We start from the raw sequence: 70,910 nt of genomic DNA, 5'->3' as shown, positions 1-70,910 counted from the left end.
ATATGGAAAAAGTTTAAAGTGTTGGATCTTGTAGACCAGGGTTCCTGTATGCATCATCCATTTGCTGCTTGTCTGCTTTTTATTATGTTGTCTCCTGTGTCTGGTGTGCCAAAGACAAATTTTCACCCTAGGGGACAGTGAAGATCTATTTTATTCTATCCTATTCTATTCTGTTCTGTTCTATTTCAATGGCGACTATGCTACAAATCAGGGTAGTTGGAAGTAGACGGTGTCGTTTTACGCCAGACTATCTTACATGTTGTTAAATGTAATGGTGGTTTATTGCCTGCATTAGACTGGCTGTATTAAGATGTTTTAATAGTTAGTAATAGTTAGTTTAGTAGTTTAATTTCACAACAGAGGCAAAGAATGCTGAGACTTAAGGTAAACACTATCGTTACCTGGTTGTCCAAGAAGGGCGATGAGGAAGACGTGACGCTGCTCTGCAGGATGCCTGATTTGCGTGCGGCTGCCACAAGGGAAGTTGAAGAGGAAGGGGCATGGGCTTGACTCAAAGCACACTTTTAATTGAGAATGATGTCATGGGCCAAATTTAAAATCTAAAATATAACATTTTTAAAAAGAAATGGTTACACCACTACTAACAGAAGAAAATGAAATGTATTTCTCGTCTGCACTTCACCTAAAATAACTCAGTCTCAGCATCTCTTTGTTGGCTTCATGTTCGCAGTTCAACAGGATGCACCAATCCATAGCAATTATCACCTCCATATATGGCAGTCACTGGCTATTCATGGGCAGGGATGTAAGCTAATTGCTGACTAGCGTTAGTGCACTGTCAGTGTACGCTTGATTGGCATTCATGAACATACACATGTGCGTCCATTAATCCGGTGTAGGTTTTTCGTACCAAGGGTTTGTTATGAGCAAATCTACTCACAGATTTACCCACATTTCATGAATGAGACCAAACCAGTTTTGTTGTTTGCTGGTCTCGTTTGCAGTGGTATGCAGCTTAGCATTTGTCTCACCTAAATGAGATGCCAGCCACTGTCACTGTACATTTTCTTCTGGCAAGTGGGCTAATAATTGGGGATGCATCGACATGGATTTTTTCAACCGATACTGATAACCAATAATTATATGCTTCTCATGGCCAATAACTGATACCATAACCAATAATTTCACATTTTTGTATTTTAAAAAGAAGTGTATAACCGTTATGCAAACATGAGGGTAAGAAAGGCTAAGATGTAGTGAGAAAATAATAAGCTTATCTAATAACAGTGTCGAGCCTTTTAAAAGCTTGGTGTTGGATGTAAGCCGCTGCTGCTAATTAGCTCGAGCTAACACTCTGGAGACGGTCGTTTAGCACTGCGTCTAACCTGTGTCAGGCGGTTAAAGATCAGACCCTCCGCATGTCCTGTCGTCTTCCTCTGAAACTGTGAAAGACGTCCACACCGTGACATGTTTTGCCCTCTAGACAGTGTTCTGTGAAAGCAGTCTGGCTTCGTATTATGGGGGCTATATATTGGCTATAATTTTATTTATTGAAATAAAGCATAATTATAAAAATGTCCCTTGTGTCTATTATTGGCCGATAATTTATCGGCCCGATATATATCGTGCATCCCTACTAATAATTTTGAGTAAAAACTCATAATAAACAAAAGATAGTCCTCAGGGTCTTTTAAGCTGAAACGAATCTCAAAATCCACTGCCTAGATAAAGATGTCTTCAGGCACTAAAAAGACAGATGCTCAAATGATAACTAGGATCCTGCATTGTACAGTGGCTCATAAAACTACACAGTGACAATAAAAATAAAATGAAGTCCTGAGATAGTATAGAAAGTAAAACTAATGATAGGAAGGGGAAGGAGAAGGGGAATTACTGCCTTATTTGTTATTATTGTTATTATTATCATTAAAATGGTTGTGAAAATAATGAGAGAGTTGTTATATTTATGAAACAATATGCAGCTCAGACAGTGGCAGCTGGCAGAGTTGAATTCTGCCTTCAAGGAATAGTAATTAGGGATGTAGACGGTAAACCTGGAATACATGAAGCATGTGTAGTAGGAAAACATGCAGGATGTACAGGGGAGAAGCCGTGGTAGGATACGCTAATCATTTGAAGTGTAAGAAGTATACAGCCAAGACTTTGTAAAACTATAAATTGACGTGAATATAGTTAACTCACTCATACAGTAAAGTTTCATGTGGATTTGGCACATATTGATTTGCTGCAAGAGTTCAGCTCATCAGAACTTGCTGCTGAGCATTATGAGTATTAGGGCGATGCCTTTGCTTGGGTAGCAAAAACTCTGCTGTTGATTCATCATTACTCTTTTCCTCTTCTATCTCTTGACTAGCTTGCTCGGGTTTCTCGGCCTCTGCAGAACCAGACACAACTAATTAATCTCTGACACTGAGCCGAGCGTGGGGAGATAGTTTGGGACAGCACCATGCAAAGTGGAATCCACCACATCCAAATAAGGCTTGACAGGTGACTGTGTCCCCGATGCAAGCCACTGCATGCATGCTGGAGCCACCCACAAGGGGCACTTGTTTAGGATATCACAAGCAATATTTGCTGACTGCTCCTTTTCCTAATTGGTGTGGAATTTAAAGGAACCATCCTGGTGGTGTCATTGCTAATTATACATTTGGCCTTATAGCATCTTGTTGTTGCCTTTTTTTTACGCTGGTTATGGAAAGCCTGGAGAGAGGGACAGATTGCAAGCAACAGTCTATGTTCAGTTAGTTAAAAGATGAGAAGGCAGGCTCCAAAAAAAGCCTAAATTAATTGTTGTCTCAAATCGCAGGCTCAGCATGCCTGGTGCAGGCGAGCCTCTATAATGAAAGTTGTATGAATAGGAGATGAATTGGAGGGCTTTCTAATTTGGTAATGTGGAAACAAATAGCTTGCTTCCTCTTGTACACAATCACTCTGTCATTTTTGTAGATATCTCACTCAGTGTGTATTTTGACCATTTCTGTCTCGCAGAAACTGTTGCTCCTTGTGTTTGTGTGTGTCTCTGTTCCTCCTTTCCTTTCCCTCGCTCCCTCTGCTGATTGATATTCGTGCTTTAGAGGCAGCCTGAGCCCTAGAGCTCAAAGAGTTCAGTATCTGTTGTCCACGCTGGTGAGAGGAAGAATGTGCAAGCAGCAATGAAATAGTAGACATGTGAAGGGTGAGCAGCCTGAAATTTAAACAGTCACTAAATGCCAGTGTGTTCATCTGATTATTGACAATTTCAAGTTGGAGTTCTTTGTTCCTGTCAAATGCTCAAAAATTACAGAGAAGGAGTCGTTAGCAGTGAAAATCTTAGGCCTCAGGCACCCTCCAACAATGAACATTAAATATCTATTAAAACAAAAAACCATTTAAGTAAAAGCAAATTCTGAATCTAATACATAAAATAGTGCAAGCTCAATGTAGGGCTAAAATGCAAACATAAACAAAATATAATCAAAGTAATGCAAATTTGCAAATTAATAAACATAATTTAAATGGAATGTAAACAAGAATGTTGTGAATATATATGCATAATTAGAAGTAATATATATAGACATTTCGTAATTCCCATGAATTCTGTGCTCCTGTCATCTGAAACACGAGGCTGCTCAAGGTAATCAGAAAAAAACTATACTCATAAAGGCCCGAACATACTCGGGCAGAACGTATGCGGAACGGACTCTGCGAGGAATGTCCGCAGTCATTCGGGGTTTCATAGTCGAGCGCACTTCCGCGTTGTAGTTTCCTGTAAAAATGTCCGTGAAAAATCCCCGCGATGTGAAAAATACATGCCGAGCAGTCACTGGTGCGTGGAGCGGAGTCCGCGCGGTCGTAAAATCTGAGCTTTGTGCGCACAGGGCTTGCGGACGTCCGTTTTGAGTCTGCACGGACCTCCGCGGAGTCCGTTCCGCGTATGTTCCGCCCGAGTATGTTCGGGCCTTAACACTGTTTTGTACTATGTACAAAATCTTAAGTACATACAAACTTACTGTATGAGTTTTCTCCAACAGTATTTGTGTCCACAGTTATGGAGGTCACATGTGGGGTACCGCAAGGCTCCAGCTTGGGACCACTGTTGTTTTTAATTTGTGTTACTGATATCCCAGCAGCAGTGAAATCTAAAGTGATGCGTCACACAGATGATTATACCTTACCAATAACCGGTAATGACACCAGAGTAATACAGGAAACTCTGAGTAGAGAACTATTGCTGGTAAGAGACTACTTGATGGACAACAAAGGCAGAGTCCATTGTATTTGGAACTAAACCTAAGCTTAAGTAAAAGTGATGCAATTATGATAAAGTGTAATGAAAATATTATTGAATCCAATACCAGTGTCAAATCTTTGGAGTCTCTCTCAACCAGTCTCTCTCTGTGGAGGAAATTGTAGCAACAGTCTTATCTGAAATTGCAAAAAAAGAAAAAAAAAAAAAAATAGATTTTTTTTTATCATTACACCAGATTTTTGAATATTAAAGTGAAGAAACTGTTACTTGCTTCATTCATACAATGCTACTACAACTACGCTTGTGCTGCATGGTATTGTTGGCTTCCCCAAAATAATGTCATCAGACAATTGTGCCTTCAGCTGTAATCCTGTACACACTGTGCGTGCATTTTTTATTTTGAAAATAAAATCGTGACAAAAGCATCAGATCGTGCCAGTGCCACTGTCATCAGATACATGCTGAAAACTCCACCCAGGACTCATATACGTCCTGTAGACACGAAGAAAGTTGGATTATGACCCGTTGAAGATTAAGTTTAAGAACAGAAACTTAATCATGTGTTTGATATAGTTCACAAAAAGGCCCCAGAATATATGAACTATCAAACTGACATCATTTGAAGTACCATAACTCTAACAGAAGAGCAAGCATTATATCATGCAGTGTTACTCGTGTTAATGGGTAAATAGCAAAAGCTAATTTTTTCTATACTGGGATCTCCTTATGGAACAGCCTGCATATTAAACAGTTTAAACCATGGGCGTCGGGTTGCAAGGTAGTCGAGTAGGTTAATAATGTAGGCTGTTTGCAAGGATTTGTATGTTTCTATATATTGTCATTTCCATCGAGGGCCACTTTGGAAATAAGTGTTTTTAGTAATGTTTTTAAGTACTATCCTCTGGGATTTTTGTGTCATGGCACTCCTTTAAGTCGTTGTGCTTTTAAATTCAAAATAAAAATCAAATCACAGCTTCTTATTCACCTTAATGTCACCTTACAGCCTCAATAGTGTGATTGAGGTGCTTGATTCTATACAGTTTTAGTGCTATAATGGTACATGGGACCAGTGTACAACTGGGTACTCCTCAGCAGTCACATGCACATCATAAAAAATGACAAACATATGTGAATGTACATTTCTAGAGGCGTTACTGTTCTGGATATGTGCACTTAGTATCAGAGATGAGAAAAAAATGCTTTGGTTGTAATATATGCACTTTGCCTTTAGCTGTTTCTGTATACAAGAAGATTCACTGTAGCACTATTAAGCACTTTAAAATAGCACATAAAAGGTTTGTTATTCCCGACTTTCTGTTTCTCTTGTCGTCTGCAGCCTCAGTATCAGTGATGGAGTCCTGGAGGTAATACTAACGACTAATGCACAACAACATATTAAAGATTGCAAGGCTGCATATACTCTCACTCTTTATCTCTCTCAACTCCTACATACAAACACACAGACACATACACACATACGCCCACACACAACCACTGGAAAAGACACTCTGGCAAATACTGTTTACTGATATGCGGATTGGGTTTAAGAGCGGAACGCTGAGCATTTCAATCTAAACAGTAAACACTCTTAATTGGATTGTGTGCTTATGTGCTTTGATGTGAATCCTCTAAGGACTGTATATTATTAGGCCTAATTGATTCTGATACATATTTACACGAGTTTGGAAAATTAGTCCAAAACAAATGCAAGTGGTTTCATCATGAGTCTAATAGCAGCGCATTACATGCCACCTTTTGGTTGAAGCAGCCATTACTGGAACATCATGCCGCTGCGGTGTCAGAGTTCACCGGTCATTTGGCAGTCCGGTGAGGCTGCTCTGTCTGTGTCAACATCTTGTGGAAATGACACCGCGGACCTCCCGCTCATCACAAATGAGGCCCAGAGGGGATGACGGGAGCCGAGCGTGGGGGCTTGCCGTCAACCGGAGGGTGAGAGGTGGACCCACTGATCTTCTGTTGCTGACCTTGTATACTATCACCTGCCTCCAGAGGTCATGTGTCAAGCGATTCAACCTCGTCCACATGGGATTTAGGTTTGCTTTTGTGTCCCTAGATATGTCACATTGCCAGCACAAGGCAAAACACAGGCACGGTTGCTTTGCTGATGGACACACAGCCACCGCCAGTGTTTATTAGACAATGTGAATGTGTTGGTCTCTGTATTTACAGGGCAGATGGGAAATGTCAAACCATGGTACCAGTGGCATAAAATAATAGTGTTTTGAGTTAAAATTATCATACGTGGAGTCATAATCACAAGAACAAAAGGCGTAACTTTGCACTTTTATAAAAAACATATTTAAATGACTTTATAACACGCCCACAAATCGCCCACATTGTTTCTTTTTTTTTTTTTCTTTTTTAGGCAAGCAGACGTATCTATGATGTGCGGAAGGGACTGTTTTTGTAACAGCCAAGACACAAACTTACCTACACAGGGATGGGGGAAAAACATCGATGCAGCATAGTATCGCTAATTTACTCGTGACAATATTATATGAATACACGGACGCGAAGTGTCAATCTTTTATTGCATACATCATTATTTTTTGCAAATACACATTTTAATACAATGTTTGGTACTAGAATAATAACATTAATTGCTTTTTCGGTCCACTAGATGGTGCTGGAAGGGTGGCATTAATTTGTTACGCCTGGACTTCATGGTCAGTGGATTCATATGTGACTATGACGGCTCATTATCTCACAGAGGACTGGCGACTGGACAGGAGCAATACACGACAGTCACACCGGAGCAAACACTGCAGACCTCCTGCAAAATGCAGCACAAAAATGGGGGATTGTGGCTGTAACAGACAACGCTTCTAACATGGGTGTTGCCATTCACTTAGCAGGATACCTGCATGTGAAGTGTTTCCCTCACGCACTTGGCCTCGCAGAAGGCCTTAAATCTGCTGACAGTTCAGTTTGTCAAGTGTATGCAGCATTTCTGATAGGTTTTATGATGGTGTTGGTCAGTCTGTCTGCTTTGCATCACATTTTGCTGCAATAGAAATGATTAAAGTCAGATGAACAGACCGAAAACTTTATCTCATGAAAAACCAATGTTGAGAAAGTTTTCCTTTCTGTAAATAATTTGCAGTTGGGAAAAAGGGTAATATATCCCAATATATTGCAACAAATTGTATCGCAATATCGTGATAACATTGTGTTTCAACAACAAGATTTTTTTCGGCAATCCCCCATTCCTGTGCTGCATTTTGCAGCAAGTCTGCAATGTTTGCTCCGGTGTGACTTTCGTGCACTGCTGTAGTTTGGAGAATGTGAGACAGCAGTTGCCAGTTCTCTGTGAGATAATGTGCCGTTATATTCACATATGAATCCACTGACCTTTAAGCTCAGGCATCACAAGTTAATGCCACCCTTCCTGCTGTACTCAGATTCCTCAACTCTATGCTTTACTTCTCTGTAGAACTTGGGTGCTGCTATGTCAGTGAAAAAACATTGGGACAGAGTCATGTACACATGCTAAAAACACTGGAACTATGTGTTCTTAGCATGTAAGGAAAGCCTTTGATTTCATGAACGTTGTATGGACACAGATCTTTGCACATGGAGCAGGTGATGGACTATTATTTTCTTAGCCTTCTCAGAGTTGGATGGTAGTTTTGTCAAACTAAGTGTGTCCGTTGGTTGATTTTTCGGCAGAGCGGGTTTAACGTTAGCTTGGCTGTCAGCGGCTAACGCTATCTCTGGATGGTGGAGTGTGAGGTGAGCCCTCATGTTCGTAGTATTCCCAGAGTATTCTCATATGACACTGCTTGCAAATCGCTCATGTCATATCCAAGTCCTCCTTTGCTTCTGTTTTAAGAAATCCTAAATAAGTCCAGATGTTTGATTTAAACGCCATTTCTGATTTCTTTCTCTGGTTCCTCCATCTCTGTTTTGATGAACCTCTGCCAAATGCCAACTGAGTCCTCTGCTGACCTCACCAGGAAATAAAAACATCAGCACCATCTAGTGGGCCAAAAAAGCAATTGATTTTATTATTCAAGTACCAAAAGATGTATTAAAATGTGTATTTGCAGTAACTAATAATGTAAATAATAAAGATTGATGCTTTGCGTCTGTGTATTGATACAGTATCGTCACACAAAGTATCGTGATACTACGCTGTATTGACTTTTTTCTCCACCCTAAATAGAAACCCAAGTCAAATAGCAAAGTCCAAGAAAAGTCAAGTCCATCTTAAACCAAAAAAAAACAAACAAAAAAAACCAGATGGTCTTCGAAGCGCAGCAGCAGAGTTTGAGGTCTGTAGGTTGATTTAGGGTTGGCGCCACTTTTTGCCAGGGTGACACTGTGGTGGGAAAATAACGTGAGCTCCTCAGCCAAGCGGGCGTGCACGTCTTTGGTTTCACATCACCTGTGATTTAAATTCCATTACTTGCTGTGCCACACTTCAAATAAAGCTCGAGCCTATTAATTACCAAAGTATGGGTTCAGGGTAAAGGTGAACGTGCAATTACAGAATTAAATCAAGCCCCCGTTTAGCTTGTCAGTCCTGACAGAAATAATTTGAGTGAATTATTAAATGCTTCCACCACTTTCTGCTGCTTCATTGTCGGCTCAGACATACTGCAAGAATCTGAGCTCTGCTCCTTTCTCTTTTAAAGTGCTTTTCTTACAAATAGTCTTAAACTGTACGTGTTTATGAAAAGCAAAATAAAAAAATAAAAAAACCTCTGATATTGCTATGCCTCCAAATGCTTTCTGTGTTTCTTGAACCGTATAATAAAGGAGGCCAGGCTTAATGAGATCATTTTAAATTTGTGGTGGTTATGGTAATCATGCAGAAATTGTATATCATTATCAAGGTTTTAGGTCTAATGATTTAGAAGTTGTAATTAGCTACCTGTTCAGGTAATTTAAAGTTCTGAGGTGATGTTCTTAATTATGCTCAGATTGAAAAATAGATCATATTCAAATTATATCAAAGGATTCTGCTGGCACCCATTTACACTTCTCATTTTTTGACTTTACCTTTGTTGTTGGGACTAAATAAGGGATCACAAATTGGACTGAACCATAAATATTTGTATGACTCTCCACCCCACCCCACCCCACCCACCCCTGTCGCACAGCCATGTTTTAAATGTTTGTTCCACTAAAATGAAAAATAACCAAAATGTCTTGTTTTGTCAAATTCTGCTGCGAGCAGGCATTTTAACTAATTGCCTGTAATGAAGCAATTTGCCAGCGGCTGACTGGATTCAGTGGTTGGGTTTTGGTCTCTATGACAACCAGCTGTCTGTAATTAGTAAATCAAGCCTGGGTGAGGTTTTGGGCAGTCAGAGTGGCTGCAAAAGAAGTCAAGAGTGGCAAGTGTTTGCAGTAATTGCGTTGCCGTGAAGTTTATGCTGATATGGCTGCAGGCATGTGTGTACCACTACTGATGGTTCTTCTCAGGTCTTTTAAAAATTAATGTTTCCTGTGGATAAAAAAATCATAGCTGCTCAGTGCAGTGCTCTTTGTCTGACTCTGTTTGTTGTCTTTTGCAGCACCGTCATGCTTCACTCTGTGTCAGCTGGAGGTGTGTATTGTGCTAAAACAGCCAGAGGTATGTAGTGAGATTTGATTGATGTTAGTACTTTTTATAATTACCCATTAGCGGGTTTATTTGACATTTCAAAACAATGAAACCGCTCACAGAGAGTAAATACAGTCTGCTATAGAGATGCAGAGATAGTGAAACTCTGGGCCCATACTGATGTGTGAAATAACAATTTGGGCATTATCTATACTGATGTTTCTGGTGTTGGTGTTTATTTTGTTTTTGTTGTTATTTATTGTCCCTTTTGTGCCAGGGAAACAAAGAAATATTTGTTATTCTCTATTTATTTAGTAGTTTTATGCCTCTTTATGATCAGTTTGTGTTTCTTTGTGTTTGTTTTGTGTCTCTTTGTGGCTGTTTTGTCTGTCCATGTGGTTGTTTTGTGTCTCCTTGTATTGATTTTGGATCTCTCTGAGGCAGCTTTGCATCATTTTTTGGTTGTTTTGTGTCTCTTTACAAAATAACTGAACTGTTTTAAAGTCATTCAGCCCTTCATTACACTACCTTTTGAATGAACAGAAATTCAATTATACACATTTGTGAAACAACCAATAATATAACCTTCTTTCACAGGACACATTTTGCAGCCTCTGTTAGCTGTTAGCTCTGGCCACCGGTTGCTAACAGCTAATGTTAACCAGCTCTCCTCATGTCGATATCAACACAGATTTGTTGCTCATTATGTCGCATTACAGAGAATCAATAAGGTGCGTTACCTGGCACACACCAGTAGTGAATTTACTATGTTCTTTTGTCGCAAGGATATCCCCGGGAAGATCTCTTTTCATCCTTAACATTTTTTCTATTGTCCCCAAGACAATGGTAGTTTTGAGCACTGCTTTGTAGACTGCACAAAATTGACGTGACGCATTGAAAAATCATCGGCCACTTCCATCTGTGAATGCCATCTTATTCCCTGTGAGGCCGATGGCAGTCAACAAGGGGAACATCGGCTGATGAACAAATTAACTTTATTTATATAGCACCTTTCATGCAGCAACGGAATAAAACCATACAATTATACAACACTCATTCAAGGAGATATGAGAAGAATAAATACATTAATCAATAATTAATCAAATAATGAAAATGCATAGTAGGTATAATAAACAGAAAGCTGCTAGTTATCGACTGTATTAAAAAGATATGTTTTGAGTCGTCATTTAAAACTGTCCACTGATTCAGCAAGTCTGATATTTAAAGGCAGGGTGTTCTGTATTTTTGGGGCGTAGTAGCTAAAAGAAGCATTCCCCAAGATTTTTGTACGAACATTAGGAATGGTTAAAAGAGGGTCTTAACTTGGAGAGGGTTCATAGAGGGACATAAGGTGATAGGGAATCTGTAACATAGGAGGGGGCGATGCCATTAAGAGCCTTAAAAACCAATAGAAGGATTTTAAAATCATTTCTAAAAGATACTGGGAGCCAATGTAGGTTATGTAAAACAGGAGATATATGGTGTTTCTTTTTAGTTTTTGTTAAAACCCTGGCAGGCCAGTGTATAGAGTATTACAGTTGTCAAGACGACTGGAAACAAAAGCATGAACAAGCTTCTCAGCATTTTGATGGCTAAGCTATAGCTATATTGTGTCAATAATAAAAAGCATTAAGCAGCAGCAATAAAAATGAGCTTTAAAATTGAGTTCAGAATCTAAAATGACACCCAAATTTCTTACTGACCCAGTTTAGTGATACCATTGTGCAGCCAATAAATCATTGCATTCCTAGTTTGTTAATACGTCTGTGTGTTGTTCTGCCGTAGCCCGTGCAGCTGCCCTGGGTTTGGATTTTCCTGGAGTCCATGGAGCCCCTGATCTCCATGGACCAGCCCCCCACAGGATGCCGTTTGGTCCTCAGCCTTACGATGACAGTGATCCTGAATTGGATGAGACTGGACCTAACGTGGCCTCCTACAGTCAAAGTCAACCAGAAGTGCGATCCCTACATGACAGGATACAGAAACAGGCTCACCCCAGGAGTTGGCATGGCACTTACAGTCCAGTTCAAAGTGACTACACCACCGACCAAGTGCTTAGCCCTCCCAGAGGACGCTCAGTTATTAACCGCAAGTCCAATTTTGAGGAGGTCAAGCATGTTGCCCCCCCAACTCTGACTGCAGCCCGGGGCCAGCCTGACCTTGTGAATTGGGATCCTCAAGGTCGCAACAAGCCGCTCTCATTTGTCTACAATGAGCACGACCTTGCTGTTGACGAGTCTGTCCCAAATAGACGTGGCATGTCTCTGAGTGGGCTCTCCCTGCCCAGAAGCAGGGGTCACGGCGCTCACCAGAGGGGTCTAACTGGAAACGGCCCGGGAAGAGGAGTCCCTGTCCTCGGTTCATCCGGCATCACTGACAAAGACCGCGTCAGAGCGATGACTAGAAGTGCTGCTGTCGGTAGACTGAACAGGATTAGGTTCTCTGGCCATCTTGCTCAGCCGCTGCGCAGACGCCTCAATGTCAAACAGTTTTTTCAAGGTAACCCCGCCCTGAGACATCTGACGAGAAGCGAAATCAGGTCCAGTTAGAATAAGTCACTGAGCTAAAGGGTCTGACACATAACCTGGCTGTCTTGTCAAATCCTGTGAGGAGTTCTTAAAGTTAACAGGCGAGCATTTTGTGAAGGGAAAAACAATGATTTCAGAATCCATTTGTCTGGTTTTCTCTAACCTTTACTGCAAGAAACAATGTCCAACTTATCTGTGTACAAGCTCCTGCATTGTTGCTTCCTCACCTGTAGCTCTAAGACAAGTCACAGCTTACATTCTCTCCTGAATATAAAACTACTAATGGTTATATTTCTGAGTGTCTCTCTGCCTTTTGTCCTCCTCCCCTCATCATAACGTCTCACTGAGGCCTGGATGTTACTAGAGTGCCATCTGTTGGCGCTAAAGGGAACTGCAGGTATCCTTTTGGCTCACTTTGTTGAACACAGGTGCTGCGTAACAGAAGGTCAGCTTTTGACAAATCCCCTAATCTGTTTACAATCTGTTGTTTGCAAGTACTACTAGTGGTTATGCTAATTTGTCCAAATAGCCTTGGTCTTTCAACGATGGCATGTTTCACCAGCGCTCTGACATTTCTAACAGAGACAATGAGGTGTTAAAATGCAGCCCTAGATCTGGAATTTGAGTCCCCTGGTGTCAATAAATACAAAATATTTACCATCACTCTAATTCTTTTTACAAAGCAGAGCAACAGCTAAAGGCACAGATGGATTTCTGAGACCAGACTAATTGTAGAAAAGCTTTATAAGTCCCCCCCCCCCCCCCCCCTGGCTTTGATTCCTCATTGAAAGACATTTAAGAGTGTGAAATGGAAGGCGGGTTAGGTTGTTCAGTGATTGACCAATAAATCAATCAATCAGGAGCCAGAGAGAGAGAGTCGGTTATGAGCACTCATCTAGAACGTGTAAAAGGAAATGAGTGACAGAACAAAGTAAAGCAATCAACTGTTTATGGGGAGCGGGAAGGCAGGCAGTGAGGAGCGGCCATACATCATACAAGATGTCAGGCTGGGCAGAGAGAAGGGACATTGAGCAGCCGTAGGCAGCTCGCAGGAAGCCCACCTGAAGACCACACATTTTGAACATGTCGGGTTACATTCAAAACCAGAAGCAGAGTATATGTTGCATGAATTATTTTAATGTCAAGATTTAGGTGCAGTATGAGACTCTGAAAGAGGCTCCACCACCTCTCCTACATAGGAGCAACACACACAGACTTTGTGGTGGTTTTGCGAACCCTTACATATCTTTTTGTTATGTGTCTCTTTGTGGTCATTCAGTGTCGTCTTGTGTTTGTTTTGTGTCTCTTTGAGGCAACTCTCTTTTTTGGTTGTTTTGTCTCTTTGTAGTAATTTTGTGTGTCTGTGGTTGTTTGTGATTTCTGTCTTTGTGGTCACTTTGTATCTCCTTGAGGTTGTTGCGCCTCTCTTTTTGGTCATTTTGTGTCTCTTCGTGGTTGTTTTAAATGTCCTTGAGGTTGTTATGTGTCTCTTAATGGACATTTTGTGTCTCCTTGAGGTCATTTTGTGTGTCTCTGTGGTTGTTTTCCATCTCTTTGTGGTGGTTGTTGTGTGTCTTTGGGGTTGTTTTCCATCTCTTTGTGGTTGTTGTTGTTGTTGTGATTTTGAGTAGTCAGTATGTGTAATTTGAGTGAGGGGGGTGGTGATACTTGGGGATCATTGGGCCTGTACCTAATAGGCCTGTTGAATAATACATCCATGATCTCAGTGTATCACAAGAACCATAAAGCCAAATATACTTACCCTTCTAGCACAGGATTTCAGCCGGGCCTCGCTGTCACTGATTGCCACACACTCACTTCCTATGACACCCTGCAGTTGTTCGCCTCCTTACCCACAATCAATGACTTAATGACCCCTTGTACAGTTTGAAAAAGGAGGGCGAAAATCAGAGCAGGTAGGAGAATCAGCTGGGTATAAACCTGTGGGTTGTAGCAACCTAAGATAAAACACAGAGCGCACATCGCCAGCAGCTTGCTGGTTTAATGTCACAACATGCCAGATAGAAGGTTCATTAGCATGACTTGACTGACAACTAAGTCTGACATCTCTTTATATCAGATCCTCTCCCTTTGCATCACAGTTTAACTCAACTATTACACCGAGGCAGATGAGATGATTGACAACAAATCTCACACAGAGAGTGGTACACCCCAGAAACAGATATGATTAATTTACATGAACAGAGGGAGTGACAGTAGAGCTGAAACTAATGAGTATTTTAACTGTTTATCTTTATATTATTTTCTCAGGTAATCGATTGGTTGTTTCGTCTGTAATAAATGGTGAAAATGTTGATTAGTGTTTCCCAAAGTCCAGACGACATCCTCAGAGGTCTTGTTAACACCCTAAAGATATTTAGTTTACTGTCACAGGTGAGTAAGGAAGCCAGATTTAGAACATTTTGGCTTTTTTTAATCACTCAAACCGAATAATTGAGTATCAAATTAGCAGTTAATTTTACAATTGCAATCGATTTTTGAGGCTGTGGTTTGTGGTGTTGCACTGCTACATATTGTTTTGCTACTTTTTCCAGTAAAACACCACCGTAAACTGCCTGTTTGTCCACATGATGGATAAAATAACAAGAATATTACTGTTATATTGCTGTTTTATTGTGAGGTGGTGAGGCACTTCTTATTTCCTCACAGCCCTGAACAGTGACTACTTTTGTGCAGTTTGAAAAAGGCAAATGAAACAATGAATGCTCCGAAATAGCTCACTGGGCATATTTAGAAATGAGCAGCGGTAAATGATAAATAACACTGCAGACAGGCCACACAAACAGTCGCAGCCCTCTGGTTTGTCATTAAATAAAGTTTCTGGTTTCACATGCTGGCGCTCCCCATGAGCTGGCGTCCCCAACAGAATTCAACAAAACGCTCCATAGACCAGTTTAGTTCTGATGTCAGTCGGATCATTGTCCACACACCAACACACAGTAAAACTTTATAGAGCCCACAGAGACAGTCGTGCCACTCAACTTAGTGTCCAGTGGAGCTTGGACCGTTTATGTTGTTGGCTTTAGGCGACTAAGTTTTACAAGTGTTTTCCAAAGCTCGACTAAATGTCTTAAATGTCTAAAGTTTGTATATGAACACTATAAAGTTAATCCAGGGACACAGACAACATGTATACTTAATCAGTGCATGATAAATCAGAACAGACTGTAGTGCATACCGTTGTGTGAAGGTGCATTCAGGCGTTTGTTGGAAGTTTGAAATACTTGACATCACATGGGATGAAGAAATGAAAACCACAAAAACATCAAGGATGACATAATAAATTCCAGATTGTTGTTTTTTCAGTTGTGAAACACTTTATACACATTATGAGTTTGTTGTCCGTCATACATATCTAACATTTTTTAGTTTCTGCCACTTAATGTGCAGGTTTGTCACAATATATAACAATTCTTACTTTATCTCACTGTTGTTTCCTTTTTGTTTATTTGGCATTGAACCTTTTTTCTTGTTACTACATATATTAATTATTTATAGTTTATGTCATTTTCGTTTATAATTTCTGTCAGTGTGGTTTTTGTCTAGTACATCACGTGACCCTCTTAAATTGCACACCTGTTTCCAAAGCATTTTACACCCTGATGAAGACTCTCGAAACGCGTTGATTTATCCATGTATTGGTAAAGGATTTTTAACTACAGTCACAGTGCCTTAGATGCATTTTTGGACTGCCTGCCTGTACTATAGACTTTTACACTGAGTGAGCTGGCCAGTCGTTGTTTTTAATCTTTATGTGACTATTTGCACCATCCTTGAACAGCACCTGATTTTTTTACAACTACCCACACAGAGCCTTAACCCACCCAGTGCAGCACTCCCTATTTTTTCCTCGTGATCCTAGATATACTATCAACAAACCAACACAACTGACACCTAAATAAGTAATAAATAAGTCAAACATCCAAAAAAATATAAGAAAACTAATCACATGCAAATTACCTGAGCTGTTAAAATTGCTGTTTGCCAAAATGTACCCATAGGTTCAAGCGCAAAACAACCCTGACTAAGGACGGTGCTTTTGCCATTTTAACATCTACAGTAGCCTGTGTGCTTTGACAAATACCAATGGTAGTTTTTAACATCTGTTGATGTCAAATTATATCAGTGTGTATCAGAGGTAAACTAAGCCGGCACAGTGTGGTGAAGCTCATTTCCTGCTCGAGACACCCACAATTAACGACAAAGTAGAGACTTAATAAACACTTGTTTAACAAACCCTTAACAGTCTTCTCTGTTGATGGTTGCCAAACTTTGGGTTTGGACCCACCGAGGGCTTCACAGATAAATCTAATGGGACACTAAATTGTTTAAATATTAGTGATACACGCCTTTCTCTTCTCTATTTTTTTTTTCTTATGAAACACTGTGTACTTTCACTTCTCAAAGACACTGAAAATTGCACAAATAAACCACTCCCAAGGAGGCAAAACTCTGTCCATAATGATAATAACTTGTGATAAAGAGTCACACACAGACATTATTTTAAAGGGTCACATGCCATTAAAGTTAAGAATTACTGCTGTGTTTCAGTGTGGCAAAACTTGGCCTCGAAAATGTAGAATTCCTCAACACTTTGAAACATATGCTTATTTAACTTTTTCTGCCACACAAACAAATCCCACCACGGTTTCATCACCGCTCTGCCATGTCCTGAGTGTGTTACGCTACACGTTTCGTAACACACACCTCTTTCAAAGCAACCTCCGCCGTCTGCCTTTACACAATCCCATGAGTGGTGGTTAATAAGAACGTGTGTTTGTGCTCGTGTGTTTGTGCGGGTTTTGTAATGTGTGTGTTTCCTCCCGGTGTCCCTGTGCTCTCCTCTTGTTGTCCCACACAAGGCTCTCTGTGAGCCCACTATAGCCTGCCAGCACAACTGACCTGTGGTAAGGGGGAAATCAATAGTCAATTCCATTTTGCAGCCAGCGTGTGACAGGTACTAGATAGGAGTGGATTGGGTGCATGTAAGGAGCAAGAGCGTGAGTCGGCGCATGACTGACCCTCTCTCTCCTCTCTCTCTCTCTCTCTTTCAGTGTCCCATTGTCTCCCTCGACCAAGTACAGAAACTCGGGTATGTGGACACATTAATGTTGAATACAACGAATGATTGTGGTTATAATCAGAGTCAATATTATATTCTAAGTACCATCACTGCACAAGGAGTTTAAGCTGTGTAAGTGATGCAGACACATTATGATAGAGACATTACATTAGTGTGAATTAAACACATATGCCAGGACACAAACAGCATCCACACATGTTCTGACTGTAACAGTGATAATGGACTCATTCACCTTCCACACTGTCACTTCTCAGGACATATGGCTGCTCCATCTGGGGGCTTTCATAATGTGGGCAGCTAGTAGATCGCAAACATGGGCCTTTACTGCAGAATATGTACAGTTTCAGAGGTCTGGAGAAATGTATCAGTCCAATACTTTGGCCTAGAATAAAATATCTCTCATTTTAGTGAAGTATCACAGACTCCCCCTGGTAACCTCCCGACGTTTCCTCTAGACATTCATGTCCCAGATAAATTGTGGTAACTTTTAAGATTCCTTAAAGACCCTGCGCAAACACACACCCTGTCCACTGCTGACAAGGGAGTCAGTAAATTCAGCACAGTCTGTACACACCCTCACAATCCTAAAATGAGGTCCGATCAGGTTGATTAAATGAAAACACCAGTGACTGTGTGGAGCTTTAAAGTTTCCTTTAGCACCACCTTCAAGTCCCAAGTTTTCCATCACTTTGGTTTATGATGAAATACCTGCAACACTAATGAACTAATGAACCATCTTTTCAACTCACCCTCCCACCCTCAAGTGGTATTACTGGCACCACTGTTGCAAAGACAACCAAGTTACTTTTCTTTTTCCTCAGAGCCAAATAACTACCACGGTTTCCACAGTTACTCCACCCCCACTGGAAATGGGGATAGCTACCAATATTCATTCATTCATTCATTTTCCGTAACTGCTTATCAAGTTAGGGGTTTACTGGGGTGCTGGAGCCTATCCCAGATGACACTGGGCGAGAGGCAGGGTACACCCTGGACAGGTCACCAGACTATCACAGAGCTGACACATAGAGACAGACAACCATTCACACAACAGTCACACCTACGGGCAATTTTGAGTCACCAATTAACATAACCTGCATGTCTTTGGACTGTGGGAGGAAGCCGGAGTACTCAGAGAAAACCCACGCGAGGTTGACGCACTTCCTCTGTGCTATAAATTGAGCCTTCATTTTCCTGGGTAAATGCTAGAATGTACTCAACAGATGAGGTGTTTTGCCAAAGTGCCAACTTTGAGTGAAACCCTGCACTCATCATTGTCACCTTTTATCCAGCCATCCAATCACAGTGAAGGAGAGGCAGGGCACAATACTACAAAGACCAGTCATCACATCCTACATGTACAAGTGCTGAGCAACAGCTGCAGTGGAGAAGAAATATAGTGATATACTGTATAAATGTTAACAAATGTTTCCTTTCATGAAGCCACATAGACCTGCAGGTCCATCCTCTCTCCCTGCGTGCTTCAGCCTTCCCTTCATACACAGCAAGTACTTGTGGATATTCTGTATCACAGCAACCAGAAGCAACCAAAGCGTCTCACTAGAAAAAATGCTTCGCCTCCAAAGAGCTCTCAAGCGCTCCTAGCTGGACCACTTGCAGTTTTCAGTTGACTAGAAATGCTGCGGTGGACACAGGTCCTGAGGGTAAGGGCAAAGAGGTCATGGTTAGGGTTAGCATGTGCCAATCACAGCACAAGCGGGCAAAACTAGGCAAAACACTGTCGTTCAGTGGATACATTCTAGCATCTACCATTGTACCTGTTGGCAGACAGAATAGCATAGTGAAAGCAAAGCTTACAGGGAACCAGTCTAAATGATGATGGTGTCATTTTTCTGTAGCGCTTACACTGTGCATCAGCATTCACTTCATTATGATAAGTTAAAGCAAAAAAACTCGTTTCCTCTAGCATTTTCACTGCTGATGATATTTCATGCACATCCCCCCCTGGAGTCAGTAACTACAGCTGTGAGGCTGGTATTGAGTATTTAATAGCATATAAATGTCTCTGACTCACAGCTCTGAGGTCAAAGGTCTGATCTGAAAACACGTTCAGGTCTTATTAGAAAAAGAAAAAACAGTGTATTGATTTTTCCTCGTGGGGTTGTGTGGAGTGGGACAGCATTGTTTCCAAAGAAGGCACTGGGCCATAATATTTTTGGATTTGAGTGTGAGCCTCCATGATTAGCAGAAGCCATGATTACAGCGGTTGTGATTGCAGTTAACCACTGTAATTCTCTGTATAATAGTAGATAGATATTCCCAGCAGTGACTAATTCGGGGTTAGTCACATCTTTAATGTGAATAGGAATCTAAAGAGGAGACAGCGTTCTATTAAGTACAGTACAAGAACCGTAATCAAACCTAGCAAAGCTTCATCAGTTCAACTTAGCTTCGGGGCCCTAAGCTAATTTTACTGCTCACTGAAACGTAGCATGTAATACCCAGTGGATGGAGAGCACTTCGTTCATTACTGCTGATTAGGAAAAAAGATCAAGCAAAATATGTCAACGCATGATAACCAGTTAATGTATTTTTAATTAGTGACTGCTCCTCTTTTCTCCCGTTGATTCCTATTCACAAACCTACCACTGCGTGCATTTAATTCCTCCTCCAGCGGCCTCTTGATTAACAGTTAGCTTCCATTATGTTTTCTTGAGAGCGGCCGAGTGACCGAGCAGGGATGTGGCCGTTAGATTAAAAGTTGAGTGGGTGAGCTCACTGGCTCGCCAGCTCGCGCACCATTTTAAATGAGGCTTCAGCCAGAGAATCATTTTACAATTTAATAAGCTAATAAACGTGATATGGCAAGTAGTTTCAAGTGCCCTTGGGGGGTCAAGGCACAGTTTACAATCCCATTTAAGAGCTTGTTCTATTACCATGCTGACAAAGGCTTGGGCAGGCTCGGGGAGGGAGATGACTGCGTTTTGAAGCAGCCGCGGTGAAACAGCAGATCTGCTACTTCAAAGGTCACACTCAACACAGGGGGGTCAGCCTGAACCAGACTTATTGCATTCCTCAAGACGGCTCCCCAGAGTCATATTGCAGGGTGTTTGACAGCCGCCGTATTAACACCCTGTGGGAACAGACCATTAAATGAAGTTGAAAGGCCTCCGTACTCTCACACAAGCAGAGGCCAGACACCTGTCCAGAAATTGCTTCAAACTGAGATGTAATGACTATTCTTACTCCATCAGCTATCACAAATGAAACATATAGTATAATCTAGTGTCTAGAGATACTGGAATTTTACTTTCGATTCAGTACCTTGAAAAATATCAACTTTCAAATACAATAGGGGAAAATTTACATTGAATTTACAAAAAATGTAAAATTATTGTCCGTCCCAACAGTGACAGAAATTCTGCTTTGACAAGGCTCAACACACATGATTCAAATTCAAAACACGTTTAATACAAATATTAAAAAAAAGGACTGTTAAATCAGCAGCTGATAAAAGCAGGTTAAAGCACAGTGTCTATTATAGATTGTTCAGGGGGGTTATTGTAGAAGGAATCAAGGATTTCTTGTAGATGTTTTTCCAGGCTATGGGGACTTTGTAGCGTAACTGGAAGGCATGGTGGAGGGGGTGAGATGGGTCCTTAGTGATCAGGGTGGCTTTCCTGATCACTGAGGTTATGCAGTTTATATAGAGGAGTTTAGGGTCAGCCGATTGTTTTGCTTGCCTGATTTGTTATACTCCCTCAAGTGGGAGTATTGCACCAAGTAAAAACAGCATGCAACAACTTTTTGGAACATTTGTCAATTGATAATCAATACTTAGAACTAATCGTGATCAATAAATTGACTTTGAGGTCAAAAACCTTAAATCTTTTATCAAAAGGTAAACATAACTATGTTGTAACATGACACTGACAGCCCTTCTTTTCTTGGTGATTCACAGAGAACAGCAGAATGATTGTAGTAAATGTAAGAGAGATTAGTAATTAGTATTGAAGCCAGGTAAAATGTTCAGAATCAATAGGTATTGCTAAATGAATATTTTTGACAACACTAGCATAATGTAGCCTATATTTAAATGTCCAGTATCACCTGTGAAGATTTATTGAAATTGTTCCAGATTTGATCCATGCTTAGTTGAACAATTCAACTTTTCTCCATTGACAAGGCCCCAACTCTAACCACCTCACTCTTCTTCCCAGCACTGGGCCCCATCAGTCATGTGTCCCTTCCTGAAAAATAGTGAAGTTTCACAAATTCAAAACAAGGATGTTGGTGCTGCTGCTGCTGTTGTTGGTGCTGCCTCTGCTTGGCGAACACACACATATGTCCTCCAATCTGAGCTGCTTTGAGCCGCACCGTTTCATCTGGCGCTATCAGGGCTGATGAGAGCCTCTCGTCTTTCTGGGTCTGCTGCAGCTGTTGTGCGGTGAGTGGCAAACCTCTCTGATGGCTCTCCTTTATCTTCACATCAAGCGATTTACCGCTCCTTTCATTTTGATACTTGTGCCAGATTGGGAAGGGAAAACTTCATAAAACTTGTGCCTGAGTGACACGGGGGTTCAGCCTGGAGAGCTGCATCCTGATCCAACTTTGGGACAGCTCAACTTAATTCCATTGAAAACATTCACTTAATCAGATTTTTTTGGAACGCTCTGTATTGTACTTGTGCCATTTATAATGCTTTGTAGTTTCCTGTCTAATAACGCCAGTGCATTTAACAAACATGAAATACCGCAGAGGATCTTCAAATCTTTAGGATTTTAAAGATAAGATGAGCCTTTTAAAGTACAGATTCTGAAAGTTTAATGCTCAGAACGTGTGAAACTTATCAGAGTTTTAAGATAGAAACATAGTGTAATGTCTTTTTTTGCTTTATTTTTAGGCAAAATATCATTTTGTGAGTTGTAAGCTGTCTTGATATGATCTGTGACATCTCTAAATGATCAGTATGGACGTAATGATGGCGTGTTAATCTATGGAAAACATGTTCATGATCTGGTCATCCATTTAAAAAGAGGATATGAAACAGATTGCTTTCCTCCTCCTTAGTTATTTGGAATTTTACAACTGCTGACACAAAAAGTCACCATGTCTGACCTCGAAGAAACCGTTCAGTGATTTATATGCGTCTAAAAAAGAAAAACGTAGCTTTCCTTAACACATTTTAGAATCCTTGTTTAAAGCAAAGTGAAGACTGAGACCAAAAAGAGGAAATAGTGGCAGGTTTGTCATCGCAGTGTGTCAAGGATATTGCCAAATCCTGAAAGTGGGTGTTTTGTCACCCCAACAGCAACGAATAAGGAAACATATGGTGGCGATAGCAAAATGTCCCTTTGCCCCAAGTGACTCACAGAGAGACACACAAATGAATCCAGGTAACATATTTGCATCAACACATTAGGAACAAACACACCTTAAAAATAGCCATTTTTACTGTCTGGTATAACTTGTGCCTGTTGACAAAATACACATTAAATTTAAATTTTAAATAGCAAATCTCCTCTCTCCCTCGCTCTTTATCTCGATTGCCTTTTGTCAGAGCCACAGGCAATTACCTATTAGCAGTAAGCAGAATTTCTAAAAAGGAAAGTGGGGAAAATGGAGGCCTTTATGCACAGGGCTGATAAGGAACAGGGAGAGAGTCCATTTCTCTCACATCGCGTCAACGCAGACTTGGGTTATTGTGGGCTGAGGGCAGCGATCTGACTGTGAGTTTGAGTGATAGTTACAAATTATTAAAGTATTGCCTCCTCGTCTAATTTGACAGTCTAGACATAATGTTTGTGCCCAGAGGTATAGAGCTGTTCTCAGCCAGAAATACTTGGAAGCGGGACTTAATGGAAATGTAATAACAAATCATCTCAATTGGTTCCTTTTGCCTTTAAAGAATAAGCTGAACTGAACTCTCAAAAGTCTGTTGACAATAAACATGGAGATGTTGCCAACGTGTTTTTTTTTTTGGCCTGAGGAATGATGGATTCTTCCATTTCTCACCAGATTCAGTCAGGGAGACCGAGGCAGGGTGTTACAAGACCACAGGAAGTTTCTCAATGCTGTGGTCTCACTTACTGGATCTGTGTGTGTTTGTCTGTGTGTTCACGTGCGTGTGTACGTGAGCATGCCAAGCATGTGAAATTTATCTCTCGTGGAGAAATCAATATATGTCATCTGACACAAAATCAGATAACACATGAGAGTTTTCCTTCCTGCTGAGCTCTTAGTAACATATGGGTGCTGTTATCAGTTAGAGATATTTCTATCACCGTTTAATGAGTCGCACGTTTGATCCTCTGTGGTGAAAGATGGAGTTTAGAATTATGATTTGAGATGATAATAACTGTACCGAATTCTATACATGAAATAGCACTTACACATTTCAGCAGCTGTCTTTGCTTGTCATGCTGCAAATCAGCTGCAACTCAAGATTATCTTTGTAATAATGATGGTTATTTTTTATTAATATAGTATAGTTAAAAATGCCTTCCCCGAGCCTGACCTGACATCTTTAAATAGCTTAATTATAGCTTATAGCTTAACAATTTAAAGGTCCAGTGTGTAGGATGTAGAGGCACCTAGTGGTGAGGTAGCAGAACTGACATTTCTCCTGTGTGTCAAGCGTGTAGGAGAACTACAGTGGCCAATATGAAAATGCGAATGACCCTATATAGAGCCAGTGTTTGGTTCGTCCATTCTGGGCTACTGTAGAACGACATGGCAAACTCTGTGGAAGAGGACCTGCTCTATGTGTAGATATAAATGGCTTCTCAGAGGTAACAAAAACACAACAATTCTCATGACCTCGTCACATATTGACGTTTGGTCATGGACTTTCCACATCCAGATATGACGTGCAAGGTACCCTGGGTGTGTTGGTTGTTGACGTTCTGGGACACCATGTCAAGTTCATGCATTGTCCTCTCGTGAAGGCTCGTCTATTCAGAAGCCTAATCCCGTCAGCCATAGCGGCATTGAACAATAGATCCCACAAGAAACTGAGGTGTCTTTAAGTCTTTAATGTTGTTTCTGTCTCTGTCCAAATGTCCTGTGCAATGTGCGTATGTGTATGTGCAATGATGTCTGTTCTGTTCTGTATGTCGGTCAAACTGTTGTGGTGCTGTGGAAAAGAATTTCCCCTCTGGGGACAATAACGTCGAAGTCTATGCCTCTTTCAAAATAAACTTCCGTTTTCACAGGAAATTTACCGTTTACATACAGTTTCTTTCACAATAAATGCACTACATCGGCACAAAACCGCAAAATGACCTTTTTTCACTTAAACAACAAAAACACGTGGTTAACATTAGGAAGAAAAAAAAACAGGGTTTGGCTTTGTAGTCTTATGGGATGTGAACACTGCTCTCCCGGGTGAAGCTCCATGTTTGTTTGACCCATCGACCATCCCTCACGGCCACCCTGCCTGGACTTTGGCTGCTTTAACTTTTGTTCTTGTCCTGCTGCGTTTCCATCTTACGCTGCTGTGTGTGTATCATGCTGACGTTAAAAGACGCCTTTTATCGTCCGTGTCTGACGCTGTAAGTCACTGCCCAAGAGACTGGGTTGTGAAAACACAGTCATGAATATCATATTTCTGCCAATAGATGCCCCTAACTCCTTCACACTGGACATTTAATTCATCTCACAAAAAAGTAAATCTTTTTTTTTTTTTTTGGTTTTGTTTTTTCTTAAATGTGAAAAATATTGTGAAATGTCTAAACAGTCATGTGGTCAGGGGTGGATTATCATGGGTGTTTCACTTGTGAAAAAAACACATACGCCCATGTGAATATATCACACATGAAATGCTGTTTCATGTGCAGTAGTTCTCACCCTGTGAGTGTGAAACACTTCAAACTTACTTGTGCCTGGATGTTGGTTTTTCAGGTATGTAAGATGTACCACTTAAATCCTCAGTGGTAAAATGTAACTAAGTACAAATACTTAAGTACTGTACTTTGTACTTTATTTGGGAAATTCCATTTTATGCTTCTTTATTCTTCTACTCCACATTTCAGAGGCAGATGTGCCTTTTACTCCTCTACATTTATTTGTTAAATTTAGTTACTAGTTATTTAGTTTACTCATATTTTGTATCAGTAGTCTAAATTTGTGAATCGGTCATACACTATTATTATAGGCTGAGCTGCTCAGCACTTTATAGAGTATTTAAAATTAACTCCACCTCTACCAGCTGCAACATTCAAATGATGAACACAATGATGCACCAAAAAACATAATCCAGTACCACAGTAGTATATATTATTCTAAAATGGGTCATTCTGCATTATGATAACTTTTACTTTTGGTATTTTAAGTGTATATAAATGCTATTACTTTTGTACTTTTGCTTGTGACAGAGTATTTCTACACTGTGGTATCAGTACTTTTACTGAGGTAAAAGATGAGAATACTTTGTCATGCCTCATGAGCTTTTTTTAATAGGGAAAAAATATTGTCCACTTTCTATCGATCAAGCAACTAATTTATATAAACAATGAAACTAAGAAACTAATTATTTCAACATTATTACAGATGAGTAATTGCTTTGTCTTTCCTCCCACACAGACACAAAAATGCTGTGAAGGCATGTCTGTTGCCTTGTGAGCCGACGACCAGAGCCCAGTTGAATTTCAATGTTTTCATGACTGCGTAATGGTGAGTATTTCAGTCCTGAAGATTAACTTGTGTTTGTGATGTGAGGCAACTGATTCTTGCGTTTAAGAACGAGGTTACTGACTTGAAGAAATACGTCAGTGATTTTCAGGGAAAATCCGGGAGATGACATGAAATGTGAAACTTAGACCAAACTTTGATCAAACTGTAAAATTAGACAGCATTGATCAAATATAAAACAAGATGTGGTCACTGTATTGCCTAATATTTACCTTAAATATCTTCAGGAACATTTTAGTGCACTGTTTGGCTGTATTATGAGAATGTGTGATAAAGAGGTGGTCGCCATACTGAAAATACTGAGCTCAATATGAACCAAAATTCTGTTACTGCGTTGCCTATTTCTTGCTTAAGATGTCCTCAGAAACATATTTAAGCTTACCTTTAACTCTAATTTGAGATTGTTTGTTACCAGCCAGCCACCATATTGTTTTAGGATGGGCAACTTGCATTACGTCATCCACCAGTGGGAGTGTTTAGTGGTCAGGGTATGATTGGATACTTCGTAATTCATTTGTAATTTAAAAACAAACCAAATCAAAATTCAACAGTTTTCTTGTTTTTCATTTTAACGAAAAACGAGAAAACTGCACAATTTTTTATTTTTTTTTTGTTGCCAAATGAAAAAGGAAAAAATATAATGGCCATTTCGGTTTTGCTGATTCCTTTTTGCCATTTCTCATTTGGAACAGACACGGTGGACAGACCAGAAGCTGTAAAAAAACTTCAAAATAAAAGTCTTTTTAAGTTATTTATTATGCAGTCAAGAGGGCACGTCATATGACATTATGAATACAGATTAAAGTATTAAGAAGGCCTATGTAACATGTTGTAAGTAAGGTTATTGTAGGCCTCTCTCTCTCTAAAAAGTCATCTAATTCTTGGTGAAGTTTATCCTATACAGCAGCCCAGGCTTTTATTTGCTCCAGTCACTGAACTCAGCCGCGTACATTCGGAACAGGCGTTTCTGTGGTACTGGCTTTCAGTTACTTTTACACAACTCGTTCTCATCAAATATGGGAAGTTGTCATTGTTTATTTAAAACAGTTTAAGTATTTCTTGCGTAAAAATCAGGCCATAATAACACATCAGCTATGAATCATTTATTTGATCTAGCTCAGAGTGACAGACAAAGACCAGCAAGAGAGAGACAGAAATGGCGAGAGAGTGTTACGAAACTCATCTTACAGCACAGCAGTATTTTAGGAAAGGTTGCATTGTAGGCAAAATTATTGTGTATTAAAGATACCTCCATTAATTTTTTAAGTGAGTAGAATTCCAAGAGCACAGAACAGTACTTTAAAACCAACAATTCAGATGCTTTCAGTGAGTCTTGGTCTTCACTTAACTGTGCTAGCCCTGCTAACAACACGTTACATAGGCCTACTTAATACTGTAGTCTGTAGTCATAATGTCATAGGATGTGCTTTTTTGACTTTGTAATTAATAATGTTTAAAAAAAAACTTTTATTTTGACTTTTTTACACTTCCCTTCCACCAAATGAGAAATCCAACCAAAATGGGCTTTTTTGTTTGGCAGCAAAAACAAAGTGACCACGTGATTTAATTTTTCGTTTTTTTTTTTAAACGAAAAGGAAGAAAACTGTTGAATTTTGGTTTGGTTTTCTTTTTAAACAGGTGCAGTGCATTCTGGTAGTTGTAGGTTTTCTACCTCTTGTTCAAAAGCAAATGCCACAGCCCTTTTCTCTGTTTTCTCTAATAACGTAACACCAGTTTCAAAAGTATGTGTGTCTCTCTACTGCATAGACAGCCTAGTTTTGTGGAAGATCGTCTCTCCGGCAGTAAAAATCTTCTTTAATATCAGAAGAACAATATGCTGGAGCATTGCACCCATCTGCTTAGCTCACAAGCTCCCGTCTTCTGCTCATTTGACATGACCAATCAGCTACGGAGCACACGCCCAACAAGGCTGGTTACCTTCTAACAACCGGCAATTACAATCTTCCTGTCTGCTTGGAGGAGTTTTATGGCTCTATTAGAATGGTGCAAGAGGAGAGATACAGTATGTTTATTTATCCTGTCCACAGCTTTAATATCACATCCTTAGTGTGATCACTTTACATAAACGTGGATCCCAAGCTGTCATGAGTGATGTTTATATTCACAGGTGTCAGTGTTCTACACCTCACACAGACACTGCCCGTTTCTCTCTGTTTGTGTTGGGAAGCAGTGGATTCATTCACTCGCTGTCCATTTCTATCTACACATTATGCATTATGGAGATCACATCCTTGCTCACATCACGCCGCCATGCCAACCACTTGAATCACGGTGTTGGTGATGTCTTTGAAGACAGACAGACGTTATCGCTCTCAGTACCTCCCTCACACAATGCAGTGTCGCTCGGAAGGAACGGCAATTCAAATATTGTTTTGATAGGGCATGAGAGTTTGTAATTTAAGACTAACGCATTTTGTTTTGGATGCCTAACAGGTTTTATCATCATGATATCCACATGGGTGTCAGTGATTGTCACGCTTGTGGCGTTTGTGAATGGAGCGAGAAATGGTGAGTGTTCCTCTCTGAATGAAATAGCAAATCTAAATGGAAATACCTCACCAGCAGTTACCTAGACAATTGCTATTACACCTTGGTCTTCTTTGCCTCAGAGATATCTGTCAAACCTTAATATAGAGCTGTGCATTTTAAAATTAAGATGCTCTTCAACGTGCCACATCTAAATTAAATTTCTCATTGTTCAGAGGATGACACGCAGCCGTGTGCAAAGGTCCAGACGTCCAGCTCGGTGGTGCCTTTGGGGTCACCCGTCACAGCCACCTGTGTCATCAGAGACGGCTGCCCTCTCTTTATTGGACAAGCTGTTCATATAGAGTGGCGCCTCGGCGATCGCTTCGTCCCTGGCAGGCCCGTGGCCAATGAGAGCAGCAGGATTTCCGAGGTTGTTATACCGAGCTTCAATCACACCAGGGAGTTCCTCACTTGCTGTGTCCAGGCCTCTTTTCTTCAAGTAGTCGGAGGAGTGGAGATCAGAGGCGGATGTAAGGAGGATTTAAACGTCTTGTGCATGTTTGCTCTTTAATTATCACGTTCCACCAGTGAAACCAGACAAAACTGTGAATCTGTGGATTGTTTTTAAGTAAGGGGAACTTTTAAAGTGTTGGTTTGAGCTCAACATAAAATACATAGAAAGTAAAACTCCAAACACTGAACACTTTAATTAACTTAAAAGTATCTTTTTTGTTCACCCATCTAAGAGATCTTATAATTTTATAGAACTATGCACGTTTTAGAGGTTTACAGCAAAAGCAGCAAAGATTGTATCAGAACATTGATGCATCCCATCAAAATGAAGCCACACTTTTTAACTTGAACTACTTTAAACATTGTCCAAAAAGTGTAAATTTCCATTGAAGACATAAAAAGCAGAGGTGGAACCAAGTCCTTGTTTTGGAAGTCACAAGTCACAAGCGCTCCTCAATAAAAGTAATGCCAAGATTACATTTTTGCGTACCCATTGAAGTGGGGAACAGGGGCTTTGCGGGAAGATCATTATGCAAGGCCTACAGCCTCCTGGGCATCACTGGAGCACGCAAAATGAAAGCCATCAGCAAAGCCTCAGAAGCTGGGAACAGCCCATTGGTCCGACAGCCCATTGGTTCGACATCCCATTGTTCCGACCATATTAAACTCATTGTTCCGAAGTCCGTTCCGAAATCATCATGATGCCCTATGGTTAAGGTCTGGTTAGGTTTAGGCACAAAAACCACTTGGTTAGGGTCAGGAAAAGATCATGGTGTGGGTTAAAATGAAAAAGAAAGTGACAAACACATAAGCCGTGAGCCTGCTCCACCTCAAGCCGGTCGCGGCGCACCATACGCCCGCCGCAAGCCGTTCAGCACCGCGGACAGTCGGACTAATGGGATGTCGAACCAATGGGCTGTCGAACCAATGACATGGACCCCAGAAGCTTGGCCTCAAGATGGCTGTGGATTATTGGGGACAAGCAGTGGGCTGATGCTTTTTGGACACAGGCGGGGAATTGATCACTCCTGGTCGGGTCGCCTGGGTGAGGGGGTCTGAAGTTGAAAGACCCGAACCCCCCTTGACCCCAGGTACTTGATCTGTCCAAGTGCATCAAGAGAAATCATGAATGCTTCTTTAAAATTTGGATTTATTTGTTAAAACAAGTTAGCAGTTAGCTTAGCATTAGCTCAGTAACTATATCAACGTTTGCCTCGACTTGCTGTTCTTTGTGCAACATCAAATGTCGAACAAAATTGGAACTTATAACAATAATGATAAAATGTATTTTGTATTTATAAAAACACAGTAAAATAAAATATTTCACACCGTCAGGATAAAAATAGCAGTAAAAACGCTGAACATAGGCTAAGACCAGATCAATCAGAGAGTGTAATAAAAATAAATAGATAATTAAATTGATAAAGAAGGATAAATAGTCGACAGAACAGATTTACTGTTTAAAAAAAAAAAGCCGTCCTGTAAAAGTATGTCAGGTAATCATTTGTAATTTTGTACCTGCACATTTTGTTTATTGCAATTTGTTTTTTAGTTGACCACTGTATCTGTAGTTTTCTTTTTTAACTGGCCCCCTCAGCTTGATTTGATGTTGTGGGTGTCGGGAATTAAGTGTTGACTTTCTGGGAATAAATAGTGTTAACGTTAGTTGATTAGGGGAGAATGAATTCATTTTAATTTTCAAATAACACTTTTTAATCTTTGGGATTGAGGGGAGGGTATCAAGTATCTTAAAGTCAAAAGGCTCAAGTCCAAGTGAAGTCACGAGTCATTGGTGTGAAAGTCCAGGTCGAGTTGCAAGCCTTTTTTGATTTTATCAAATCCTGTCTAAAGACATCAAATTTTTGACTTGAGTCTGACTCAAGTCCAAGTTATGTGGCTCGAGTTCACGCCTTTAATTAAAGAAAAGTGCATAAAATCAGCAGATGATTAGTTTTTAGTTTTATTACTTGTCAGGGACCATGTATATAAATGAACTGAAAGTGATTTTCAAAACAGAGTTACAAAGTGCTTTACATGTCAATAATTAAAACAGACAAGACATGAAAACATCTTTAGTGATAACTGATAAAAACACTTTAGTGTGTAAAATCAGAGGAAGTAAAAGACAATTTAAATTAACTTAAAACCCAAGTAAAATCAGGAAAGGCTCTCCAATTTAAGTATGTTTTAAGAAGGGACTTAAAAGAGATCACTGACTCTGCCGACCTGATTTCCTCGGGCAGATTGTTCCAGAGTCTGGGGACCCTGACAGCAAAAAGTCCCCTTTGTTTTTCAGCCGGGCATCTGGAACAGACAAAAGATCTCTTATTCTCAACTTTTACCACTTGTCCACTTAACCTGTAACAACCTCCATTAAAAAACCTCCTCACTTTGTTGTTTTCATCTGTAGATCCACCTCAAGCACCACAAAACCTCAGCTGTCAGACAAACCTTACCAACCCGAACACCCTGACCTGCAGCTGGGACCCTGGACCGCAGAAGACCCACCTGCCCACAAAGTACACCCTCCACACCGAGATACGGTAACGCTCTGCCAACACATTGACACGGTTACCAGAAAGCAAACATCACTCTGTTTTCAGGAATGTCAAAGTGTCATTTACAAAATATGTGCGTGAGGTTGCACAACTGGGTTTCTCACATTATTGTTTCCTCATTTCAGGGATTCAAACGAGAACAACACTTACGAGCTGCTACCAGGAATCCACCGTTACACCATCCCACGCTCCGGCTTCGTCTTCTTCTCGGACATGGAGATACATGTGACGGCGGAGAATGAACTTGGAGAAGCAACCTCTGCGCCGATCATTTTGGAACCCCTCAGTGCAGGTGTGAAATACAGAAGTTATGCGTCCACTGAATTTTATTTATTTATTTATTTATTCAATTTTTTTCTATCTCCAGAAGGGACTGTGCTAAATCTGATGTCATTTACCCTTTTTTTAAACAATTGGTGCAGTAGTCTTTTAATTCTACTCCTCCATTTTTAAACCTAGATGTTTGTTTAAGACCTCTTACTGCAGTTTTAAAGAAATTCCCTGAATCCTCATCCTTTTGACCATCTGAATGAAAAAACCTGCACTGCACATGAAAAACAAAAAAGTAAACCCGTTTTCACGTGTTGAAACGTATATTTTTTCTATCCAGGCAGCTGGAAATGACAAATCCTTCCTCCTTTTTTATGACAAAAGAAAAATATAACGTTACTTTAAATGAAAGCATTAATATGATGTCAATATAGATGATTATAGTAACTGATAGTAGAGCTTCTTAATTTCATGTTGTACAAATCAAGTGAGGACTTATGTCAAATCCAGTCACCATGTTTGTTTGTTCGGATCAGGAGATGTTTTCTCACAGCTTGAGAAGATGGTTAAAAATCTTTTTTACTTTGCAGCAGATGGGATATGTTTTTATCCAGATGGTGGGAGACTTTTAGGATTCTGGAAATACAATCAGACCAGCTCTAAGTGTTGTTAAATGACCTTCTGGATTTCTCTTTCAAATGTAATGGGAGGCACAAACGGGGGTCGAATCTGACGTGATTTTTCCTGCAGGGATCAGAAAGCCTAAAGGAACTGTGAAGAAAACATAAAGTACATCTTAATCACATCAGAGCTTTTGCTTTGTTGTTTTATTACAGCCAAGTTTGACCGACCAGCAATTCTGGGGGTTCAAGCGGTGCCTAAAAAGTACGGCTGCCTAAGGCTGAGCTGGAGATTATCTCAGCAGCAAGCCTGGATGCGTAACTACCGTCTGAACCTGGGAGTCCGACTTAAGACTGCTGGCAGCAACCAGTGGAATGAGCAACCAGTGAGTACATATCATTCCAGTGTCAATAAAAACATAATTTTAACTGTTTATACAGCAGCTACAAGAAACCACAGGTTAGCGTCACAAGGTTGAAACTCATAATGTGTGTGCCTGAAGTCATATCTCTGCTCTGGAACATGTGTTAGAGCCCAGTGATCTGGGTGAGACCGACTAGATCTGTGGACCTGTGTCGTCTTCTCCATGGGACCCAGTATGTCGCCCAGATTCGAGTCAGATACCAGCAGAGCCCCTGGAGTGAATGGAGCAGCAGCCAGTCTGGAGTCACCTTGGAGATCGGTAGGGATGAGATCAATTCAGAGTGACACAATCAGTCACTCTAACATTTTCCAATCTATTGCCTTTTCTTCCATATCTTGGTCTTTTCAATATATGCTAATGTCGTGTTCTACATCTCCCATTGCTTTGCTCTATAGCACAGGGCTGAATTGATGTATTGAGTTGTGCCGCACACACCCTGGCAGTGAATCCATAGACCTGTCTTATATAGGAAAGTTTCAGTTTTTAAAGAGTGAGAAGAGAAGTGCAGGGCTTTGACAAGCGGCTAAGCTGACAGCCGTCTCTTTCTTCTCAGCTCCCACTGGACGCCTCGACTCGTGGATGAATGTATCAGGGGATCACATGCACAAGCAACTCAGCATACTCTTGTTTTGGAAGGTACACACACATCACATGTTGCTTGACACCTGTCACAGATTGATGAGTGATTTCTGTTGAGTGTGTGAGGTCTGCCTTTAAAATATCCTCTCACCTTTCTTTTTTCTGTTTTAGCCATCAAAACATTTCCGCGCCAACGGCCAAAATGTGTCATACATTGTCTCAGTGAGGAGGCTGCCAGGTGAAAAGAGAAAGGTGTGCTCTACAAAGGGGAATTACTGTACTTTCCAGCTTCCCGAGAGAACGAAGAAAGTGTATTTGAGTGCTGTAAATGCCGCAGGGAAATCCTCCCCAACTGAAGTTCAGATTTACCCACCTAAAGGTAAAACTGACAACCTTGAACCTTCTTAAAGCTGGGGTAGACAGAGATATGAGAAGGCAAAAATACACCCTCCTCCTGCAGCTCTCCCCTCTCTGTCCTCAGACCCTGCGACCAGACAACCACTGGCGTATGTACATGCTTCATACAGTAACTCAGTCTTTCCCATACATTGATTTATTTAATCTTATCTCATTGTAGAGTTGCCTGCAGCGCATTCACTCAGCCCCTCTTTGCTGCCCTGCTCTGTCTCTCTATTAGACCAAGAATGAGACAAGAGATACCTAACTAGCCACCCTAAAGTCCCTCCACCCCCCTCCTTGCTGCTGTGGACTGCTTCCTAAGGAGGAGAGCGGGCAGCAGCTCAGTAGACAAACCTTTAGTTGGTGGCTATATCAGCTCAAGTTCAGCCAGTACAAACCCTCCAGCACCAGGTGTCACAGTGAGCTGGTGGCCAGTGGCAGCATTGGATCTTACCTGTGTAATGGCAGCAACAGAAAGTTTGCTGATCTGGGGCTGTCCAGTCTCGCAGAGCTGATGCAAGCTGGGTTCAAGTTGTTGCGGACACTGACTTGGGGTGTTTCTGGAGCTGCTGCCTGCTCTTCTCCCGGTGAGGTGGTTTATAGCAGTGAGGAATGAGGCAAAGGACAAGCTGTTAGCGTTTAGCTACTTTAACGTGAATTCACAGCGGCAGCTGTGAGCCTTTGACGCTGGTTAGCAGAAGGCTAAACTATTACCAACATTTTCTCTTTATCTCTTAAATGCTTTGTCTATAATGCCAGACTGTGCACAGGTGACCCCCCCCTCACACAAGTGACCCTGCCAACAACGCCAAATTTGTGGTGGCAGTTTCTACTAGACAAAACACACTGAGCCAGAAACTTGTCTTTCTGTAAGTTTAATTCAGCATCTGCAGATGGACTCACAACAAACAGTCAAGACTGAGCTGAGTGCAAAGAGTGAGCCCTGAACACAGATGTCAGATACATATACTCACTGACAACTGCTGAGGTCAGGGATCTTTACCAAGCATCGTCAGAGGGGTGACAAAGCAGTAAAGCACTCACAACTTGTTACACACTGACAAAGAGTAGATGTCATGTAAGGCACTTGTGCTTGTAAAATGCGAACAAGACACAAAATGCAAGATTACTTCACATTCTGTCTGCTTAGTGGCACATAGTACAGAGGCCTAAAAGCATAGATTCTACATAATTATACATCATTTCTATTATATTGTTGAGTACCTTGTTGATTATATTTATAAGTTTCATTACAGCATGTGTTTTGTTTAGTTTATTGTCAGACTCTCTTTTAGACTCTCTTTAGCCCATTTTCCACCGAGCAGTACGGGACAATATGGTTAAGTTCTGTACGCTTTTTTTCCGTTTCCACTGTGAGTTGTTGTGGATGGTACCAATGGAACCGTTCCGTACAGTCCCCATTTTTGGTCCCCCCTCTGTTGGGGTACCTAGCACACAGATCTGGTACTAAAAGGTGGAGCTGTGAACACTGCAGTCTGTTGATTGGTCAATAGAGGACGGTCACTCTGCTCAGGGCTGAGTTGTGGCTGGTTTTGAGGCTCATGTAAGCACTGTTCATACCGTGGAGAGTTTTACATGTAACTATAAAATGAAAGGATGTTTTGCTGCCTCTCGCAGCAGCTGGAGTCTGAGAAAAAAATAACTTAATTCACTGGGCCGACTGCCAGCAACTTATAAGGTGGAACGTTAAATTGTAATGTTAGTTAATGCATGAGCTCACGATGTGAATCAATCAACACACCTTAAATATTCCTTATGACAACTTTGACCAGTCCATTAGTCTTTATATGACATACACTTTCAGTAATGAGTGGATCTACAAGCGTTTATATATATTAATTACAGCCGGGTTATTCAAACTGCATATATTCTAATCCTCAGAAAAGCGTCGTGGAGCGTCGTTCCTGTGGACTCCAGCAACACTAAACCCCTGAGCTTGCCTGAGAAGGACTAAATGCACACAACTGCTATTTTTAAATAACCCATGGAGACAGACTGTCACTGCAGCCTGTTCTGTTTTGTTCTGAAAATGTTGGCATGCAGTCTCGTTCTGTGGACGATAAACAAGGCGCAGACTTCCCTCTGTGTCACCAGTGATGAGGAAATACAGTGGGTGCTGGACGGAGCAGTGAGTGTCAACAACCCTGCCCACATTTAAAGGTACAGTTTGTGGCATAAAAGCTAAATGACCTCGGGTCTAGGTACCATGTCTGAAGGGTTACTTTTGGTTCTAAAGGTACCATACCGAAAGTGTTTGGTGGAAACAGGACTTTTGTGATAAGTCTCTTTCTTTTCTTTGCAGTGTAGGCAGTTGTTGCCAAAGTTGGAATGGCAAATTTCTTTGTCTACCATTGAATTAGGCTTTCACCAACAGGACGTGCACACACATATGTGTTTGTAGAGCAGCCAATAGGAACGCCCTCTCTCTGAAACGACCTGTCACTGGCCAAAGTTTCCCATCACGGGCCAGGTTTTCTAAAGCCTGAAAACAGAGCCAAGAGGAGGTGCAGAAGTAAAAGTAATGTTCTCTCAGTCCACTTGAATTACAATATGCTCAGAGTTTATTAAGGGATTTTTGCCCAGTGACGCCAAACTTAAACTGCCTACCCCAGCTTTAAACTGATGTAGAAATGGCTCCTACATAATACAGTTTAATAGAATTTCCCCCATAACGTGTGTGAGGTGCTTTGTGTCTGTAGTTTGTACAGCGATATTAGAAGTCACAGCCACCCCTCATGATGACAGATCCCTACTGGTCCAATGGAGTAGCCGGGTTTTTCCCACTCTCACTGGTTTCGTGGTGGAATGGAGACCTCTGTTACAATCAGACCTCTCTTTCTCCCAGTTTGAAATCACAGACAGAAATCAGACACGCCTTCTTATAACAGGTATGTTTTATAGTATTTGTATTGCAGGTTTCAAGATCAATGTCCTTCTTATTTTTACTCACCTTTTATTTGGTTTTCCTAATCTAGTGTTCATCCTTTACCCAGAGAATTCACTCTCACACAAGGTCTTCTTTTTCCTGTGCACGACCTGCCTGTGTACACACTGTTAGGAGCTTATGGGCACTGATACACTCTAACTTCTGCACTCTCATCAATAGGCAGCCTTGAGCCCTACAAGCCCTATGGGATCTCTGTGTATCCTAGGTTTAAGGATGGGATAGGCCTTCCTCAGACTGTTAATGCCTACTCAAGACAAAAGGGTAAGTCACCAAAGACACAAAGAGGATCACACAAAGAGCAGGCAGGGGTGTGAGAGTGGGGCTGCCTGAACTTTGAAGAAGTGAGAAAAGAGTTGATCCACATGAGTAAAGAAAAAATATATTGTGCAACCTATCAGAAACAGCTGATACATGATGTAATGATGCCCTCTTGTGGATAAAAATGATTAATTATTTTTGCTGGTTCCAAAGGTCTTAAAACAGAAGCATAATAGATCACTATAGTTTTCATAACCACTCATGATTTCTCTTTTAAGCTCCATCCATGGTTCCAAAACTGCACATCAAAAAGCTCTGGTACTCTCCTGTTGAGCTCACCTGGGATGAAATACCGTTAGACCAAAGGAATGGACTTATCCAAAACTACAAAGTCTTCTACTGGAATGAGAAAGGACCCATTCAGGGTAGGTTAAACACCTTCATTTTACTGTTCTGAAAACACTTTCTTATGTACTTAACACTAATTAATGTCTGACTTCTCTTTCAGTTGTGAATGCTGACCCAGATAATAGGAAAGTGGTCCTAAAAGGCCTCAACACTGTGTCTCAGTATGAGGCTTTCATGATGGTCAGCACGTTTGGCGGGAACCGGAACGGGTCAACATTCCATTTCGAAATTGATCCCTTTGGTGGGTGTCATCGCTTGCTGGTGTCTTTTTAGAGACGTGACAGAGAAATCAAGAGTGCAGACGTTATTCAGAAGGTGCATTTCTCTCCTCTCAGATGCCGTCGCCATTGTGACGATCGTAACTGTGTCTGGTGTCGGTGTGTCCCTGCTGGTCATCTTAGTAGTCTTGACTTGTTTCTCCAACCAGAGGAGGTGAGATCATCGCCACACTGTCTTACACTGTGAAGCTGGGATGTCATTTGTTCTCTAAACACTTTTTCTTCCCTTTGCAGGCTGAAGGGGCGTTTTTGGCCAGCTGTTCCAGATCCAGCTAATAGCAGCATCAAGAGATGGACTTCAGAATCAACACAGGTGTGGAAAATTAACCAGTGCAACATGAAATGCTCAGCAGGCAGCTGCTTTCAGCAAAAAGGCTGTGATAAATCCTCTGTGCACTACAGCTGACAGTAAAAGTTAGCAGTTAGCTGGTGAACAAAGTGGAGTGTTTATCAGCTAAAGAGACAGATATTTCCCTCGAGAGGTGGAGACCAAAACAGAGCTAAAGGAGAGGGAATATTGGATTCAGCGGTGGCCACAAGCATGGCACCAAATGGATGATAATGTAGCACCACGTCTGCAGGATGTGCAAACAAGCAAGCTTTATATGTCAGTGGTGGTGTGTACAGCTTCTTTTCCTGCCAATAATGCTGCTTTAATTAAAGGGACAGTTCACCCCCAAATCACAAATACATATTTTTCCTCTTTTTTGTAGCACTTTTTATCTATCTGGATTGTTTTGGTGTGACTTTCCGAGTGTGGGAGATATCAGCTGTAGAGATGTCTGCCTTCTCTCCAGTATAATGGATCACAATGGCTTGTGGTGCTCAAAGCACCAAGAAAATACATTTGATAAACTCAACAGCAATGTCTCTTTCCAGAAATCATGACCCAGTTACTCAAGATAATCCACAGACCTTGTTGTGAGCAGTTTCATGTTGGAAATATTTTCTTTCTACTGAACTACACCCACCAAACGTATCAAGTAGAAGAAGGAAGTGTGCATCTACTCATTGTTACCTCTCTCAGTGACAGCTCCAAAATGTAGTTGGGAACATGCTGGCTTATTAAATTTAACTTGGCTCGTTATTAGCTGGTAACTAGCTTCTAGCGGTACGGACCACTCTGCAGAAGGAAGGATGGCAATGCGTTCAGGTGCCGTTCACCAACAGTGGCGTTATTGCAGTCTTCACCACAAAACAATAAACACGGCCTTCTCATGAGGTCTAACAGTAGCCCTGAGCTCATCTAGACACTTAATTCTGCTGACTGTCATCGCTCTTTGCCGCCTGCCGTCTTCACCATGAGAGCTGCTTCCCTCCACATACACCATGAAGTACACACCACACCCTCACAGGTTACCCACAAGGTCACCGCCCTTAACAAGGAAAAGGGGTGAGCCGGTGACATCATGGACAAGAGGCTGTGCTCATGAGAGAGCAAGATGTAAACATTAATGGCGTCCTCCTTGGCTGAGCTGTAACGTTAGCTAGCTCAGTGGTGCTAGATTAGCTAGCAGTAGATGCACACTTTGTACTGCGCGGTTATACAGTTAGCTGTTGTGGTTCGGTAGAAAGAAAATAGTTCCTATATGAAAGTGCTCACAACAAGGTCTGTCTCTTTGATATATATTCATGAAAATGCTAAGTGACATACATGACAAAATAAAGGCCTTAAATACGTGGGGTTTTTTGGCGATTACTAATTAAAGACATTGATGACTTTTGTTTGTTTGTTTGTTTCTTGCAGGATTCCCATCTTCCCTGGGACACTGATGAGCCCGATCCAATGTACCTGTCTCACCTGAGCTTCCTGGACCTCCCTATGAATATGAACCTCAACAAAAAGGACGATGACCCGTGGTTGAGCAGCACAGAGGAAACCAGTGACCTGGGAGAGTCGATTTGTGGTTCACCATTCATCCCCGGCTACTCCGGTTCCAACAGCGACTCTGTTCCTTACGCCACTGTGGTCTTTGGTCCGTGCAGCAGCCCCACACCTAAAGACCCTCACATCTACCTGCGCTCTGAGTCCACGCAGCCCCTTTTGGAATCGGAAGAAGCCTTCACTCCAAAGTGCTATCAGAACCTCGCAGCTGACGGGATGCGAAATGAGCAGTGTTTTTTCGGACCGTGCCATGATTGTGTACCTGAGGAAGATGCAGGCCCAGGTGTCCTGTGGGACGACTTTCCTTTTCTACGAGCATTATCCTTAAATGATACTCACAATGACTAAAAGTACTTTGCTGATTAAACATGTAGCTGCTTTGTGTGACGTTCATGTAGATCTGAGTTTGTAATGAGCCGATCATGAGAAGTTGATTCAGCATTACACACAGCTGTAAATGCATGCAACATTTAATACTAAAATCACTTTGATGTATGATGATTATGATACTTTGTCTGCATCACACTCTGTAGATATGTCACTGTTTTAGAAAATAAACTTCTATACTGAAGAAAAATCTGATGATGTGATGATGTTCTTGTGGTGGTTATATGTTACCTTTCAAAAAAATACTTCTTCATGCCAAGGGGACACAGTTACAACAATGTCTTTGAATAGAAAAATGTAACTGTATAAACAGAGAAAAAAGGTTTTCCCTTGTGTGATCATTCACCACTACACCTCTAATTACTTAATGTGCTGCCAAAAAACGTTGTTCTCTGGCTAATGATTTAGAGCAATTACCACTGAAAACTGACATTCATTCATTCACTTTCTGTAACTGCTTATCCTGTTAGGGGTCACGGGGGAGCTGGAGCCTATCCCAGCTGACATTGGGTGAGAGGCAGGGTACACCCTGGACAGGTCACCAGACTATCACAGGGCTGACACATAGAGACAGACAACCATTCATGCTCACATTCACACCTACGGCTAATTGAGAGTCGCCAATTAACCTGCATGTCTTTGGACTGTGGGAGGAAGCTGGAGTACAAGGAGAAAACCCACGCTGACTTGGGGAGAACAAGTAGGCTCCACACAGAAGGGCTCCCCCAACCTGGGTTTGAATCAGGTACCCTCTTGCTGTGAGGCGACAATGCTAACCACTGCACCACCGCCGCCATGTGAAATATGACAGTGTATGTGAAATCATTACTCCTCGAGACAGCCTGTGGTGATGTCAGATAAAGTAGGACAACTTTTTTTTGGCCATATCAGTCCAACTAAGTAAGTAATGTCTTTTTTTTTATTATTATTCATTTAAATAGGTTATTAAAAGCATTACTACAATGAAATCCAATTTGGGAGTACTTATCCGTTTTTTTAATCAATGTAAACACCATCCTGATGTGCTGTTTTGCTAAAAGTTAACTGAGATTAGTGAGACACCAATTTTTTTAATTATTATTATTTACACAGATTTAGGTGTAACTGCAATATAGGCCTATCCTTTTAGTTGATTTAATGAGTATTAAACTGTAAAAAGTGAATAAAATTCATTGAATTGGAACAAAAGCTTCCACGTTTACAGCTCATTTTCATGTCTCTCCTCTGTTTTGTCCCATCTATGTGATCTGGGATTGATAGCACAGCCTGGGTGTAACACTCCCCCATCCTCACTCAGCTAGTTTGGTCTAACTAAAATGGCGAGCCTCATGTAGGGGTCGAGAGTGATTACATGTCACATTTTCATCTCTTTTAGGTAGTTTATTTCCTACCGAGTGAGCTATCCTGATAGCCATGTTCACAAACATAGCTCTGCGGACCGTCCTGAAGTCGTCAGTCAGTGTTTTGCGAGAGAGCGGCGCTCTGAGCTCCGCCCGGTCAATGAAACCGTGGACATGCAGCTCGGCTTCGTTAGCAGGACCGACAGTCAGCTGTGGTGAGTGTAAAGTGACAAGGAAAACCTCAGGAAGATGACCACATGTGTTCAGATCATAGCAGGCAGATGCTTTTCATTATACCTCGCTGTTAACACCGTCCGTCTGTCCACACTGAGCCGGAGCATCGTTAGCTAGCATGCTAACACCAACGGTCACTGCTGACGGAGAGCTGCAGTGATTAGACGGTTGATAACGTCCCAGTCTCATTAGAGAACATTAATTATAGTGAGTGTTGTGGGCTGTTTGCCCCAAAAATGCAAATTTTCACTCGTTACCTAGCTTAAACGTTATTAACCATAAACTAAAAACTATAATAATAAACGCAGCTAACGTTTTTTGTTTTTGTATTTATTTTTTAATTTATTTTTATTAACTTGAACAATTTAAAATTACAGTAATAAGGCACGTTCATCATAATTTCAAAGTTAATTTTCATGGAAATGTGTTGAAAGAAAAGAAAAACAAAGGGAGAAAAAGGGATGTCACCCAAAGCAAAGGAAAAAAATAAAATACTCAACAGAAAAAAATATATTAACAAAGATACAAATTTTAAATAATACACCACGAGTAATACAAAGTTATTTGGTCTTCAGTTAAAAGTGAACCATATTGTTTTCGTGGCCTGTTAATTTGTTCAATTTTATAGAGTTGAGCAGCCAAACAGCATTCATGTCTTACTGTGACGTCACAATGTATATGTAGCCTATGCACAGATGATGTCATATATCATAACATATTTTATTATAAAGCGTAATATTTCAACCAATAGCCCAGGCTATTATCTGCTTAAATCACCGAAATCAACAGGCCTGTATTTGGGACAGGCTTTTAATTCCTTTCCTACAAAACTGTTTATCTTAACCAGTATGAATATTACTTGTATAGAAATAAGGTTTCAGATAATATATTAATTATAAATCATTCATTTGATCTATCTCTGACAGACAGCGTATCAGAGAGAGAGTGAGTTATGGCACTCAAGGATTACGGCACCAAGCATACAGACATAACGCCACTTTATCCCGTTAAAACAATACTCACAACTTGGATTAATTTTTATGAGAAACTCTATTGATTCCTTTGATCTGAGGACCCTTATGGACTAAAGGAATATGAATAACTTACAGGATCATCAAGGAATGAGCACATAATTTGAGGTAGCCCACATTCCGCTTTTATACATCCGAAGAACTTCTATTTAAAAAAAAAAAGAACTGTTTAGCAACCAGACCAGGGGCTGATTCACAGATCTTTGTAGTATAAAGAGTTGCTCCTAGTGATGAAATTCCAAGAAAATTCTTTTCTTAGACGTTCCTCTTAAAGTGAAGACTAGGTCCTTGTAAAGATAAAAGTTATTCACAGAGCATCTTAGACCATAAAATAGCTCCTAAGAACTGTTCAGAGCAGGGAGGAGGACCTTTAAGAGGCTTAAGAGTTTCTTAAGCAGAGGAGGGAATGGTAGAATGGTAGGACAGTAAGAAGTCAGAGAAATATTCCCCAAACACTGGATGACAGTGAGTAAATGAAATGCAACAGGTTGGATCGTGCAGGGGTAATACGTGTGGTTGATCTCAGTAGGGATACGCACACATTTCCCACTTAACACTAGAAATAATATGATCACAACACTAAGATATTTGGAAAACTGGAAAAATGCAGCAGTGATGACTTTGTTCTATCTCAGCCTTCCATCAGCAGTAATCACACTAACACTAACAATCAGTACGTTTACATAGACAGTTTAATTCCACTTTTAATCGGAATGAAAGGCCATTCCGATTAAAAGTGGTCACGTAAACTGTCATTCTGATTGAAAAATGGTCATTCCGATTGAAAATTAAATCCGATTAAAGGGGGTGGTTTATTCCGTTTGTCATTCCGAATGAAAGAATTTTGTGTGCATGTATACACTCATTCCTCTTTAAGTTCATTCCGGTCTTTCTGCGCATGCTCGTTTCCTTGCCCTTCTGGCGCGATGACGTATATAGAGCGTATAGCAACGGGCTGAGATAGAGCAGTCGGACTCGTTGCACTCACCGGTTTCCATTCGCCAGAGCACGGTCTTCTACCTCCCTTCTCCTCCTCAACAGATGAAGCATTAGCAGAACAAGGTTGTTGTTGTACTGTTGCTTCAAGAATATAAGCAAAACACACCCGAAAAAGGCACTAAGAACGGCGGCGTCAAGCATCTTGTTATCTGGAGCGAGGACTACAGTGTTTTCTTCCGGTAAATGTAAACACGTAACATCCGCCCCGCCCCCTATCCAATCAGAAACCTTCCCTGCCCCAAACCTTGCGCAGACCTGAATAAAGGTGATTAAACTGATCCCCCGTGTAAACCCTCATTCGGAGGGTTTACTATGTAAACTACCTGGAAAAACTTTAATTCCGAATGATTTCATTCAGATTTATTTCATTCCGAATGAGAAGCCATCATGTAACCATAGCCACTGACAAAGCTTTCACAGTCAGCAGTTCATTTCATTTCCACTGGGTGTCCACACCATGCAAGCTCACAAAGGGCCGTGTCTTTGACAACCAATCACATCAGTTAAACGAATGCATCATAACAAGCAACAGGGTCAACCACACCTCCGCACTAAGGTAAAAGTTTCTGTTCCTTCCTTGCTCTCAGTTTCTGTTGCTCTGAGAACTTAAGTCACTCCTAAGCTTGGACTCCATATTACCAATTATTAGGCTAAGCTAGGAGCTCTGTGAGAGTGTTCTTAGGATGTCTGCGGCCCCAGGCCTCTAATTGAGATGGGCGTTTGTCAAAATCTGTAGCCACACCGGGCTTGTAAAAGGGACTGGGTGTTTGACTGGGACTAGGCTTTTAATTGAAGATTTACGGTAGTTTAGATCATGTCTAATAGGCCGAGCCTTCCCTTGGTGGTGTATTTAACATGTCTACATTTTTTACATTTAACATATTTCCAACGCAGCTATTCAGATGAAAATTACACCAGATATTGATATTAACTGAGTAAGACTACACAGGTAATGACATTATAATATTTCACTCCATAAAAAAGTTATTGAACACACTAACTGAGATGTATAAAAACTTGGTGGAGAAGCCTTTGTTTAAATGCCAGCTTTAAAGATGCTTCTTGTATGAAGACGTCAGTCACACACAGTGTTCAGATGGGACTTTGGTCCATTCTTCCACACAGGCAGTCTTATAATCCAGGAGATTCTGAGGGCCGGCTGGTGAATCTTGATCTTCAGCTTCTTCCAAAAATGAGGTTTAAGCCTGGTGGTTGACTGGGCTATTCCGACACCTTTATTTTCTTCCACTGGAATCATTTGAGAGTCTCGTTTACAGTTTGTTTTCGATGGTTGTCTTCCTGGAAGGTTGTCCTGCATCTCATCCTCAACGTCCTGGTGTATGGCAACATTAATCCTAAGAAATCCCCAGTACTTGGCATATGTGTCATATACAGAGTCATGGCATGACACGTTGTGCTATTTGCAGAAAAGTCCTACTGCACCATGTTCTCCTAGTAATCTACAGGCATCTCCAAATGTTGTGTAACAAACCTAAAATGAACTTCTGGGCAACAACATGATGGAGGAAGAGCAATGGCTCTGAATATGACCTTAAAAATATCACACCTGCAGTGTAGTTTGAAAGTAGAGGCACTATGGTATTGGGCTGTTTGTCTTCCATTGGCACCGGCCGAATCCAAATTATCAAAGGGAAGATGAACAGACCCATGGACCAGTAATTCCTTGAGAAGAATCTGTTGCCATCCACCAGGAATGTGAGGATGCAGTAGGACTTTCCAGCAAGACAACAATCCAAAGCATACTGCAAATCAGACTCTCAAGTTTCAAGAGGAAGTAAATTAAGGTGTTGGAATGGCCAAAACCTTATCAAATATTTGTGGCAGAAGCTAAGGATCAAGATCCACCAGCTGGCCCTCAGAATCTTCTGGATTTAAAGACTGACTGTGTAGAAGAATGAATCAAAATACCATCTGAACACTGTGAGAGACTGATGTTTTTATACAGGAAGCATAATAAAAGCTGGCATTGAAACAAGGTTTTCTAAATACATTTCAGTTAGCGTGTTCAGTACCTTTTTTCTGTGTTGTTCCACTTTATTGCACATAACTTTTTATGGATTGAAATGTCATGATTTCTTTATCCGTGTAGTTTCATTGAGTTAATACCAGTATCTGGTGTAAATTTCATGTGAATAGCATGCAATGTAATATATGTACTACAGATCTTGCCAAGTTAGCGTTGGTTACACATTCTGTCAGACTGTATTGGCACAAAATGTGTCCCCTCTATAATGTGCAGTCTCTGCCCCACCTTCAAGTGTTCAACCGAAACCAACTGCTCGTCCACAAAAACAGAACATTATAACCTTAATGACAATATGATTTGTTACAGGGTTATTGTATTTGACTGCATTAGTTTATGCTAGCAGTAAGATCAGATAATATAGTACTCATTGCATTTAGCAGAAGAGCAATATGGTCAAACCAAACAGTGCAACTTCAGAACCGAAGGAAAAGCTAAATCAGTATGGTGACAAATAAATGCCAAGGTGGGGACAGGACAAAATCAGACGACAAAAACCTTTAGTGCACAGTTCAGAAGAAGATCAGCTAACATCTCTCTCCTTTCTGAGTCTTTGTGGGAAGCCTTTGGTGAGATAACGCAGATAAGTGATTCCAAAAATATGTTTTCTCTCATTAGTGATAACTCTTGGTAATCACAGGAACAAGGCCACTGAGAATATCTTATCTGCTGGTGTGTGTTTTCAAAGTAACGCTGACAAATAAAAAGCCACATCGCCTGCATCCAGATTGCAGCCTACGCTCAGAAATATACAAAAATGTTTAAATACCTGAGAACACCTGCAGTTTTAAAGAAGCTGATAAATGTTCTCAACCCAGTATGGACCTGTCTCTGCAGCATGCAAATTGTGTTATTTCAAACTTCAGAGTGTTCATGAGCATGTGTTAGTCTGTTTAATCTGATGCACCATATCGTGTGTCATCACCATCATATCAAGAGCATCTAGAGCAGGGTTACTTTCATTTCCCCTTCAAGTCTGCTCGAATGTGATAACTGGTTTTCACACTGTTGCATCTATATTTCACAGATGCACCAAACCTCCAAACAGGCCCACTTACAAAAAAAGTTGCCTTCTTCTTCTCCTCAACTTGAGAACAAACGCAGGGAAATCATGAATCAGATGTTTATAGATTATAGTTGTAGTTGGTGTACAGTTGCTAATCTGAGTACAGCACTGTCTCACAGAAATTATATCACTGATAATATAAAAAATAAAATGTCTCCGGCCTCGCAAATTAGTTTCATTGCAGCTGCCAAGAAAACTTTGTGTGAATTGTTCTGATGCGTGTAGAGCACAGAGAACAGCTGCAGTGCACCACGAATATTATCCCACGACTGAAGCATCAGTGTTTCAAGGAAATGACATCATTTGGTGTTTTAATGATACTGATATTGAAAACCACTTTGCTCGCAGCATCTGATATGTGCGTACTTGTGTTTTATCGGGGGTGTGGGACGGCCTTCTTTAACAGATTATCTCAGTCGTGCTCTTCAAATCATGCAGCTCAAAGTGTTGCATCATCATCCTGTAACTTTCCTCTCACAGAACAGAGGAGAAATATTTCACATGCAGCGACGGAGGGCATCATCCCAGCTGTGCTGAGTGGCATGATGCAAATAAAAATGCGTGGTGTTGGGTTTTCCTCACACACAGGAGTGATGAAAGGATCGCTCAGACTTTACTTCTGATCAGAAATGAATAGTTGTCTACTTGCAATGGTGGCAAATTTAGGATAGGCTCAGATTCTGTAAGGATGAGTGAGGTGCTCGTCCTGTAGATGGCTCATTTATTTGCCTACATTCTTGGCTATTACATAGGCTTACACTCATTCTTAAAAGATCGTCACTCCAGCTTTTGTGCTACTTATTTTGTGTCTTTGTGAGCAAGAGATTTCCACATCTTGACATACAAACCAGCTTTGTGAAGGTCACAACGTTTTTGTGTCACAGATGTCTCGATTCACTTCAGTGTAACTTGTAGCATTGTGTGACGTTTCCAAATACGTAACAGTCAGCTTTTACTGGCAGCCACTGATCCTTTGTTGAGGCAATGTGATGTTTTCCATTAGATCATGTCACAAGTTTTGTTACTGATTCACCTATTCTTCAGGCACCAACTTTTTGGGCCTCTTCAGAGCTCAAACTAGCGACGATGTCTTAGTCTGAGTTGTTTTTCTTTTGTTGGTTTCATCATTCCCTCCACTCACGACACATTTCTAATTACTTTTCCTCTCTCTCCTCAGTTGCAGGTAGCTTTGCTGTTCCACCACCGGCGAGACATTATGCTGGGGCTGCAAAGAAAAGGAGGACGGGTATGTTATGAAGCTGCTCTGTCTTCAAATCATGTATTGACATTATTTTAAACATATACTGTACAGGATTTTCCTTAAAACAAAACAATGTATAGACTCATACAAAGTAATCCCTCTCAATCATCACTCATGACACATTAAGTGTGTGGTAGTATATTTTTCTGCAGAGACTCTGGCTGTATTTTCTTATTTTCTTCTTATTTTCTGTGCTCACGACATTTATGAGCGTGTTCTAGGGCTGGGTGATATGGACAAAAATTCATATCTTGGTTTTGTCAGGCTAAAAGGAGATACACGATATGTATCTTGGCATTTTCCTCAAAATGGGCTCCATGTTCAGTTGCAAGTCAAAGCCACATTTGAGATGTCAGAAGCACTTTTATAAAAACAGACTGTGATCTAAATAAAATGCAAAGACGAGGATGTTATTCCCGTTTGAAAATATGCAGCTGCACAACAGCTGTTGTCCAACATCTGGAAAAAAAAAACTAAACTAAACTAAACAACATGTAAATGAAAATTATATAAACTAAAAAGTAGGGCTGCACGTTAATGTTTTTGGACATGGCACTGGAGGGTTAAAGGTTTGCAGCACAGGACACAAAACTATAACATGACCATAAAAGTATCAAGTAGGTTTGAAACAATTCAAAATCTATGTGGGGAGTTAAAAAGTCATTCTCCATGGTCTTTCAAATGAATCTGGTGCTGGAAAATGATTTAAATCTTTATCTATCTAGGCTGTTAATCTTATTTATGCACACAGCATCACCAAAGAGGCTGAGGGAGACACTTTGTCCTCATTATATACGTCTTGTATATCAAACGTCTGTGTTGTCGCTGTATTTTTAATCAGATCTGTCGCCTGTATCCATGCACTGTCGCAATGTCACACAGTAGACTACAACTACCAAGTTGTAGACAGACAACCAAGACAACACGCTATGATCGACCTCACACACAAACTAGCATTGCAGTGCGGTATTGCATGTATGCTACTGCGGTGATTTCATTTATCTGACAGACTGATTTAGCATAGCACGTGCAACATATGGCTGATGTCACACTGTAGACTAATTAACAGACATATTAAACAGAGGAGCAGCTCTGTGTCTCTCTTAGTGTTGCTGGAGAACTTGTGAGTGAGTGAGTGAGTGAGTTAGTGGGGCGAAAGTGTGCAGAGAGTGTGAGAGAGGAGAGATGCACACTGGTATGCCTTCTGTAACGCAACCTGACCCTATATCGATAAAAACGGTGTTGTCTAAATTTATATCATACTTTAAAATATATCAATATATGGTGTATAGTTGTTCCATCGCCCAGCCCAAGCGTGTACACACACAGCGCTCAGCTGAGGTCGGGGCTTTATAAAAAGTTAGCAACCAGATGCCAGACAATAAGCAGCATGTATCCAAAAGACACACAGCTGAAAACAGCATATAAAGCGAGGCGAAACGACAAACGAGAGTGAATCTGGGGTTGGCCTTTACTTTCACTTTTGCAAGCAAGCATGTTTATAAACACTGAAACTGATTTTAGGTAACTGACAATCCTCTATAGTGAATATTTAAGTGCTCGATTTTCATCCACTCATTTTGTATCTTCCAGCCTTTGAGAGTCAGCTCAGTGATCTTCCTCCAACACTGCTGAAGATGGATTACGCAGCTGTGCCCCTCGCTCAGACGTAAACACACATTTATACTATACCATACATGAAATTAGTAAAATAAAATGTATATTTGCAGTTCATTATCAATTTGCATTCTTATTTATTATTATTACTTCTAACACAATATTTTTCTGTTGACAGGACTGATGATGTCGTCAAAAGACTTCTGTCATTGGAGTTGGCGAGTCATGTGAGTTCTCATGTCCCCTCTGATCACCTCGTCATGTTGTACTCTGCTTTCTTGTTTTCCAGTAATTTTGACTACAACGACTACGTTTCCTGAAATGTACACTGACACAGCACTTTTAGAAAGTAGAACTGGGGCGCCCAGTAGCTCTGTGGGCAGAGGGGGCGTCCCATGTACAAAGGCAATGTCCTTGTCACAGCAGCTGTGGGTTTGACTCCAGTCTGTGGCCCCTTGTTGCATGTCACCCCCCCTCTCCCTCACCCCCTCACACTTAATACTGTCGTGTTGATTGAAGGCAAAAAGCCCAAAAAATCTTTAAAAAAAAAAAAAAAAAAAAAGAAAGTAAACAGGCATGTGTTCACGTCTTCAGAGTGAAAAACTGCAGCTGAAAAAGGAGCAGCTGGTCGCTAAAGTCCAGAGGGATGAGAATGACCGCAGCTCAGTGGAAGTCCAGGGTGAGTTGTGTTTCTTCAGTGTTTTACAAAGTGTTTTCACTGAAATGCAAAGATAGGATGTAGCATATTTAATCTGTATATTGAATCAGCCCCTATTTTAATGTCTTCTCCCTCAGTGGCTCTTTTGACTGCAAGAATCCGCAACTATCAGGAGCACTTGCAGAAACACCACAAGGTGAGCGAAGGAGCAGAATCAGCATCATTTTTCTCCCTTGCAAGCTATGCAGGAAGGCTGTGGACAGGTTTAAAAAAAAAAAAAAAGAATCTTAGATGACGTATTGTGTCGTGGGTTAACTTTCATGTATGAATACGTCTCTCCACATTTCCTCTCTGCCTTCCTTTGGTGTGAGGCATGTGTGAGCTACAGGATATCCTGTTTACTCCCCCACATTCAATAAGAACATGCTTAGCACGGTCATGGTTGGAAATTTCCACGTTACATCATATACGAAACATGGCTGACACAGATAGAGCATAGTATAGTGTTTCTCTGACCTGTTTCTGTGTTGCATTTGTAATTAAGTAACTCCTCATACGCAGATGAAGGTATAAACAAGGCTGCAACTGGTGTCTTCACTTCCTCACATTTAACCCTGTTTGAGTCATACAATGTTTTATGTGTTACTTCATTCCAGGACAAAGCCAACAAGAGACGGATGCTCATGGCTATTGACCGCAGGAAAAAGCTTTTAAAAAATCTGAGGTTGGTCAATTATGACTCCTTTGAGAAAGTGTGCGAGCAGCTGGGCATCACTTACACCTTCCCTCCAGAGTACTACAGAAGGGCCACTCGCCGCTGGCTGGCCAAGAAGGCCCTCTGCATTAAGGTACTCTGTTTAAATATACATTTTTGATGTGTGATATACAGTTATTTTCATTTGCAGCGTATAATAATGTCATCAGTTGGGCATTAAAGGAGTGCTTCACCTGCAAAATGATGATTTGTATATCAATCACTAGGGCTGCCCCCTAATAGTCGACCCGAAAGGTCATTAGTCAGCAAGATTTCAGTGGTCGCAAATGTGAAACTCTTTCAGGAGCTGCGCCTTGTCATAATGAAAACCTATATGACTGGACTATATGTGAATTTAATTTGAAAGGACAGACACAGGAAGTGGCCACGCTCAGCTGTCAGACAGAAGTCAAATTAATTTCCAGGGCTGGTACCTGCGGTTATTCCACAGGCTAGTTAATAACGTGTCGGGTAGGAAATCCAAAGTGTGGGATCATTTTGAGAAGGTGAAGGACGAACCCAAGGTGACATGTAAACTCATCTTCATTGGTCGACCACAAACATGATGTACCATCTGAAACATGGAAGTAGCTACATGCCCATTAGCCACTTAGCACAATCATTACTGCTTTGCCGACAGCGTCATTAACAGGCGGCTCGCTCAGTGTGTGACGTGCACTTGTAGATAAAATATAGGCCTATATTAATGAAGGTTCATTAGTACGGTTTTGTATTTCTCTGTAATGTAGCACAGTGTTAACAATGTTACTGATACTATTCTTTCTCACACCTTCAACTCAAACCATTGTGTTGCCCCGCCCAAAATATATATCATTTAATAATTCACTTAATATCATAAACATGCAGATGACTCGTCAACTAATGGAGCTAAATGACAATATGGGTCGACTAGGAAAATTCTTCGTCGGGGGCAGCCCTATCAATAACTCACCGTAAAAATTAGCCTGACTCCTGTCTGACTGCCTATCCTCTGTGGGACAGATGTAAAGCTCTGGGTAGCCCTGCACTAACATGATCAACTTTTCCATATTTATCAGACTGAATATTTACAGAAGAAGGGAAAGATATCTGTCGGCTGTGATTGGTTTGTAACGTGACTCCTGTCTGATTGCTGAGCGTGGCCACTTCTTGTGTCTGTCCTTTCAAATTAAATTCTAATATTTGCTCCACTATTAGGGGGCAGCTGTAGGGTGAAGCTTTAACCCTTAACAAGACTTTGATTCCACTCTTATAAAACAACAGTGCATATTGTGTCAGAGAGTGGTACTCAAGCTTTCTGTAGGTTGATGTGTAGACTCATCTAACTGACTGATGGTGTTAGTTTGTGCCTCCACTGACACTTGGCCGTATGTGTCTCTTCTCAGGTCTTCAAAGAAGTGCAGAAACAGAAGGCAGAGGAGCGGCTGCAGAAGAAGCAAAGTTTAGCCTCTACAGGCATCGAGGCAGCCAAGATGACAGATGCTCAGACCTGATAGAAGACAATATTCTGTATATAACCCCAACGTCTCTACTTTTACACCTTCAGATGTGTGGCACCGCTCCCTTTTTCATGTGTTATCATCACATAATGTTTTCTTTTGCCTTCAAGTTCATTCAAGTCAGAATTAAATGGAAATAAAATGTCTCAGAAAGTTATATTCAAACTTTGGAAGTGTATTTGTACTGAAATATATGACTATCAGATGTGTTTTGGATTAATCTGCACAAAATGTGAGGCAGTCATTGATCTCACTTAAAGATGTATTAGCTGAAGGAACTCCAGTGACTAGATCATTCGGGAAAAAAATATTTTACTCTATTTCCAACGATATAGAGTTCAGCTCAGAGCCGAATCACAGAACACCACTGCTGCATCGCTCTCTATGGGCTGAACATGTGTCCGCTATGATGCACCTCTGGCCACGATGTCAGAACTGGTCAGCTGTCAAAGGCAATTTCCCAATCTTTCATCATTTATCAGACTTATAAAGCACTTAGATGTTTCTCCAACAGGTGATTACCTAATGTTAAATGAGAAGCAATCGCAGTTGTAGGAGTTCTCTGCATTTTTCTGCTGGCCTTGTGCAGACTTTGTGAGTTCACATTATGCCAAAACCTGTTATGCAACTTCAAGAGCATCTGGTGATGTTACAATATGGTTCACATTTTTTAAACACTACTTGATCGTCTCAAGGTCAAGTGATTATGGACAAAAGGCTTTTAAATAGCTACAACACAGGAGTAAGAAGCAGTACATGTACAGGATGATGAATCCACAGCAAATTGCTGCAAAGAGTAAGACATTTGAGATGCTTATAGCGTTGCATTTTAGTTGTAACTAACTAACCAGGAATAGATTGAGATTAAAAAGCTCTTAGTGGTTAGAGTAGGCACCCCATGTACAGAGGCTCAGTCCTCAATATAGCAGCCCAGGCTCAAATCCGGCTTGCGGCCCTTTGCTGCATGTCATTCCCTCTCTCTCTCCTCTCTTCACACTTGGCTGTCCTGTCCATTAAAGGCAAAAAGCCCCAAAAAAATCTCTTTTTCAAGGGTGTCCTGGTTAAGACAGGCAGCAGCACAAATAACACAACTGCAGACAATAAAACAAAAGTTTGCAACTGATACCAAGCCGAGGGAGCAGCATACTTTAAAACGCCTTTTTCCCCAGTTTAGTACAGATTTAAGGAACAGTTAGCAAAACAAGTCATGGGATTGATCCAATACAACTTGACCTCAAACTACGGCCCTTGTAATTAACCACACAGTCATCATTTAACGTCATATCTGCTGGATGACGAAACAATAAATTGCAGAAGTATCAGCATCACCACTTTATTACAGTCCCCAAGACAACTAATGCAGCTCTGTGTGCACAAAACATTTTGCTTCCCTGTGGGGTTTAGGTCAGTCAAAAAGCAAGATTTTGCAGCGGCAAGTTTGTCGTGGCTCTTGTGTGAAACCATCCCCCTTTGCAAACCTCAAGCTATGAGACAACAAGGATGTGATGCATTTTGGGTGTTTATGAAAGCAGGGTCTAAACAATTCTGACAGCTGCGTGAATTCTCTGAACTGTGCTGAACTGAGAAACTAATTCGTAGCTTTCCCCTCCAAACAGTGACATGTTCCAGTGATCTATCTCTTCGTGATTACAGCCACCGTCGGCCTCAAAGCAGAGCAGAAGTTCTCGTTAATGGTTGGAGTTTATCAGTCAATCACCACAGATCTTTGTCATCTTCAGAAGCAGCAGTTTGTTGGCAAACCAGCGTTTCACAGCTCGAGTTCGTCAGTTTCCTGTGTGGTGTGCAGCAGCTTGTCACTTAGATCAGGAGGAGCACACACTGACACAGTCTTCTGGTAAGTGACACCTTTTTTTCCCTCTCGCAGTAGATTTACTGAAGAATTCACTATTAACTTACTTAAACTGATATTACTCATAAACCATATTTGCAAATCATCCTTAGTTTGTACTTTAAAAGTTATGCTTTCACTGTAAACTCCTTCTGACAGTACAACAAGATTACAGCCTGACGCATTTCTAGGTCAAGTCAAACCTTCACATTTAGAATTATAGCATTCTTTAAATTGCTGCAGACCTTCAAGTCGAGTCTTTCAAGTTTGTGAGACGAGTACTGAAACAAAATATTGTCTGACCAACATAAGTAGCTGAGTTGTCACACGCTGACTGTGCTGAGAAGGATTTTTTAAAATACAAGTATATTCCTGTTTAAGAACCACGTGAAACGATGTTGGTGAGGATTCTCAGTCATCAAGGTCATGGAAATCTGACTTGCTGTATCGTAGGCAGCTGGATTTTCTTGAGTTTCTTGAAGACGCTGAACTGGACCGAAGTCTCTTGGATGGGAGGTGAAACGTCTTCAAGAAAGTCAAGCAAGTCCAGTTGCCAACGATATGGCACTTAAAACATGTGAAACAATTATCAAATAATTTGTGTGCAAATCACAAAAGCTCCTAAAGCCGAAAAACTAGTGTGTTGTTTTGTGTTAAAGAAGAAGTCCCTGAAACGTTTGATGATACATTACATGTTTTGCAGGGAGACTTGTAAATGCTAATTATAAATGCTGTGAATGCTGTCTTAGAGTTATTCTCCAATGGAAAGCACTGGAATATATGTACTGATGCGTCAAATGACATTTCCCTCTCTGTCAATACATAGCGTTAAATGTCAGCACGTGTGGAAAATTTAAAAAACAATAATTGTGGCACATGGAAGGATTTATTCAGGTCTTTCCTCCTGCAGCAAACTGTACGTCTGCTTAATTCCACTGCTAACAGCTGAATGTGTTCCTATAGGTTGCTAAAGCAAAGGCAAAACAGCAGATCCAGTTATCCAAAATGTCGAACCCAGTGGTCACCCATCAACCAGGCGCCGGTGGCTACGGGACAAACGTCCAAACAGGAGAGTGGAGCTCGGGCCTGTGCTCCTGCTGCAGTGACTTGGTTGTCTGTGAGTACCATTCAGGGTGCTTAAATCTGACACTGTTCAATGTTTCTCCAATTCTCTTTTCAAATATTCACAATGAAATACACTGTCGTTGTGCAGGTGCTCTTGGTTGCTGCTGTCCGCTTATATTGAGCTGCTACACAGCGAATAAGTATGGTGAAAGCTTCTGTTTGGGTTGTGTGCCAGGAGGCATGACAGCCCTTAGGACTCATATGAGACTGACCTACGGTATTCAGGTGAGTTACTCATATGCATTATATTCCAGAGTCTGAAGAAGACAAAGCTTTTGTTTTGTGGTGGTGTTTCATGCAGCAAGTTTCACACAGGAACACTGACCCGCTCTTATGAAAGACAGAGATTTCATAAACGTAGGAAATGTTGGGTGTTCCCTGCAGTTGAGAAACCTAAACTGCGGTAGATTTCTTCACAGAGGGCTGACGTTCCCTTTTGTGATTTTGTTTTAAATCTTTTAACCACAGGGAACAATAACCAACGACGCCTTGATGACCTTTTTCTGTGGGATATGTGAGGTGTGCAGGATGGCGCGAGAAATCCGCATCAGGAACGGAGACGTTTCAACTTAAGAAGACGAAGGCTTCTGGTCCACTATATACACAGTATGCTCTGTTTGTTGACGATGTCCCGCTATTGTGGAAGTAATTTGTTTATTCCTGTAGCAGGTGTAGCTTTCATACAGACAACAAAGAAGGAGCGGCTAATGAGTTATGCAATTCAATGAATTTATTTTTTGTTACCTGTAGCCTTACATGTACGTCTAATTGTGCGACAGTTAGTGCGAGCACTTATCTGCGTCACTGTAAATAAAATGCATAGTTCATGATTGATGACATTTAAGCATGCACCATTTTGTACAAGATTGTCAATAAAAACAAAATAGATTATGTGATGTTATTTCATTTGCCTCTTAAATGTCAAGTGTGTATGTGGGATTCAGTGCCATCTAGAGGTAAAGTCGTAGATTGCAAGCAAATTAAACTTCTCCCATGTGTGTAGGAGAACTACAGTGGCCGACACGAATGGCCCTGTGTAGAGCAAGTGTTTGGTTTATCCATTCTGGGCTACTGTTGAAACAATATAGTGCATCAGGTAAATAACATAAGAATAATATCAGCATTATATTAAGGACTGAACACCATTCACAAATGTTTTTATTATTTTCTTTACCAGATTTATGGGCAGTATACAGTGACATATGCTGGTCTCTGGTCGGTATACAAAACCTACAACATTAAGAACATGAACTGAACCCATACTGTTAATTCGTACCCTAATCTCCCATATCCATATACCTCTCCCACCCTTACTCAAAATGATAATAATAAAATAAATATTTAAACTTAAACATCAGACACACATAGAAAATGATAACAGTAATATGATAAGGGAAATAAATAAATAAAATAGAATAAATAATAAAATAAAATACCATTAAAAATAAATAAAATAAAATAAAATAAAAAATAAAAAGTGAGGAAATTGAAAAATAATAATAATAATAATAATAATAAACCTCCATAAAGGGCTTCCAGGTCTTGTTGAAGGATTTACAAGTATCTCCAAGGGAAAATCTAATCTATTCAATTGTGAGGTTAGGATACACCATTCAACCCAAATCATAAACCTGGAGGGAATCCCAATGGAAGAATCTGATTTGTTTCTTTACTACACCAAAACTCAAAAGTAAACATCTCCATAGTTGCCAAAAATGTTTGCGAGAGTGCAGGTCTTTTGATGTGGACCACTCATGTTTTTTAGAAATGTCAGAAAATAACTGTATTTTGGGAAATTGTATGTAAAGAGCTTAAGCTATCAATGGGAATTGGGGAAAAGAAACACCAACAACGAAGGACCAATGGCTAACTATTGTGGAAGAAATCTTTTTCATGGAGAAATTAGCACATACTGAGACAACAAGAAGCATAACTAGAAAGAAAATTAGAAAAATGGACTCTATACAAGACTCAAAATCAATAGATACACTGATCCTTAAGGCTGTAAAATGTGTATTCACCCAAGCAGTTTTGTTTCATTAGCTCTTATTATTTTAAATTATTTCATTATTCTGTTGTAACTGACATGTCAATGTCACAAAAATAGTTTTCATAAAGATTTAAGTGAGGGGAAAAAAGACACAAAATAGTGACCTCCGTAGAGCAGCACTTTATGTAGATATAAATGCACACTAAATTTGACACATTGGACCTTTAGTGTAGGAGATGATGATGTGCTGAGCCACCAGAACAGATGAGTATTGTGTTTGTTATTTGGTGAAAAGGAATGTGCTCATAAATCAGTGGTTCCCAGCCTTTGTGGCTGGTGACTATATGAGAAACAGTCCTTAGCATGGACATCTGTTGAGATATCAACATTTCAACATCAGCATTTTAGCGACAGAATGAGTAACAGAAAGTCATTTCCTTTTTTCTTTTTTTTTTTCATTAGATGGATTTTTAAAGGGTTGAATAGGTTAAAGTATCAAGTATTTCACAAGATCAAGAAGGCAGAAGTGTGTGGTGACCTCTGGAGGTCAGAGGACATGATGAGAACACAATGCATAAATTAATTGAGATTGTAAGGTAATCTTACTGGTAAAGTATAATTTGGATGTGTGCAAATCAGTTTACAACTTTTAATACATGTCTTCAGACTAAATAACACCAAATAACACTCATTTCTTTTATAGACCGTCGATTTATCCCAGCATTGCACATGTGCCCTTGCTTTAGTCCTCAGGTGAAAGATCAGTATTTCCTTGGAATATAGTTCCTCTGAAATGTCCATTCGCTGTTCTGTAGATGAAGGGTCATGTTTAATGGCCTTTTTGCATGCCAGTATAAGGATTTTAAACAGATTAAGTCCTTCTTATAAATAATGTCCTCAAGTATTAATGCCAAGTAAACAATCCATGGGTCCCTTGGGATCTTGTAACCTATAGGTCTCTCAAGAATCAAAATAATCCTGTGGCAGAATGTTCGTAGTTTCATACATCACCAGAATATATGTGAGTGATTGGCATTCACCTGCCCACAGAGTCTCCAGCAGCAATTATATTCCTCCACCCTTATTCTCTCCATCTTTTAGAGCTGGTGGTTTGCTGCAACCCATATATATTTTAAATATTTATATATTTATAGGCAAACACGTCAAAACCCTGTGTACCCAGGCCATAGGTTGTTAAGGCCCATAGTTATTCACACTGTGGTGAAGGGTCTAACTGAAAGTTTCACACAAACTTGACCCCGCCTATTTCCGTATACGTCATAACACAACGCGCTGATTGGCTGTCTGCTTCGTGGCCTGGCAACCAGAAGAGGCTTTACCAAACAGACAGACCCCCTACCAACAAGCCTCCGAGCTAGCTACAGACGCTAGCTACCTACGTTTTCTGAGGATATTCAACCGTCCAAACACCACCATGTCTTCAAGAACTCTGCCTCTGCTGTTCATCAACCTCGGCGGAGAAATGCTGTACATCCTGGACCAGCGGCTCAGAGCTCAGAATATCCCCGCGGACAAAGCTAAGAAAGGTAGCTAGCTTAGCGGCTAACAACAAAAATGTCACCCTGCAGTAAAACGTCTGATAACTGCTCATTCATTTCAGCCCGTTTGCACGTTTACTGGTTGGTGAATTAGGAATAAGTTTTGGCAGTTGATAAGAAGTCAACAGTAAGTTAACATTAATGAGTCAACTGGTTGTCTTGTCCCAGAGCTAATTTGAATTCTTAATTCTCAATGCTCCAGTGTAAGTAAATGGGAAACTGCTCTATTTTTTCCACCCAGAATTTTAGCATATATGCAAATGTTCTATACACCAACATTGGTCAAGCCATGAGTTATTTGTCATTCAACAATCTAGTTTCCAGAACAGCATTTCATTTATCTGTCTCCCTTTAAATCATAAAGTCTTCACTGTAGCTGGCTGGATAGAGGATGACAGAAGGAGAGGTATTATTACAGAGCTTCAGCATAATCATGCACTCATGCATTTGTGGCTCTTTGCTCTGCTTTGGCCTAGACTGAAGCAACATGCTGGATAAACAGTAGGACTTGAGAAGTAAACAACAGATGAGATTTCATTTCTCATCTGTTTCATATTTCATATATATCAGCTCACGAGAAATGTATTATGTGGTTGGCTCTGCACCCAGGTACATCAGGCTCAGGTTCTGGCCACAAACTAACCTCAATAACAATGAAAGGAGGTGTGTTTAAAGGAATACTTCACCCTCAAAATGATGGGTATATATATTTGTATATCTGTTACCCACCCTATGTACGTTGAATTCATGAACATAACTTTATTTCTTTTATATGCCTCTGCAGTGAACAAAGACTCCAAAACCAGAGAGAATTCTTGATGAATTGAAGTGAAAGGGGTCCACGTGAAACAACAGCAAAACCAAGTCAAAACATCAGTTTACAAACACTCACACAACTCTTGCAGTTTTACTCCAAGCCTCATTTACCCAGTCATATTTCCAGCATTTCCCAACACTTGCATTTTAGCTGAAACTACATCAAACAATTTGAAACACTTCTGCATAAACAGTCTCAAGCATGCGTTTGAACTTTTGCTCAGGTATTTTGTTCATATCCTGCCTCTAAGCGACAGGCGTGGGTGAGTGACAGCAGAAGTCCTGGCTGATACACAAGCTGGGAGGTGGGATTTCAATGAAATGCACATCCATGCGTGAGACTGTTTATGCAGAATTGTTTTAAATATTGAGGTATAAGCAAACATGCATGTCTGTTGATATTTTTAGTTTTGCTGTTGTTAAATGCAGCCCTCTTTTACCTCAATTCATCAAGAATTTTCTCTGCTTTTGTATTCTTTGTTCACCACTGAGGCAAGTTTTTTTTTTTCTCACAAATTTAATGTAACTCAGTGAGTAATTTCTATACAGATGTCATTGTGGGGGTCAAGTATTCCTTTTAAAGCTACCACACAGGCCCATATTCCACATAGGACACAACATACACTTGATGTCATATGATAATCACTACATACAATTGTTTCTTAACTCCAAAATATTGTGTATTGCACCTGTTTATTCTGCATATATCAAGAAGACCATCAGGGGTCACCACACTGTCTGTCTCTGCTCTGAGAACAGTCTTACAGTGGGTAAGTTGCACTACAGAGAATAGTACATAGCCTCACTGAGTTAGGCAAGTTTATCTGCCACACCCTTGAGCCAATACAAAGCTTGTGAAAAGTGAAAGTTAGTCAATGAGGCTTGACTTCCTACAGTCACAGCAGTGATTGTGATGACTTCAGCAAATTGCAACAGTGATTGATGGACATAATCACTGTAAATGAAACACTCTTTGGAGAGCGAATACAAACATTTTCCTACCTGGCTATTGCCCTGCTACCAAGTAGGACATCCGCTGATGGCTTACCATGCTGCTGCTTTGTTAGGGCTGTCGGGTTAGGCTTTGTATGAAATGGTTTGGGCCAACATAGTGTATAGAACGCTGCCTGCTTTTGAGCCTACAGCGACGAGGGTACATTCGTCTAACCTCAGTTAACTCTGTGTACCTTTCTGTCGTGCTGTTTGCCTGACTAGTTATGAATGACATCATCACCACCATGTTCAACAAAAAGTTCCTTGAGGAGCTTTTCAAACCACAGGAGCTTTACTCCAAGAAGGCCCTGCGGACTGTGTTCGACAGGCTCGCCCATGCCTCCATAATGAGACTCAATCAAGCCAGCATGGACAAGGTGAGTCATCTCGTAGCCCTCATGCACAGCGCTACACTGAGCATGAGCACATGTTCAATTGTTTTGTTCCTTTTGTCTTCTGATTTGAATTTCACATCAGTACATAATACTCTGCTCATTCATCACATTGTCTCATCAGCAGCACAGTTTGTTTTCCAGCCTCCTCAGTATACACACTAGATCAGTATTTTAGAGTCAAGCATGCTTCAGATCCACATTAGATAAATCTTAATATCAATCAGTGCTTTATGTCCATATATCAAGTGTGTACATGTTGGATCATTTCGTTGCCTTGAAGCAGAGTGCAACTGTGACTCTGAAACAGTGAGTGATTCGTATCTTAAACACTGAATGCTGCTGTATGTGGCTCCCTCTGCTGTTTATAACACAACAATACCATTGTTTTTATTTTGATGGATGGCTCAGTGTCGTCATGCATGTGTTTCCCTCCTCACAGCTCTATGATTTGATGACCATGGCTTTCAAGTACCAAGTGCTCCTCTGTCCCCGGCCTAAGGACATCCTCCTCGTCTCCTTCAACCACATGGATGCAATCAAAGACTTTGTGAAAGACAGTCCCAGCATTCTCAGCCAGGTTGATGAGACGTACCGACAGCTCATAGAGGTATGACGTGTGTGACTTAACTCTTCTCACATTAGTTTTGGACAGGGGTGTGTAGCGGCATTACACATGGCTTGTTGGGGTTTCCTGCTGTGTGATCTGTGAGTTTTTAGTGGCAAGTTAATTAGGTGTGATAAATGACTGTATAGAAAGACGGACAATGTGTCTCATCTTCTCCTATTGTACACAATGTCGCAAAATACAATCATGACATCATGACATGAATGACATCATTTGGAGCCAGAATCTACATGGTAGCGACCTCCGCAGTATCAAGTTCCTGCTGTCCGACCAGTCGCATGCAGCGCCATTCATCAAAGCACACACAGCTGTCAGTCATAATGTCAGCTTCCTTTTTTATAGCATTAAATAACTACTGAAAACAATACTTATTGGGAAAACAAATACTTGAACACACAACAGCGTGAAAAGAGACACCTTAAATGAAGAAACCATCTTTGGGAAAAATTTATCAATGTGTACCTTGATCTTATTTTTATTGGTAATTCAATAAAGATATACAGAGTATTAATAAACAAACACAGAGCCAGTAAGGAGAAAAAGACAACCCCACACACCCATTAACCCAGAAACAGACAGAGAAAGTCAGACCAGTTAAAGGAAATCTAATAGAGAAGAAAGACGGAAAAAAAAGGGAAAAATCACGACAAATTAAGTTGTGTGACATAAGTAGGGGAGTATAGCATGTTTCATTACAATTTTTCAGCTTCCATATTTGCCACAAAAGTTAAAAATTGTTGCCAGGTGGCAAAGACGCGTGCAGCTGATCCTTTAATAAAACAACGGCTTTTCTCCAATTGTAAATGATACAAAACATCCTTGATCCAATGTCCATATGTTGGAGGTGAAGAGTCCTTCCATTCACACAGGATGAGCTGTCTGGACACAAGTGAGCAGAAAGAGACAATGTCCGATTGGACTCTACTCAAGTTAACATCGCAAGGAGTTACTCCAAATATTACCATCGACATAGATGGGGCAGCCAGCCGTCCAAACAGTGTTGAGAAAGTTTTAAATATTAAAGCCCAGAAATTAAATAGTTTCGGACATGACCAGAACATGTGACATAAAGTGGCTGAAGACTGTTTATGTACCTTGATCTTTTAATTTGGCCCATGTCCCATCTGTTAACATGGAGGGGCGGGCTTTATGACTGCAGCCAGTCCCCAGGGGGCAACCAAGATATTATGGCTTCAACTTTTGGGGCCGCTGTCAAGTCGACCGTCTTTATTATACAGTCAGTAGTTCTGATTTTAAAAGAGGTGGAATGCAAAAAATGCTAGTTGGCTCGTTATACCAAGAAGAAGAAAAAAGAAGAAAATGAAACTACTTAAAACAGCAACTTTTTTGGTTTTGTCATACAGTCAGGTGTGGAGTACAGAGCCAATCTGGAAATCCATCGGTTAAAAAAAAAAAAAGATTTTTTTTTTTTTCTTCCTTTACCTCTGGAGGCACAGCCCAGAGTTTTTCGACTAACGGAAGTGCAGGGGCCTCGGCGATCGTTCACGCCCTTAACATCCGGCGGTGCCCCTAGGGAATCGCATGTTGTTTACAAATACTTCGGGTAGAAAACCAGCTATATAGTTTAGCTATATATCATATTTTTCACGTCACTATATCACCGTGTAGACTAATCTGATGTTTGTTAAGTCTATAAACACAATGATTGAACAAACGTTACTATTTCTGTGTGTTTTGTAATTAACATGGTTATCGTAGATTAGCTGGGCTAACCGTTAGCTGTTAACGTTAGCCATTAGCAGTGTCTGTAATAACCATAGACTGTATAAAAATAAGGTAATAACTCAATAAACGGTCCCTGAATAAAATATTTTTTCCAGTGGATATCTTAGTTACAACATGAGTGAGCTAGCAAAGCAGTTTTGTGTTGCTATGTGTGGTATTTATTCAGTTATGGGAAATCACGATGTCTAGAAAGCAGCAGTGGCTGCAGCTGACAGGGACAGTTAGCAAAACTAACATCAGGACGTCATCTGTTAAAAGCCTCCAGTTGTCGGATACGACATGAAACTACTCCAGTTAGCTCAATCATGTTGTAACTAAGACATCCACTGGAAAAAATATTTTTTTCACGTTGATGAGACGGCGTTTTGGGTGGAGCGGTCGCTATGGACGCGGACCTTGCTGTTTCTGTAGGTACACATTTCCTGGGGACACCTGCACGTCTCGGCCACCCCACCTCCATTGTGATTGGCTAAAGCGCAGCATCGTTCAAACTCAAAGCCCCGCCCTCCCCCCCTCTGTAGTCGTCTTTCACACAGGGCTGCCGACAGATTCTACAATGTAAATTGCAGAATCTGTCTTGAGAGATTAGTACAGAGCTGACTCACATTGTATCACCAAACAAGATTTTAAAAAATGCCATGTAGTACAATTCATACGACCCAGAACAGGAAACACATGTCAACGTTAGAAGTGTCATAGCCTTCCAATTCCATCCAGTTCAACTAAATAAACATTTAATACAAGCAATTTAACTGGCAGTGATTTATTTTTTTCTACTTTCCTGATTCAACATGGTCAGGGATGCAGGTAATTCACTATGCTGTCATAATTCCAAACCATTTGGATTATAATCACATACGCTGAGCTGCAGTATAACTACACATTATGTCAAGTGTCAGCAGCAACAGATGTTTTACATTGCTTGTTATTTTATGGTAATATGAGGTTAAATGGGATAATGTTTAACTTTGATAATAAAGGAAACATGTATATACATACATTAGGTTTGTAGTTACATTTTTGCATTATGTTATTATGTTATCGTTCATCTTTACCTTTTTATTTCTAGATGTACACACCCTTGTCTAGCGGGGAATTCCAGCTGATCAGACAGACTCTCCTTATCTTCTTCCAAGACATGCATATAAGAGTAAGTCCATTATGTTGTCAGGTTTGAATATCTTGGAGAGAATAAACTGGATAATATTATATTCACTTTTGTTTTTTGTTTTATTTTCCTCACAAACCTGTTTATCTGTTTTCTCTATCTGCCAGGTATCTATTTTCCTCAAGGACAAAGTGCAGAACTCAAACGGTCGCTTTGTGCTCCCCACTAGTGGTCCTGTGCCTTATGGAACACAAGTCCCTGGCTTGATAAGGTACCACTTTATACAGCTTTTTCCACTCAGACCCAAACAATCTTCACTCTAAAGAATGATGGCGATAACCGAGACTGAGATTAAACAATTGGCTTGGATCATAAATGTACTTTTGGTCCTTTCAGTGATCTTTAATGTTTGTTTTTGCCTTTCATATGCTTGCTGATCTCACCCAGACACTGTAATCTTAAGTTAAGTAGGCCTAACTGCAGCTAATAGCATTACTGAGGTTTTGTTGAACAAGCATTTACATTCTATGTTTAGATGTGTTGCATGTTGAGCTACTAACTACTTTTGTCACAGGAAGAAATACTAAAGAAATGATGTGCATAGAAAAGGTTTGAAGGCATGTTTGTCTATAATAAATATATTTTTTTGTATTTGGTAATTCCAGGATGTTTAGCTGCACTGGTGAAGAGATGGCCAGACTGCAGTTCAGTAATGGAGGAAACTACAATGCTGCTCTCCGGGAGGGATCTTTTGAGATTTTCGGAGACAGGGTCACCAAACTAGGCACAAACATGTAAGGCACCACACATCACAAAAGATGTACATTAACATCAAAAACATGACTTGTTTGTCCTGTATTTATGTAGTTGCAGTGGGCTGATGATGATTGTCTGTCATCCAAGTCATGACATACTTAGAAGAACTAAGTCAAAGGCTTAAAGGGACATTTCATCCCAAAATCAAAAATACATATTTTTCCTCTTACCCTTGGTGTCAGTTGCAGAGTGTTGGAGGTAGCGGCTGTGGAGATGTCTGCCTTCTCTCCAATATAATGGCACTCTGCTCGTGGTGCTCAAAGCGCTAAAAAAAATACAATTGGAAAAACTCAACAGCAATGTCTCTTTCCAGAAATCATGACCTGGTTACTCAAGATTATCCACAGACCTTGTTGTAAGCAGTTTCATTCATTCATTGTCCGTAACGGCTTATCCTGTTAGGGGTGGCGGGGGTGCTGGAGCCTATCCCAGCTGACATTGGGCAAGAGGCAGGGTACACCCTGGACAGGTCACCAGACACAGGGCTGACAGACAGACAACCATTCACACCCACATTCACACCTATGGGCAATTTAGAGTCACCATTTACCTAACCTGTATGTCTTTGGACTGTGGGAGGAAGCCGGAGTACCCAGAGAAAACCCACGCTGACACGGGGAGAACATGCAAACTCTGCATAGAAGGGCTCCCCCACCCTAGGGTTCAAACAAGGAACCCTCTTGCTGTGAGACGGCAATGCTAACCACTGCAGCACTATGTCGCCCTAAAGGAAAAATATGTATTTTTGATTTTGGAGTGAATTGTCCCTTTAAAAACTTTGCGATGGTGTTATTGTGGCGACTTTCCAGAGTTTTAGGTATTTAAGCCTATGTAATTTAATGTCACAATGTTATTACATTACAGTGTGACTGTTATAAAGAGAATTAAAGGCCTGGGATTTCCCACCACTCAGTAAAATATATAAAGACTACTGGATCACTAGACAGATCATCTTTAGCCCCATGTTGCATCAAAGTGTTCATTCTCTCTGTTCTTCTTCTTTTCACTCAGGTACAGCGTGAGCCGCCCAGTGGAAACCCACATGTCAGGAACATCTAAAAATTCTGCTCAGCACACAAAGGTGAAACAGCTTCACTGTCAGTGCTGTAAACATAACTGATTTTATTAACGCACAAAATGTTAATGAACTTCATGCACAAAAGTTGCATTCTTAAGGCTGATTTGGTGTTCTCAGTACATAACAGGAACATGAACTTAATGAAGTGACCCTGGTCCAGATGAACACTCTACGTCCTGGTGCATAATCAGCAGCAGCAGGACCTTGTGAATAACAGGTTCAGCATGAATACACTGTAGTGAACAAAGCATTGTGTGTCAACAGGTCAGTGCTGCTCCCAACCCTCTGGCCAAAGAGGAGCTGAATCTATTGGCCAAGTTAATGGGAGGGTTAGAAGTTCAGAAACCAGGAAATGCAGACAGCGGCTTCCGTGTCAACCTCTTCGCCACCGATGAGGAAGAAGAGTGAGTTTCCATATTTGTGTGTGTATTGTCAGTGTGTCGTACGGCACTTGATGAAACAAAACTGTTACTGAAATTAAACTATTTAACTTGTATTAATTACTCAAAAGTAACATTGTGACTCTTTTCTTGTCATCACAGAGAGGCATTAATATCAAGACCAGATGAGCTTTCATATGGAGTCATAAACATCCAAGCAACAAAGGTAAAGCTGAGTTATCTGACCTCACAAAACTTTTCTTTTAGTATGATATAATTTGATGTCCAGTATTTTTGTTATGAAAATCAAAACTTAACTGCACATTCAGTGACAAAAAGTCTGACTATACTGTCAGTCGTGTGTCATCTAAGGACAAGTGGAGACTACAAGACTCTCAGAGCTGCTGTGCTGCTCAACCCAAAAAAATTGGGGGGCAGTTGGCGATACCAGAAGACTCATGAGGCCTTAGTACATACAGTACATTTGTGCACAGTAAAGAGCAGGGTCAATGTCTAGCTTAAATATGAGGTGTCTCACTATCTATATTATATGCATCTAACAGCTGCTACACACACATAATCACTTTCAGCATTTATTGTTTATTTATAACAGGCAACAACAAAGAAGACAATGCCACACCGCACACGCTTTAGTGGCCTGTGTGCCTTCTGCTCTCCTCCTCATTTTGTCCTCTTCTCCTCACTTTATTCTCCACTCCTTTCCTTTGCTCTCCTCTCACTTTTGTCTCTTCCCCTCCTTGTTTTCTTTTCCTCCTTCTTTTTCAGACACTCACACCCTAATTCTTATTGTTAAATAAGATATTAATATTCTTAAAAAATCCCAGGGAACAGATGCATTCAGCAGCTGCAGCTCTGCGCTCCTCCTCTGCACTCTTTGCACACAACATGTTTGAGCAGCACCAAACCACATCAGATTTGTTTAAAATGAATTACCAGAGCCATGAAGAGGGAGACGTAAACATTATTTCATGTCGAGTTTTGGTTTATAAAGATACGTGGAAGTAGGAAAGCCATTCGGTGTCTGTCTTTGGTCCCACTACGTGGTTAGTGAACCCGAATCAGCGAGCGTTGCGCTAGACTAGCTTACTTGTTGTTAAGCTAAATGACAGGTTATTGCCCAAGATAGGCTGGTTGTATTGAGATATTCTTATAGTGATTTAAAACAGCGACAAACAATGCTGAGGCCTAGGGTAAACACTATCATTACCTAGCTGTCCATGGAGGCAGGTTAGGGAGACCTTGATGCTGCTCCACAGGGTGCTCGATTTGCATGGCTGTGACAGGGAAAGAGGAATCAGGCATACAACATGCTTTTAATTGAGAACTACAGCCAAATTTCAAAGCTTAAATATAAAGTTATTAAAACAAATAGAAAAAAAAAAATGTCATGCAAAAAGGGCACTTATCCAGTCAGAGGCCAAAAGGGCGGAAGCTTGAGCTCCACCTGGGATCTATCTGTACAAGTACCTGCTGGGTGGGCTGCTTTGACAGGAGCCAATGATCACGACAGTCGCCAAAATCTCTCGTGTCCACTCATTCCGCAGAATGCTAGTTCCTAATGTATTCACCATTTTTGTAGCTACGATGTTTGTTTTGATTCAGACTGTCTGCTTCCCTGCTTGTTTGGACACTGCCCTCCTCCCTTCTCAGAATCATCTCCAGGGTGTCTCAACTACAAATGGAGCTTGTTTTTGGCTATGATGAAATCAAACATGTTTTAAAACTGACATATCCAGGACAGCTCACGACATGAGCAGGACTCATCTCAGAGCTGTTTGACTCACAGCTTTTTATCTCATCTTATCTTGTCTTATCTAAAAAGTTTGTCTGGGGTAGACAGTTTGACAGACAAGTCTTGTTTTACCCTTGATAAGCCCTGTGATCGGACTCAGGGCCAAATGTTACTTATCTCAATGATAGGCTTAAGATTACACAGTCAATGATCAGGGATGTGACGCTTTGCCAGTCTAACAGGATTTACCGTGATGAGGTATTAGTCCCTTGTGATGACCACTCTGACACTGTGATTGGTGGATAACAATGTCTTTCAGGACCAGCAGGCCAATGCAGAGCTGGCCAAGATCATGGGGGAGTTCACAGAGTCTGGAGATCAATCTCCCAGCGCCAGCAGCAAAGGAGACGACCTTCTGGCCATGATGGACGGCCTGTGACACGGTCGCCCTGACAGAAACGCCCAGGGGGGTGGGGCACAATGCATCGTCAACAGTCTGCTCTACTGTAGACCAGTCTGCTGTCTCTACCTGCGTACACATACTGCAGCGACCTCACGTGCAGCCAATAAACTTTCTTCTTTGGGTGCTATTAAAATGCAGATGTGAGCAGGTGTTCCCGTTTGGTTGTCAAATGACCGACTGCCAATTTGCATAGTTAACAACAGAGAATGTGGTGAGCCGAGCTTTAAGCTATGATACACTGTATTACTATATTTGCTGTAAACTGAAGCGTTTCAGTGCATCAGAATACACAGTGGGCCTACTGTACATCAGTGTGTTGAACATATGTGTGTGCGGCGATAGCAAAACATGCTAGCTTTACACAAAACACACATTCCTTTAATTTCACACTAGTACACTTCTCTTAATTATTAATAACACATCCCAGTTTTAGTTGCTTTGATGCGTTATAGCTCATATTTCCATGTTACACGATGTGAAGAGGGAGTTTAACTTCCTCTGTGTTCAATGAACGAATGATGATATTGTGGGGAAATCGGTGAAAACCCAAGTGCTCTTTCTAACGAGATTCAAATTCCCTCAAATCTTTATTTTGGTAAGAGATATTTATATGTTGCATCACACTGTACTACCTTAAAACAATATGAGGAGCAACCTGTAAGACACTTTTCACCTCCCTGTGAGTCTCTTGTGTGGAGCTATGGCCCAGAAATGTGCTCACTGATGAGTACGTTATTATAAAATAGAGTAATGCAATATAAGTCGTTGTCTAATATGTAAATATGTTTATTGCATACGTTATTTATTTGAATGTATAATGTTATATGTATAGGGGAGTGCATATTGCTACAGTTGTTAAATTGTTGAATGTGCAATGTAGGATTTTTAATAAATAGATGAAACAATGCACATTTTTACGCATATTATTGTATGCACTCTATCATCTGCTTTGGTACTGATGCAACAGAGTGTTAATAATGGCATGAATCTTGTAACAGCTTGTTGTAGTTTAGGAAATATAACAGTAGAGGGAGCTGTTTGACTTTTTTTTTAATATGTGCTGTATGTGGTTTGTCATAACTGCCACACGCTGCCACAGTGCATTTAAGAGTAGTCACGCTGCCTTTAAAAAAAATGTGCCACATAGGTGATAGGTGACCAAGTTTTTCCACTAATTAACTTGCCTTAGGAGTTATGGATTCACTGAGATGTAAAACAGCAAATGTGTGATTGATTACAGTTATCTATATTTACATATTTAGCCACCAACCCAGAGCATTAAAAGCAGCATGCTTGGATGTAATCCCCAATTAGACTGCTGCTCCAGACCTACAATGAGAATTGCTATAGCAACAGCTATTTGCAAGATATTTGTGTGCAGTGTGCCTGCAGACGGGTCAATGTGAGACTGTGATATAGTCTGCACTCACCAGCCAACCACACTCAGATGCACACACACACACACACACACACACACGAAGATGGTGCATACCATACAGGCAAAACATGCTGAGACACTTCTCTGAATTGATATGGAGGAGGAGGATTGTGGTGAGGTCTTCCGAATAATCTTGGCAAAGGAGAGACAAGAAACACTACGTGCCCTG

The 70,910-nt window shown here is 40.7% G+C and overlaps 5 protein-coding genes across 8 annotated transcripts in view; all 5 read left to right on the top strand.

The window, feature by feature from the left end:
* LOC126391377 (uncharacterized) overlaps window positions 1-12,427 on the top strand; it is a 54,943-nt gene extending 42,516 nt beyond the window's left edge. Inside the window, exons 1-3 of one of the 2 annotated variants that reach the window (XM_050046090.1) lie at window positions 9,580-9,661; window positions 9,754-9,812; window positions 11,568-12,427. In XM_050046090.1, coding sequence (XP_049902047.1) covers window positions 9,618-9,661; window positions 9,754-9,812; window positions 11,568-12,331 — 867 coding nt within the window. In that variant the 5' untranslated portion in view covers window positions 9,580-9,617 and the 3' untranslated portion in view covers window positions 12,332-12,427. Of the gene's footprint in view, window positions 1-9,579; window positions 9,662-9,753; window positions 9,813-11,567 lie in introns of those variants that run through there. The other variant, XM_050046091.1, reaches the window with a different exon arrangement.
* Window positions 12,428-21,664: 9,237 nt separating this feature from the next.
* On the top strand, window positions 21,665-40,294 carry csf3r (colony stimulating factor 3 receptor (granulocyte)). Of its 2 annotated transcripts, none has more exons than XM_050046088.1 (17): window positions 21,665-21,822; window positions 25,959-26,048; window positions 28,521-28,595; window positions 28,790-29,086; window positions 31,480-31,612; window positions 31,753-31,919; window positions 32,734-32,903; window positions 33,050-33,200; window positions 33,496-33,578; window positions 33,693-33,900; window positions 36,641-36,829; window positions 37,048-37,149; window positions 37,425-37,571; window positions 37,655-37,795; window positions 37,890-37,986; window positions 38,067-38,145; window positions 39,580-40,294. In XM_050046088.1, exons 3-17 carry the CDS (start codon window positions 28,532-28,534, stop codon window positions 40,063-40,065), a joined length of 2,514 nt encoding a protein of 837 aa, XP_049902045.1. In that variant the 5' UTR covers window positions 21,665-21,822; window positions 25,959-26,048; window positions 28,521-28,531; the 3' UTR covers window positions 40,066-40,294. The 2 variants fall into 2 exon arrangements, with proteins under 2 accessions (XP_049902045.1, XP_049902046.1); XM_050046089.1 differs by lacking the exon at window positions 21,665-21,822 and adding an exon at window positions 24,328-24,393.
* Window positions 40,295-41,388: 1,094 nt separating this feature from the next.
* On the top strand, window positions 41,389-52,764 carry mrps15 (mitochondrial ribosomal protein S15). Its single transcript, XM_050046694.1, has 8 exons — window positions 41,389-41,659; window positions 47,996-48,064; window positions 49,673-49,748; window positions 49,875-49,923; window positions 50,291-50,375; window positions 50,492-50,550; window positions 51,011-51,202; window positions 52,494-52,764. The coding sequence occupies exons 1-8, from the start codon at window positions 41,518-41,520 to the stop codon at window positions 52,599-52,601; spliced, it is 780 nt and encodes a 259-aa protein (XP_049902651.1). The 5' UTR covers window positions 41,389-41,517; the 3' UTR covers window positions 52,602-52,764.
* A 1,281-nt stretch (window positions 52,765-54,045) lies between these two features.
* LOC126391765 (cornifelin homolog) lies at window positions 54,046-56,477 on the top strand. Of its 2 annotated transcripts, none has more exons than XM_050046699.1 (4): window positions 54,046-54,462; window positions 55,420-55,573; window positions 55,670-55,806; window positions 56,050-56,477. In XM_050046699.1, the coding sequence occupies exons 2-4, from the start codon at window positions 55,462-55,464 to the stop codon at window positions 56,152-56,154; spliced, it is 354 nt and encodes a 117-aa protein (XP_049902656.1). In that variant the 5' UTR covers window positions 54,046-54,462; window positions 55,420-55,461; the 3' UTR covers window positions 56,155-56,477. The 2 variants fall into 2 exon arrangements, with proteins under 2 accessions (XP_049902656.1, XP_049902655.1); XM_050046698.1 differs by lacking the exon at window positions 54,046-54,462 and adding an exon at window positions 54,834-54,857.
* A 2,419-nt stretch (window positions 56,478-58,896) lies between these two features.
* On the top strand, window positions 58,897-70,200 carry oscp1b (organic solute carrier partner 1b). The gene is made up of 10 exons (XM_050046693.1): window positions 58,897-59,118; window positions 61,162-61,316; window positions 61,774-61,941; window positions 64,775-64,855; window positions 64,981-65,084; window positions 65,479-65,607; window positions 66,641-66,710; window positions 66,972-67,111; window positions 67,250-67,313; window positions 69,160-70,200. The coding sequence occupies exons 1-10, from the start codon at window positions 59,007-59,009 to the stop codon at window positions 69,277-69,279; spliced, it is 1,143 nt and encodes a 380-aa protein (XP_049902650.1). The 5' UTR covers window positions 58,897-59,006; the 3' UTR covers window positions 69,280-70,200.
* Window positions 70,201-70,910: the final 710 nt, after the last annotated feature.

This window comes from Epinephelus moara, chromosome 6 (assembly GCF_006386435.1).
Source record: "Epinephelus moara isolate mb chromosome 6, YSFRI_EMoa_1.0, whole genome shotgun sequence".
NCBI classification, from domain to species: domain Eukaryota; kingdom Metazoa; phylum Chordata; class Actinopteri; order Perciformes; family Serranidae; genus Epinephelus; species Epinephelus moara.
The sequence above is the reverse complement of the archived record's forward strand: the minus strand, read 5'-3'. Positions and strand labels throughout refer to the sequence as shown.

Excerpts from the sequence above, each read along its gene's own strand:
- csf3r (XM_050046088.1), top strand. The coding sequence starts at position 28,532 with ATGATATCCACATGGGTGTCAGTGATTGTCACGCTTGTGGCGTTTGTG. Across the intron at positions 37,150-37,424 it reads TGCCTACTCAAGACAAAAGG|CTCCATCCATGGTTCCAAAA; the intron begins GTAAGTCACCAA and ends TTCTCTTTTAAG. Across the intron at positions 37,987-38,066 it reads TGTTTCTCCAACCAGAGGAG|GCTGAAGGGGCGTTTTTGGC; the intron begins GTGAGATCATCG and ends TTCCCTTTGCAG.
- mrps15 (XM_050046694.1), top strand. The coding sequence starts at position 41,518 with ATGTTCACAAACATAGCTCTGCGGACCGTCCTGAAGTCGTCAGTCAGT. Across the intron at positions 48,065-49,672 it reads TGCAAAGAAAAGGAGGACGG|CCTTTGAGAGTCAGCTCAGT; the intron begins GTATGTTATGAA and ends TGTATCTTCCAG. Across the intron at positions 50,551-51,010 it reads ACTTGCAGAAACACCACAAG|GACAAAGCCAACAAGAGACG; the intron begins GTGAGCGAAGGA and ends ACTTCATTCCAG.
- LOC126391765 (XM_050046698.1), top strand. Across the intron at positions 55,574-55,669 it reads CTGCAGTGACTTGGTTGTCT|GTGCTCTTGGTTGCTGCTGT; the intron begins GTGAGTACCATT and ends GTCGTTGTGCAG. Across the intron at positions 55,807-56,049 it reads GACTGACCTACGGTATTCAG|GGAACAATAACCAACGACGC; the intron begins GTGAGTTACTCA and ends TTTTAACCACAG.
- oscp1b (XM_050046693.1), top strand. The coding sequence starts at position 59,007 with ATGTCTTCAAGAACTCTGCCTCTGCTGTTCATCAACCTCGGCGGAGAA. Across the intron at positions 67,112-67,249 it reads GCCACCGATGAGGAAGAAGA|AGAGGCATTAATATCAAGAC; the intron begins GTGAGTTTCCAT and ends TTGTCATCACAG. Across the intron at positions 67,314-69,159 it reads TAAACATCCAAGCAACAAAG|GACCAGCAGGCCAATGCAGA; the intron begins GTAAAGCTGAGT and ends AATGTCTTTCAG.